We start from the raw sequence: 57,438 nt of genomic DNA, 5'->3' as shown, positions 1-57,438 counted from the left end.
AGTTTTCCCCAGGGAAGAGCATATCAATTGGCTGTTCAATACCAATTGGCCAGTCCTGAAAATATGCATACAAGTAACATTATATAGACTGATCAGGTTGTATTTATATATTTAGGATAATACATAGGCATACAACAGATATGTATGTAACAACAATAAAGAAAAAAAGAGGTCATAAATTTGAAAGAGAGTTGGAGAAAGTAGATCTATTGAGAGGGTTTGGAGGAGGAAGTTATGTAATTGAATCTCAAAAAATAGAGGACTGTGTGCCTTGGGTCACATGTATCACTGGCAGGGTGGGAATGGCTGTGTGGGGCACTCTACACAAGAGGCGTTTCCTGAAAATACAGCCCGTAGTGAAACTAACGCAGGGCAGATTACCACTGAGAAGTTGCAGAGGGTCAAAGTGGAATCAGGTGTTAAAAAACTAAAAGACATGCTTCAGGGTAGTGAAGTAGAAGAGAAGCTCCTTCAGACTGAAATCGAACTAAGTCTGGCAGGGAAAATGTTGCAGTGGAAGCCACGGGAGCCATTAGTGGAAGAGTCTCCCGCCAAGTGGAAGTAGCCAATATGAGCACGATATCTATGGGTGATGAGATACCGGTGCAATTAAATGTTGTTATGCAATAATAAAACAAAATAAAATATGTAAAGCCCCAAACACAAGGACAATGTGGGGCAAAGGGAAGTCAGGGACAGCTTCAGCTGGGAACCTGGCCAAGAGTGAGATTTACCATTATCCTCTCAAACCAGCAAACACCAATGTAGCACTTACCAAGCACCACGTGCGATTTTAGTGGCGTGCTTTTTTTTTTTTTTTAAATGTTAACTCATTGAATATCCGCAGGTCATCAACAAAGTGTTTCTCGATCTCCAACACTGCACAAGTCAGAGTCCCTTGCCCAAGTGTGGAACCTAGATTCAGAATCAAGGATCTGTTTGTGGTACCCTGGTTCTTCAACACAGTGGTTTGTTCTTGTGATGATTCATCTGGACTATGCACGGAGTCTCATTTGATACTCTGACAGTGTCGACAGAGTTGGGTTGGCTGTGGACGACCTCAGCTCTGCCTTGCTGTCATTTACTGAATGCTCACTCATGTTATTCATTGCCATGCATTTATGCTCTGTCCATCAATACCTTCCTGTGGTTCCACTTCTCTCCCTGAGCACAATCAATTTTATTCAAATCATAGTCACAGGACAAAATATCCCCCTCCTTCTTCATCAAGAAAGCGGGTGACTGGGCGCGGAGGCCCCGGGGAGGCAGCATCTGCCAGCACTCGAGGATCCCGCCCGTGTGAGCCGAGGATAGAATTAACAGACGCAGTAGTTCGCAGCTCAACATTTGTTCAAGTCTGGCACATGCACACATCATTAGCGACTGCATTTGAGAGGAGAGATCAAGGAGGTGGAGAAAGAGTGGATCTGATTAGAGGGGCAATCAGGAGAGTAGAGTCAGCGTTTCTGTAAGAGCTTCAGCGCGAAAATGAACGAACCGCAGAACAGAGCAAAGGGCAGGGCACCTTGGGAGGGCATCAGCAAACAATCTGGGTAATTTTGACTCTGTGACTTCCAGTGCAAAATCTTGACCCTTCTGTGACTCCCTGGAATGGCTGCTGCCTTCCCTCTGTGGGCTTGTTACATCCACTCAAAGGAAGACTGGGAGTGGGTGGTGGGAAGGGTGGGTGGAGATTCTTCCTTGTAGCTTCCATCCTGGTAGATAAATATTCACAGACAAGTTAATGCAACCTTACTTGCACAACGCTTGTGTTGACCCATGCTAGGCAAAGTCTGAGATGTTCAGAGCAACCATAAGAAATGTGCACGGAGCAACCAAGGAAAATAATATTTTTCTTTCTGAGTTGAGGGCTCCTGTATCTCAGGTGGGTCTCCAACTCACTATGTAGCTGAGATTGTCTTTCAGCTACCAACCTCCTTGCTTCTGCTTCCTGAATCCAGGGAGCACAGGAGGGCACCACTATGCCCAGTTTCTGTTGTGCTGTGCTTGTGTGGCAAGCACTCGTAACCACTGAGGATTCCGTGCCTAATTGGCTTGCATTGTATCAACTGGGTCGCCACCCCCTGCTCAAACTGGCTAATGGGTGTAGAGTTCAAGTCGGCGCCGACCATCAGGTTGAGCAATGAAGAAGGTCCTTTAGACACAGGATCCCAAGAGTCTCTGGCAAGGGCTGGTTCCTCCTCGTGACTCATCACGGCCTATCTGATTCTTTCCACACCACCTGTGGAGCAGGAGAGTACACACGTGGCCACCCCCATTGGGCATACAAGGCACCTGGTGCCAGGGCGGTTAGTAACTAGGAGAGCGACTACAGCTGGCAAATGTCGGGGCTGGACTCCCATCTGCTGTGTTCTTTCCCCCCACCTCCTGGACTTTAGCCCCAATCTGAAGACACAAAGGGGATGTATTTGAAGCAGGGACCATTAAGTCTTAAACTTCATGGCCTTGACAACGAAACGAAGGTAAGGTTTTGAGTGCTCGCGACAGAAGGAGGACGCGGATGAGTGACTTGGGTTAAAACTTGTTCAGGTGTCGGAGTCACACTGGATTTCAGCTGTCACTTCCACCAAGGCAGGAGTGTGTCACTCGGAGTCTAGGTTCGTCTGCTGTAACAAAAGTGCCCCCCAAATACTGTAGCATAGATCTGGTAGAAGCTCATCTCCTCTTACATCCTAATCTGGAAATAAGTGTCTATGCCTAGGTTTGTGGTTCTGAACTAGAAGGGCCCCAAGAGACCCAGGTTCCTCCTGTCTTGTTAGTTTGCTGTCCCTTTGGGTGGCACTTTTAAAAGGTAATTTATTCTTTTATTTATTTAGTTCATGTGTATGTCTGTGTCTCTGTGAGTGTATGCATGTGTGTGTAAGTGTGCAAACTTGTGCCCACACAGATTGGCCAGATGAGTGTGACAGGTATCTGTTATCACCTGCCTCCTATTTTGAGGCAGAGTCTCTTCCTGAACTGTAGACCTGTGTTTTCTTGGCTAGGCTGGAAGTTAGCAAGCTACAGAGATTCTCCTGCTTCTGTGCTCCTTAGAGCGAGGGTTAAAATCACCCTCAGGACACCCAGCTTGTTACAGAGGTGCTGGGATCTGAACTTTTGTCTCTGTGGTTGCGCAGCAAGCACTCCTAACCACTGAGCCCTCTCTCCAGCCCACTGGGGAGCCCTTGTATCCACCAGCTAAAAACTACAGCAGCTCACTGCTCACCTTCTAGCCCAGAGGAGAGAGGGGCCCAAACCAGCTGTTTCCTTCTAGGGAAGTGACAGAGGTTGTCTTTGCACCTCTTCCTGCCACACAAACTTGGTCACGTGGCCAGGCTTGGAGGAAACGGTCCTTATAAAAGTTAACCCAGCTGGATGACCTGCTAAGACTGAGGTCTACCACTAAGAGAAGGGAGACGGCAGGAGTGGTTACAGGGGCCAGAGGAAGTCTCCATATTTCTGGTCTGATGGGAACCAGCTGTAGATAGCACATACAAAGAAATAGACATGCCCATAGGAGCCTGGAGCCTCTGAAGATGGCAGATTTTTTTTTAACTTAAAAAATTGTATTTTATGTATATGGGTGCGTTGCCTACACGTATGTGTGTGCATCATGTAAAAGCCTGGTACCCACAGAGGTCAGAAGAGGGTCCTGGAGTTACAGATGTTTGTGAGTCATGTAGATGCTAGTAGACTATTCTGGAGGCCTATAGTGAATTCCCAGAAGTTCCTGGGCCATGTGGCCCTTATGCAGCGTTGAACACAAGAGGCTCTCTGTCAAGAGACTTGATTCTGGAGGGGTTCCCAGGCCCAAGGAGAGGTCCCCAGATTGTTCCCTGGGCAGCAGGGAGAGAAGAGGGTGCCTGAACTGGCCTTGGCCCATAACCATACTGATGAATATTTTGCATGTCACCACAGAACCTTCATATGGCAAAGGATGGAGATAGAGACAGAGACACATATTGGAACACTGGACTTAACTCCCTAGGTCCAAATGAGAAACAGAGGGAGGGAGATCGTGAGCAAGGAAAGCAGAACCAGAGGGAGCCTTCATCCGATGATGGATGGAGATAGAGACGGAGACCCACATTGGAGCACTGGACTGAGCCCCCAAGGTCCAAATGAAGAACAGAAGGAAGGAGAACATGAAAAAGGAAGTCAGGACCGCGAAGGGTGCGTTCACCCACTGATACAAGGGGACTGATCGAATGAGAGCTCACCAAGGCCAGCTGGACTGGTACTGAACGAGCATGTGATCAAACCGGATTCTCTGAAGGTGGCTGACATGGGGGCTGACTGAGAAGCCATTGACAATGGCACTGGGTCTTGTTTCGTCTGCATGGACTGGCTTTTTGGGATCTTGGCCTGTTTGGATGCTCACCTTCCTGGACCTGGAGGGAGGGGGGAGGAACTTGGATTTCCCACAGGGCAGGAAACCCTGACTGCTCTTGGGAATGGTGAGGGAGGAGCTGAGGGAGTGGGGGGAGCGGGAGGGTATTGGGAGGAGGGGAGGAAGTGGAAATTCTTTAAATAAATAAATAAATAAGGAAAAAAAAGTAAAAAAAAAAAAGAGGCTCTCTGTCAATTAAGATAGAAGGAAAAAACACAGTCTCTGATATTCTCCAACCTCTGGATGTACACTGTGGCACACTTGCACTTGCACACGCACACACACACACACACAAACATGTGCACACTTGTATGTACATACACATATGTCCTGCGCTCGGCCTCGCCTGCAAGAACCACGCGGGACACAGGATCCTTCTGCAGAAATGGCTTTAATCCTCTTGGGAGCTAGAGCATAAGCCACATGGCGGAGACCCAGATATGATGGAACCCATCCCTTATATAGGAAACAGATCCTGTTTCGGACGTGTCACTCTTGGATTGGTCAACTGCTCCCAGTCCCAGGTGATACCTTGGGAGTAGTGGAAAGTTACCAACACGTGTGAGCTTTCTAGCTCACCTGGCAGTGCAGCACCATCTATGGTGGAGAGTGTGGTTGCGGCCTTCTACACACATATACACTGGTCATACATAAACACAAAAGAGAAAATGATAACAGGACATATTTGTTAAATGTATAGGAAAATATTGATGAGAAGTGCCACAATATCAGCAAGCTTGAGGTTCTGTCACAGTCACGAGCTCATGGGCAGTTCAGTAGCCCTTGACCTATTCCTGCTTTGTGCATCAGACCAGGGGTGGTGCTGACGAAAGAACAGACATCTTTTAGGCAAATCCTACTTGCCTTCGTGGGTGAGGAGGGCTCACCGTAGAAGCTAACAGGCTGGGGCCTACGTCTTACTTCCCTATCCACTGCCCACAGTGGTGTCCTCTACACAGCCCTGTGGTCCTCAGGACATGCTGGGAGGTGAACAGGACAGGTGATGCCCCCAGGTTGGGGAGACCGAGTCACAGGATGACGCGGAGCAGAGAAGCCAGTCGGTGGGGTGTGAACAAATTTCCAGACCCTCCCCGCCCCACTTGGGTGTGGCTCACACCGCCCCACAATCTCATGCTTCTCAGCCCGTTAGCACGTCATCTCTGAATCCATAGCTCTCATTCAAATGCTCCCAGGAGACCCACATAAGTAGCGGAAGTCCAACTCCTTTCATTAGGGAATAAATTCAGGACTTGAGACATTGTTCTGGCTCCTGACTCCTTTCAGTAAGACATGGAAACTCCCCTGTAAAACTTGCAGCTCCCTCTCCTGAAAAGATAAATCTATTCTCCCCTTCATCTTTCCTACAGAGACTTGGTCACAGGTCTGTGTTTTTGTTTTTCCTTTCATCGTCCCTGTCCCCACCCCAGCAAATAAACAAGACCAGAAAGACCTCCTCCTAGTTCCCAGGCCTGCCCTCTCCTCTGTCTCCTTCGGAGGCCACCTCTGAGTCTGTGGGAGACAGCCTGTTCTGATCTCTAATGAGCCATAGCCCTCCTTCCAACGCCATCCACTTGTTCTTTAACACACTTGCTTAATAAATGGCACAATTTTTAAAGTAAAGATTTATAGAATCACCTTCTCCTCCTCCTCCTTTTGACTGTAGAATGGTTTTAGTAATCCCCAAATCCAAGGGTTCTGTCTTGTGTAATTCCCTCCCCATTCTATGAAGTGTGGGCAGGATCTGTGTTCTGATTCCAAACAATAGAACAGAGTAAAGGTGTCAGGGTGTCACTATTGTAGCTAGGGTATATAATTGCACTTATATACGCTTCACTATGTAGCCCAGCCTGGTCTCGAACTCTCTATCACCTTGTTTCAGCCTCCTGACTCCTGGGATCATCAGCATGTGCCGCCACATCATGGATTGACAGAACTCTTTTACAGAGCTTCACCAAACACTCTGCCGTGTCTACCAGGAATGGAGGGCAGAGTCTGATGAGCAGGCAGCAAGGAATTGAAGCCCCAATTCAGCCGAACTCTCCCAACAACCATATGACCTTGAAAGTGAGTATGCCACCCTTGAACCTTCATAGGGGACCCCTACTCCTGGGGACAACCTGATGGCAGCCTCATGGAAGATCCTAAAGCCCAGGACCCCATGAAGTCATTCCTGGATTCCCCGCCTCACTTGGCACAGAAAGATAACAGGATGCATTGTTTTCAATTGTGGCGACTTGTTACCCAGCAGTAGGTAGCAAACAGACTCTCCTATGTCTAATTAGTCCCTTGTTCTCACCTGCCAGGGAGCTCTGGCATCTCTCCATTTGTCTTTGCTCCTGCCTCTGTTCTGCACCAGTCCCCACAACCCTCATTTGTGTAAACCAGCACCTCCTGTATCTGCCAGGGACCCACGGTAGTGATAGTGAGGGCTCACCCAAGCTCCCCAACATTATTTGGGGTATCAAGCCACAGCAGAAAGCCATTGCTCCCACACCCTAATAGCTCAAGGGAAGCAAGCAAGGGCAGCAGTTTGACTAGTGCTGGCGTGGAAGGCAGGTTTTCTGCCGTGGTTTCAGGCAGAGACTGGACAGTACGAGAAGGTACCTAACCTCACCCACCCCACCTCACCCCCTGCCCTCCAAGCTCTTGCTAAGTCTCCCGTTGGGTAAATGTGTCCAGAGGTTAGAGGTCCAGCGTTATGTAGGGCACAGAGCAAAAGAGAAGCTATGGAAAACAGATCTGGGCAGAGGAACAACAGGAAAACATGCAAAAGTCTCCTAACTGTGCCCTATTTCTTATCTTGCTCAGCTCTAGGCTCCATAGTGAGTGAGCGATCCCCTACTGAAAGTAACACTCCATTCAGACACTCCCCCATGGCCCTGAATACAGACCAAAACCCCTGCTGTACCACATCATCGCCTTCCTGGCTTTCTCTGGGACTGCTTGCTGCCTTCCTGAGGCTCCTCAAGCAGTTCTGTGGAGAATGTGTGTGTTGAGAAGGGGCCCCTTTTCTTCCCAACCACGTTCAGCTTGCGTCTGTTCCCACTATACCTAACCTCTTGTGCCCCCCCACCCCCCGCTTTCCACATTCCAGAAGACCCAGTCATTATCTTCCCACATCCCACACAGAAATGACACTACTCATCCTGTAGGGCCGTGACTACCTTCAGGGTAACCACTACTGTCTCCTGGCCTGGGGAGGTTTCTTCTTGGAGTGTATGACCACAGCATCCAAAGGGCAGCTTGGCTTCTGTAGCACAGACCCAGAACATTCCAACTATTACATTCACATTTCTCAGCTCTGGGTACAAGCGATAAGACTAACTCAGATTTTGCCTTCACTCCATGCTGGAGGTCTGGCTGCATCTTAGTGACCCTCCCTACACGAGTAACAGCAGCAGCTCAACCACAGCCCACTTCTCACCTCTCCGGCCCCTTGGTGTTAGAGATCACTGCTTCCCAGGCCTTGAGAGGCTGACTCTGCATCCTCACCTCTGTAGGTTGCTCTGTGACCACCCTGCTGTGTCTCTGCCATGCCGTTTCTTGGCATCACATAGCTGCAAGCCCTGTGGTACCAGGGTAGTGCCAGTCTCTGTAGCTTGCACCTGCAGCCCTCAGAGGTTCCTTGCCACCTCTGAGCTGTCATTTACAATGGTCTTAAAGCAGAACACACCCCTGAAAAGCAACCCTTTGACTTCAAAAGGACCTGGTAGGGGCCGGATGGGAAATGGGCCTCTTGCTGTCTTCTTCAGTCTTCATCTTCTCCAGGGAGACTCCTTCCTCCAAGAGAACTGGTTCATGTACCTAGATGCTTGCAGCTTCCCTAGCTCACCAATCCACCCGGCTTAAATGGGTGCCATGCCTTCATTTGTCTGAGAGAAGGAGCTCTGTCTATTTGTAAGTCCAGCATGGTGGGTAGTTTGTGATAAACCTACCGGATGGTGCCCAGATGGACCAGGAACGCAGAACAGTGGGCTAGTTTCAGCACTACCCCCAAATACCCTTCAGTAAGAAAATTAAAGAAGCCAGCTGCAGGCCAATGGAAGACTTGACTTTGGGACTTGATCTTAACACTGTGATTTTTCTCCTTTTTCTCCTGAGTAGGGATTTTAGCTTTTTTTAACTCTGTATCTTCATTGATCAATAGAACTTTAATGAACAGAGGGGTTTTTTTTGTTTTTGTGTTTTTTTTTTTTAAAACAAGAATCTCACTATGTAACCCTGGGTGGCCTCCTACTGCCTCAGTCTCCTGAGCACTGAAAAGACCAAGTGTGTGATGTCTTTCTGTATGTTGTGAATGTGTTTCATTACCATTGGTCAACAAAGAAGCTTGTTTGGCCAATAGCCAGGAAGAATAGAGTCAGGTGGGAAATCCAAACAGAGATACAGGAAGAAAAAGGGCAGAGTCTAGAAGGCACCACCAGTCCCAGAGAAGCAAGATGTGAGGTAACAAGCCATGAGTCTCATGGGAAAATAGAGAATAACAGAAATGGATTTATTTAAGTTGGAAGAGCTAGTTAATAATAAGCCTAAGCCATAGGCCAAACCATTTGCAATTAATATTAAGCCTCAGAGTGGTTATTCAGGAACTGGATGGTGGGAGAGAAACCTTCAGTTACAAATGTGAGTCATGAGCCCTGGGTTGATTACAGACTTGAATAGAGTTTCATTTGCCTCCACAAAGACCCAAAGTCAAGGCTTTGGTGAAGGTGGTTTATTTGAGAGCAGGAAAAGAGAGGCCCGTGAAAGGCACATGAACATGTGAGTCTCTGTTGGAAGCCAGTCAACTCTGTCTTGCTAGGGATCCCCGAGGAAGCTTGTGGAGCTTTTGGAGTGGCCCACTGGCAAACAGCGGGGTGTGGAGAAACCATCGGAGAGCCGTCATCCTTACTAATTAATGTTCGCCTCCCAGGAGACTTCTCCACCTGTGCTTCTGGGTTGTTCCTGGCACCAGAGGGCACTCTGTCTGTGAGAACCCCCCAGGGGGAGAAGCAGAGTGTGGGGAGGTGTGTGGGGAGAAGCAGAGCGTGGGGAGAAGCTGTCATGGGGTTGAAGATCCCTGACTTGCCAGGGACACTGAATACAGATAAATAAAGGCAGCTCTGGATGCAGAGGCGGGGAGGGACTGTTACCTTCTGAATTGAGAGAGGCGAGCAACCCAAATTCATTATTCATTTAAAGACACCTGCTCCTGGCATCAGTGGTATCTTTGAGGCAGGCTACATAAATGGTTTTGGAATAAACAAAAAGAGTCTACATTTAGCTTTTCTGCTTTGTTTTGTTTATGCTTCCCCCCCCCCCCCGTGCTGGGAATCAAACCTAGGGCCTTACTCGTGCTAGGCAAGTGCTCCATCCCTAGACCCGGTCGTTAGTTTTAACCATCATTTATGAAACCTTTGCTCTCCAAAGACTCCTGCCGCAGACAGTAAGCCAATGTACAATACCGTGTTTAGGTACCAGCTGTGATCCCTCCAGGCCCTCTCCCATCATTAAGGGCTTACTGTGTACGTGCGCTCCACATCCGCCTCTACCCCAAACCAGTGTGAAACAGGACTGCTGTGTCTGGAGCTGACCATGGCCTCACTAGACAGCTAGAGGCTCAGAGGGCTGAGCTGTGGAGAAGGGCACTCTACCCCATCCCCCACCCCACCCACCCAGCACCCTGTAACCGCCCCCCTCTCTATCCTTGAAGAGATTTTGACTTGTCCGCTTCCCTGGCTTCAGTTCATCTGCATTTCCCAGGTTCCGGCTGTGTTCTTCTGTGGCTCAAGGCTGTGCCTGATCCCTGGTCATCTGGGACCTCGGTCTGCTTCTCTGGCTGCCATCTCCTTTTCCTAGGACTGGATCTAGCTTTCTGATCTTTCTCTGATGTACATCAGTTATTTCTTTTCCTTCCTCTTTCCTTTCTCCATTCTTTTCTTTTTTAAAAAATATCAGATATTTCTATGTTTTGAATGTACTTATCCAAAGTCATAATGAAATCAGTCTCTACCAGTGAGTATTAGGAGGGTGGGGTCTATAGGCTGTGATATTTGGAAGTGGGATCTTTGGAAAATGATTTAGGTCCAAGAAGGCTGCAAGGGTGGGGCCCTAACCAGATGTGACTTCTTATATAAGAGGAGACATGAAGTAGGGAGTTTTGTCTTGCTGTGTGATGTAAAGAGGATCTCACCAGCGGTGACCCCTTGACCTTGAATCCCTTAGTCTTCAGCATTGTTGGTCTTTGCCAATTGCTCTGTGGTTTTCAGTTTCAGTAACAAAACAGAGTGAGACCAGGCTCTCAAATATTTGCCAAGATGTCCACTTCATGTCCCTGCTTCAGACCCCACCTCAGACCCAGTGAATTCCAGGGCCAAGTGCACCTGAGTTCATGATGCCCTTGGCCTTGCAGCTGGACTCCCACCCTCCCCTGTTAGGGCTCATCTTTTACGGTCTCAGCTGCTTCTCCCATTTGTGCCTTGAACAGGTCTTGGATTTCCCAGTGTGTTTGTAAACCAAGGCAGTCTATATTACCTCACGCTTTGATACAGAGTGTGCGTGCAGATCTTTTACACATGCACATCAAAAGATTCCACCATCAAGTATGTATCTGAGTGTGGAGGGGGGGCAAGTTTTTCGGAAAGATAATGGAAAAGTGCGCAGAACTGTACATAGGCAAGTTAAACTTGGGAGAAAAGAAGCAACTGGGTGGGATCCGTCCGTGCAAACTGTCGGGAGAGCACGGACTACCTCTCTGAAGGCATGCTCAGGAGCTGCTGTCTGGAGGAGTCCTGGCAGCCTTCGACAGTGGGCCTGACCCCTACCCCTGCCACGCCTGCTACTGATGCAGGCAGGAGGGCCACACCTACTGCCATCTGAAAGGTCAGGACTGCCAAAGAGGACAGGGCCCTGCTCCCCTTCCCTGTCTTGCTTCTGAGGGACCATGGGAAGGACGAGATGCAAGCAGAGATCTCCAGAACCTCCCAGAGGCTGAAAATACATAGAATATGTTCTGAGACCATAGCTCTGGTGTTGGGATTAAAATGGATTTCTCTTATTATCTTCTTACTATTTGTATATGCTACATGATCTGTAATGAGCTTATTCTCTCTCTCTCTCTCTCTCTCTCTCTCTCTCTCTCTCTCTCTCCCCTACTCTCCCTCCTTCCTTTCTTTATGTTCTTGTGTTTACCCTATTCCCAGAAATAGACTAGGAAAAAGCAAACAAAAACTTTGCTCTCACAGGTGTGGTGGCGCATACCTTTAATTCCAGCACTTGGTGTTCAATCTACATGAGTTCAAGACCAGCCTGGTCCACATAGAGAGTTCCAGGATGGCCAGGGCTACACAGAGAGAGCTCCTGTCAACAAAACAAACATTCCACTTTTCTCTCACGGAATTTGAACTCTAATGGTGTGGGATGGTGCACGGTGCCTGACAAGCGGCTGAATGGAAGACTGCCTGGCCAAGTCCACGGTGAGTGCGGCAGCAAGGTTACAGCCGGAAGTGAGCAGTGCAGTTGGGAGGAAGCCCGGGGCTGTAGCGGGAAACAGGCCAAGTCAGTTCGGTCACACAAAGAATACAACTTCGGAGGACAACTTTGGGAGAAGTGGGATGGGCATGTTCCAGCAGGGATGAGGGGAGAGGTCTCAAGACGAGACCATGCCGGGAGGATTCTGGGAGCAGACAGAGGTGTGAGGCGGCGAGGAGAGCAGGCAGTTGTGAGGCCAAAGATGGCACAGGGGTGGGCCTGTGAGCAGACACGCGACTGTTGGGGAGGCCGTGTGTCTTTCTGAACAAGATGGAGGGCCTATTCCCAGAAATAGACTAGGAAAAAGCAAACAAAAACTTTGCTCTCACAGGTATGGTGGTGCATGCCTTTAATTCCAGCACTTGGTGGTCAATCTACGTGAGTTCAAGGCCAGCCTGGTCCATGTAGAGAGTTCCAGGATGGCCAGGGCTACACAGAGAGAGCAGGAGGAATACTATCTGCAGAGAAGCGATGTGATCCGCCTTGTTCCACAGAACAGTCAGCGGGTGTGTGGGCGATAACTGAGGGAACTAGGCAAGATCAGCTGTGGGGGAGCAGGAGATCACGGAGGGGATCCAGCTGAGGGACAGTGGCGGGAGCCAGGACCGATTTCTCTTGATGGATACATGTATTGTGGGGTAGATGGTTCCCCGTGGTGGTGAGGTGGGGTTGTGTTGTGTATTTCAGGTCCAAGTTGCCTGGACCCACTGATGTCTGTTGTACCCAAAGTGTCCCCAGACAAGACTCAGAATCACTCATGTGGGTTAGTAAGAACAACAGTGTAAGAAGTGACCTGAGTTGGGATTTACTGAGTTTCTAGGTTGGGAGTTGAAAAGGAGTCACAGAAAACCCCAAGGCTTTTTTGATTCCAGTGAGCAGATGGAGCCGCCATTGAGAGAGAAGGGCCGGGAAGGCCGGAGTTCACATGAGAGGTCTATACCGAAATTAAACACATGGCTTACGTGTTGTTATGTAATGTTCAAAAAGAAAAAAAAAACTGGTGGCTGAGGTCGTGGGGACATAGATGGGTATAAGTGGCCACAGACAATGACAATGGTACTATTGCCAAAGGTTCTGGCACCCCACCACATGTGTTCTAGGCAGTCATGCTGTTCTAGGCTTGAGAGCCGTAGAACATGAGGGCTGACGATTAATTACTGTGCACACTAGATTCTTCTACAACAGAGGTCACCAGGATGTCTCCCTGCCTTTGGAACCAGCAGCATGTCTAGTCTCACAGCCTTGCATCTTGAATTATTCATTGAATTATTTATTTACTATTGCGTATCTGTTTTATCCAGCGTTTAGTGTCACCCTGCCGAGGAGGAAGACAGGATCTGGAGAAGAACCTGGCTCTTGAGTGACTTGTGTATCTGATGTACCAAGCTGAAAAGAACATTCTCTTCTCAGAAGGAAAAAAAAAAGAAAAAACCCAAAAATCCATTGTACTCTCCCTCCAGCCTTCGACTGCAGCCCCGAGCTGCAGAGCGTTTTGCTGAAGCACAGCCCTAGCTGGAGCATTCTCCTCTGCCTGAAGGTATTAACAACCGCAGGGACTTTGGAACAAGGTGCTGAAACCTGAGCTCACAGTTTCCCAGCCACAGATTCTGTTGCTGCTCGGCAGAGGGTACGTGCTGCTTGCTGTTTGGTATGAGGCTGCCTCAGCGCCTCTCCCAAAAATCTCAGCAGAAGCTCCCGGTTCTCTACTGCTGAACAGACTGGAGGAAAACAAACCAAGCCAAGACTTGTGCTTTTTAACGGACTGAACAGTCTCCTCTCTCTCTTTCTCTCTCTCTCTCTCTCTCTCTCTCCCTCTCTCTGAGACAAGGTCCCCGTATATGTGACTGCCCAAATCTGCAATGTCCTCCACATGCTCATGTTTTGAATCCTTACTCCCTAGCATATGGAGCTACTGATTTGTTTAATATTTTGAGACATGATCTCTTGCACCCCAAGCAGGCATTGAACTTATGGTTCTTCTGACTCCCCATCCCAAGTTCTGGGACTACAGGCACACACTCCGATGGTGACGACAGAGGTTTTACGTCTTGGGGTCTTGTGTATGTTCAGCGAGCACTTGACCACTGGAACTGTATTTCTGACCCTTGGACAGGTGCTATTCTGAAGTCTTTAGGGGATGGGGCTTGGCTGGCAGTAGCAAGACTCCAGGAGCAAGACTTTGAAAGCTATCCATACCTTTGACTTTTATCTAGTTTTCTCTGCTTCCTCTCTGAGTCATGTGGATGTCCACTCAGTTTCTCACTCCCGTTGCCATGGACACAGCTGCTCTAACACACCTTTCCACTGTGATGGACTGAGTCCATGAACCAAAACAAACTTTGTTTTCTGCTAGGTATTTTGATCATAACAACGAAGACATAACTGGTACTCTCTTTATCTCCTATGCAGACCAGGCTGGCCTTGAACTCCCAATGAGACTGCCTCGGCCTCCTCAGTCCTAGGACTACAGGTAACAGCTACCACACTATTTCAGTGTTAGGAAGAGAGGCTCACTAAATCAAAATGGAGATTCTGGGGGAGGGGGGAGAAAAGGGAGTGAAAGGGAGAGTCTGCCTTTAAATTAGTGAAAATTCAGGGGTTGCTAGGCAGTTAAATTCATTGGCTGCTCTTGTAGACGACTTGGGTTCAGTTCCCAGAATCAACATGAGGATCCTAGTCATCTGGAACTCCAGTTCCAGGGCATCTGATGCCCTCTTCTGACCTCCATGGGCATTGGGCACATATGTGGCACACGCATGCACACACACACACACACACACACACACACATTGGCAAAATCTTCATACAATAAAGTAAATATAAAAAATGTAAATTAATGAAAATTCTGAGCCAAAGGATATATTTTATAAAATGTTCACTTTTTAAATTTATGTGTCTATGTGATTTTTGAATGTTATGTATATGTGAGGCATTCATGCAGTGTTTGAAGAGATTTTGAATCCCCTGCCATATGGGTGACAGGAACTGGACTTGCAAGAGCAGCAAATGTTCTTAATTACTGACCCATCTCTCTGCTCTATTTAATATTTTTTAAAGATTAAAAAATGTGTGTGCGTGCGTGCGTGTGTGTGAAGTGTACCTGTGTGTGTTTGGGTGTCTGCCATATGTGTATGGTGTCTGTGGAGCCAAGGAGAGGGTGTCAGATTCCCTGGAGGTAGAATTCTAGGTGATTGTGAACAGCCCAATATGGGTGCTGGGAATTGAACTCAGATCCTCTGGAAGAGTAACAAGGCTGTCAATTGCTGAGCCATCTGTCCAGCCCCAAGAAGATTATTTTTACTTAATTTCTTTTATATAAATACAGCCATAAGAACTAAGCTAATAAAAATTCCTTAAGCAAAATTCCTCCTGGAACACACTTTAATAAGCACATATATGTATATATAGTGTGCACATTAGAGCTAACGTGCTTTTTTTTTAACGATTGCCTGAGAAGAGAATTTCCTTTAGAGTTTCTATATTATTAACCAAATTACTACATTAAGAAAAGACATAATTTCACAGTCTGTGTTAATGGATTAAAATCAATGCAGTTTTATGCCTGCTGCCCCTTGATGATCACAGGGCTTGCTAATTTGCCTCGCTCATGTGATCCTTGTGGCAGGGTGGCGGTATTTCAAACACGGGTTAGGGTTAAAAGTAATGGAAGTAATTAATCATAAGGAGGTCGGCTTTAAAAAAACAAAACAAAACAACTTTTCAAAATGCTGCGGCAGACCCATGACATCATACTGTAATTCTTAGAGTCACACAAACCAAGGATCTCTCTGCTTCTGTTGTAGTTTAATTAATCACAGAGACAGGCTGACGCAAAGCTTGGTGGAAGGGCTCCCCCAGCAGGCAGAGGCTCTGGATTCAAGTCCCCAGGACCATAAACAATGGCAGAAATAGCAAGCACCCCTCCAAACCCAGACTTTTGAGTTGTTCACAAATAGAAATGATGCCCTCAAAGGAATACAGGTGGACTTCCCTCGTGCTTAGGATCTCAAATTGAGGTCTTCTTAAATTTTAAACAAACCCATTACCGGTCCCTCCCTTTTTCCCTAATAGGAAACACTGATGGGCACTTGGGACCTTCCTAGGCTCTGCCTGGTGGTGCTTTCTCAAGTGATGGAATTGTTACGCCACCTGTCTCACTGGGCAGACGCTGTCTCACTGGGCAGACGCTGTCTCACTGGGCAGGCGCTGTCTCACTGGGCAGGCGCTGTCTCACTGGGCAGGCGCTGGCTCACTGGGCAGGCGCTGTCTCACTGGGCAGACACTGGCTCACTGGGCAGGCACTGGCTCTGAAATATTTAAAAATTATGAGTGTTGAATTTTAATTAATTTTAATTTTAATTATGCATATGGCTGATAGTTACATGCTGGACGGGTCAGCTGTAGTCACTGTTCTGAAGAAATAGGATCAGGTTCGAACCCAAGACCACCCCCTTGTGGCTCATCTCTTCTCCATGCCTCTCACTCTTCCACTTCTTGTTCTGGATACAGACACCTGGTACCTCTCACCTGCAGATTCTGCGCTTGGCCGGAGAGACTCAGGATGGCGTCTAAAATCAAGGACTTTGTGAAGGTTGAGACAAGAGTGCCAGGTTACGGAGGGAATGAACGTACAGTCAGGACCTGAAGACCACACGGGCAGGCTTCTTTCTCACATAGATCTGTATTTGCTGACACCCATTTTAGCTAAATTTTATTTTTCTTTGATATTGAATATTGATGAATATTCATTAAAATATTCATCAGAAGTAGCCCAGGAGGATATCAAGAAATTTAATGAATAGTGGATGATTTGGGGATCCCTGGATTATGGAATCACACAAGTCGTAAGGAAACCGAAATGAGATGAGGAACTAAGGAGATGAGGGAAGGAAGTCACCGGTCTTGTTGGATCCGAAATAGACAAAAATAGAGGAGCAAAAGGCTAATGGCATCTCGGCCACCCAGGCAGAAGGAAGCCTGAGTCACGGCCCTGATTGTCCTTGGAACACTCTGTGGGCTCTGACAGTGCTTAGCGATAAATGTAGCTGCTGGCTGGGGACCAACAGTGCTGTCCCTGCTCCTCCCAGTCCAGTGGCCAGCTGAGTGTGATGCTACTGAGTCATCTCTGCAGGGGATAAGCTGACTCTTCTGCCTTGGGCACGTGTTTCTGGACCAAGGAATAAAAAGGAATGTTCTAGACTTCCGTGACTAAAGGACCACTCAGTGCTTGAGTAGCGGTAATAGAGAGGCAGAGTCTAAGACAGAAGATGTCCCATCAGAGGGCTGCTGGACCCTAGAATTCCAGGCATCACTTGGTCGCTTGTTCGCCAAATGAATAAAGGGTTAGTGGACGGCTCTGTGGACACAGTGAGGAGGGAGACGTAGGACCAGGCAGGAGCTGGATGCTGAGCAGATGATCATAGAGACACAAACTAGTTGACTTCACCTCCTGATAGAACTCTGAAGAGTGACAGTTATTAGAGGGGAAGTTCAGTTAATGGGGCAGGGGAGGGAGCGACTAGGGAGGTGGAGGCTTGTGAGCAGAGGAGTGGTCCCGGCCAGATTAGGGAAGAAAATTTTAGGGGCAGGACGCTGTGCTCTGTGCTCGGCCTTTCTGGCTTCTCTTGCAGCTACAGCTGTGGGGCTATTTCTCTAGCTACTTGACCCCTAGGTCTGATCTGTCTTTACTGTTTAATGGCAAACTATGGGGAGGTGAAAAGTGATGTGGCTTGGGGGCAGGGGATGAGCTGGAGAGATGACTCAGCAGTTAAGAGCATAAGTTGCTTTATTTATTTATTTTATTTTATTCTTATTTTTATTTTCTTTAGAGGACAAGAATTTGGTTCCCAGCACCCACACCCTGACTCCCGACCATTTGTAACTCAAATTCCTGGGGGAGTGGACACCCTCTTCTCACTCTGTGGAAACTGCACTCATGCATACACATAAAAAATTAAATACATCTTGAAAGCAAACAAGCAGCAACGATGATGATGAAGGGCTGGAAAGGGGAATTTAACAGCAGGCAGAGAGGGCCCTGTGATGACTGTAATTGGTTGTCAACTTGATTACCATTGGAGTTGACTAAAACCCGAGCACCTGGGTATACCTGCGAGGAATTTTTGGCTTCTTAATTAAATCATTTGTAGTGGGAAGAACAGTTTTTAATCTGGACAACACCTTCTGCTGCCAGCCTACATAAAGGACACAGAAGAAGCAAGCTTTCTCTCTTTTGGTCTGCTTGCCCTCACTCTTGCTGGCAAGTTCATTCCTTTTCATTAGAGCTTACTTCTTCAGGATTCCTGCATTCTAGACCAGCTGAGACATCCAACCTTATAGGCTGAACCAATACCAGATTTTTGGACTTTCCATTGGTAGGCAGCCATTGTTAGATTTGCTGTACCACACAGCCTGTAAGTCACTCTCATAAATCCCCTGTATGTATGTATGTATATATATATAGGCATATATAGGCATATATACCTATATATAGGCATATATATAGGTGTATATATATATATATATATATATATATAGGCAAACACAGAAGCTGAAGGAATGCTCAAGGTTGGGGTGGCCAGTCAGTACAGATTGTATATTTAAACCTCATGAGGGAAACCACCCAGAGCATCTCCGGAAGCATTTAAACTTTAAAGACCCGCCCCCATATCTGTGATGTCAATAGGGAACCAGCATGGAAGCCCTTGGATTAATTTAATAGACTTTTATATAGCATTTATCAACATCCATGGAGCCGTGATACCACACAGAAGTGCCAGCAGGAGAGGCACCAAGCATGTAACCAGCAAAAACAAGATCAGAGGGGAGCTGAAGGCCTGGGGTACATGCTTAATAATAATAGCTTCCCCCTGGGCCCCAATGCCATGGTAGATGAGAAGGTCTTTAAAGTTTAACTGCCCCTGCTGGAGAAGATTAGGCAGTTTCAGCCCCAGGGCAAACAGTCAGAGAAAGGACAAAGCAGTGTAGTCAGTCTCATGGATTAAAATGTCTTTATGAGTGGCAGATGTGACATGCACATTTTGACTAATCTTTTTTTTTTTTTTTCTAGCTTGAGGCCTGGGGATACTCTGTTACGTTTATAGGATCTGAGAAAGGAGAGAGGGAAGAACTGGGGCTCCAGAGCCAAGGGACAGGATGTGAGTTTACTGGGACTTCAGTTTAAAAAGAGCCAGGTCCAGATGGCCAGCCATGTTAAGAAGAAAAGAGGCAGGAAGGAACCAGGAAAAGGTGAGCAAGGAAGGAAGGCCAGCAGCAGGCGCTGAGGCAGGACATTTGGGGCTCTGTGCATGGCGGCTGGTGGGATGGAGGCCCTCTGAGCTTTCTGAAGACTCTGGCTGCCATTTAGATGGGAGAACAGTGCAGGTGACTGCAGACGGCAGCACAGAGGAAATCTGGTACCTCCACAGCCACAGAATCCAGGCATCTGAGGTCCGTGGATATGACACCTCAGGCATTAGTGGCAGGAATCCTGGGTTTTGGCTCTCTTCCTTCCTTCCTTTCTTCCTTCCTTCCTTCCTTCCTTCCTTCCTTCCTTCCTTCCTTCCTTCCTTCTTTCCTTCCTTTCTTTCTTTATCTTTCTCTCTCTCTGTCTGCTGTCTTTTCCTGTCTCTCTTGTCTATCTCTCCTGTCTTTCTTTGTCTCTGTCTCTCTGTCTCTGTCTCTGTCTCTGTCTCTCTCTCTCTCTGTGTGTGTGTGTGTGTGTGTGTGTGTGTGTGTGTCTGGGAAAAGCCGTGGTAGCTCCGTTTCACCCATGCCTCGCGAAGTAAGCGACTAGGGGTACGCTAGGAGCAGCAGGCCCTCTTCAGATGACAGAACACATTCTCAGACTGCTTTCTGGAGGGAGCTGAGCGTGGTGTCCTCTGGTCCCCACCTGTGCTAGTGAGACAATTGTCTGAACAGGACTCCTGCTTCCTAAGAATCCTCATAGCTGTCGCATGGCCCATTGCCATAGGCTGTACCCAGCAAGAACAGGAAAGCAAGGCCCCATATACCACGGGCAGCTTCTCCAGCTCTCCTGTGTATGGATGGCTTCAGGGTCAGGCTGTGAGTGTTGTGTGATAGGATTTCTGTGCAGACTGGGCATGGCTGCCTGTGGAAACTTTGCCTGCAGTGAATGGCTGGTTTTGTTCTGATGTAGATTTTAGTAAAAGATATAAAATAAATATTTTTTAAAAGATAGTGTGTCTCGGGGCAGGGGGCAGGAGCTGTGTGTGGAAGTCAGAGGCCTCTTTTCGGGAGCTAGTTCCCTCTTACTACCACCTGGGGTCTGGGGAGCAAACTCAAACGGTCAGGTCTTTTGCCCGCCAGCCATCTCACCAGTTCCAAACATGCTTTTCGTCTGTCCTGCTGTGCACAGCCCAGTTGATCTTAAACTTCAGGCATTGCGTAGCCTAAGTACTGGAGTGCACATAAGAATGAAATGAGAGGAAGCACTCATTCGGGTACTGGTTGGCAGAGGGGCATTTGTTGCTTTTACTGTGTTTCTCAATCCTGTCTGTAGGCAAAAAGTCAAACTGAAAAAGAACAAATTAACGGAAAGCAAGAGCTGAAATCCTGTAGGGCAATGATATGTGGAGTTTAACCTCTACGCCGTTGGTGTCAAGCCCAGGAGGTGCTGTGACATAAGGCACCCCGAATAGGTGGGGATAACACAATGACCTGACTTGCCTACCGGCTTCTAACCCAGGCTTTGCTGTTGTCTGGGTTGTTGATCAGAAGCTCTGTCTACCACTTAACCGAGGGTGCTGGGCCTTGTAGAGAAACCAAAATGTAAAGAATGGGAAAAAATAGGAACATGAATTCTTCTAAAGCAAAGGTCCCATCTCTCTGATGAGGCAGAGGGATACTAAGAGACAACACTCACAGTCCAAGAAGACAGTTAAAAGGGTTTATTTCTTGAGAAATCGATTTTTCTAGAAATCTAGGAAGGCCTTAAGGTTATGGAAATGTGTATAATTCTTACCACCGGGGCAGGGACTTGGGAAGAACAAAGAGAAAATACAGTGAGCAAGATGCTAGGGCTGGAGGCAGAGGGGCGTCTCCCAGGAGAATGGCTACCATCCACAGAATCATAAAGGAAGCTCACCCGGAACCCTGGCTGAGAGGAACAGGATCTGGAGGAGCAGCCAGGACTGTGACTCTTGAACAAGATGGAAGAAGGTGAGATTTTACAGCTGTTATAGGCTCCAATAAACATGAGCTGGCAGCTTAATTATCTCATAGGGGAGAGAACGAGAGAAGTAACCAGATGGCCTTCCCAAAAGGAGTTGATGTTCAACAAAACAGGGAGGTGTTTCTTAGCAATGTTGATCGAGTTCACAGTAAGAGCAACCACCATTGAAGCAGAGGGGATTGTCCAACAAGGTTACGTGGTGGGATATAGAGGGAAGGATGGCAAGGAAAATGGATGTAAGATAGGGTAGTGTTCCTGGATCTGTATCTATAGCTGATGTAAGGGAGTGTTCAGACACTCTCTACCATCTGAGGATGTGTGATTAAGACATGACCTTGTGACCTAGGGGAAGATGTGATATGCCATTAGGAGTAGGGGGTTGGAGCAGAAGTTAGTCTGTTGGGACAGTATCTTCCAGAAAGGATCATTCTACCCAAGAGATTTAAACATTTTGTCATTCATGATTGCTTTCTCTCTTGCAGTGGAAGACCAACGTACAAAGGCCCTTGGAAGACATTACTAAGTCCATAGAGGAGAACTCAAGGAGGGTACTGCAAGTGTGTGAGGAGAGGAACAGTTCTAGAAAAAGAGCATGCTGTTAAGAACTTGTAGTGATGGAGCTGCGGGCAGGCCTGCTTTTCATCCTGCCCAGCTCCTGCACAGCTAGCTTAGCCCCAGAAATAATTACACATAAGTTGTATTCATTTAAATACTGCCTGGCCCATTATCTCTAGAGAGTTAGTTACTGGCTAACTCTCACATCTTGATTAACCCATTTCTAATAATCTGTATAGCACCACGAGGTGTGGCTTACCGGGAAAGATTCAGCATGTCTGACCTGGTGGCTGGCTCCATGGTGTCTGCCTCATTGCCCTCTTCCCAGCATTCTGTTCTGTTTACTCCGCCTACCTAATTTTCTGTCCTATCAAAGGGCCAAGGCAGTCTCTTTATTGACCAATGAAAATAACACAATAGACAGATAACCCTCTTCCATCAAGAACTGAACTGTGATTTTCTGGGAGCAGCAGGGCCCATGTCACATGAACAAATGTCACTCTGTAGCAGCTGAAACAGAAAGCAACGGACCTTGAAACCTGGACAGCCAAGCCCTGAGGAAGTCTGCCTCCTGAAGAGGAGGAGGCAGAGGCTTGGACTCGCTAGGTCCCCTATTATAGTGATGTTAGCCTTAGCATGAACAGTCAGGGATCTGCCAAGCATGGTTCATGGGGGAGGCAAATATGAAGGGAAGGAGGAATCTTAGCAAGCGGGTCCTCTGGCTTTAGAAAACAAGTACTGAGAAGAAGGGCTTTACTACTGTGGCCCAGGACTACAGTAGTGATGTTATTTATTGCTCACAGTTCTGAAAGAATATGGCCTCATGTACCTCACAGCTTACCTTCCATTCCTGAGACATCACTACAGTTTTCAAGGAGGAAAGAGTATTGGGGCATGATGGAATGAATAAAAATTCTCTCGTAAAACCCACAGGATAGATTTAAGGAATCTTCAACACAGTGCGATGACAATTGTTATAGCCTAGATAGAGTACTATCACTGAGATGAAGCCGTGAAAGCATGGAGAGGAAAGGATTTAGTCAGTTTATATGTAGTGGGAGACAAGAGCTGCTTGTTTGTCCCATCCGACAAGAATCAAAATAACTACACAGAAACTATATTAATTAAATCACTGCTTGTCCCTTTAGCTCTAGCTTCTTACTGGCTAACTCTTGTATTAATTTAACCCATCTCCATTAATTTGTGTATCTCCATGTGGCAGTGGCTTACCAGCAAAGTTTCGGCAGGTCTGACTCTGGCGGCATCTCCATGGTGTCTCTCTGACTCTGCTCTTCTTTCTCCCAGCGTACAGCCTAAATTTTCCTGCCTAGTTCTGTTCTTCCCTGCCATAGTCTCAAAGCGGTTCTTTGTTCATTCACTAATAAAAACAACACACAGACAGAAGGACCTCCCACACAGCGCATACTTCCAACACTGCTCATTATCAAAATAAGTCAGTACAGAAACTCAAAGAGGACAGAAACTGTGCGGAAGAGCTGATGCAGAGGTCACGGAGGAGTACCACTTACTGGCTTGCTCTCCATGGCTGGCTCAGCCTATATATGTTTATAAAACCAAGAACCACCAGTTCAGGGGTGGCACCAATCACAATGGACTGGGCCCTTCCACATCAATCATTAATTAAGAAAATGTCTCATAGGCTTGCCTACAGCCCAATCTTACTGAGGCTCTTTTCCTCAATTGAGGTTCCATTTTCATCAATGACTCTAGCTTGTGTCAAAATGACATAAAACTAATCATCATAAGTTGACACCAATATTTATAAAAAATGATGGGAATAGATTTTAAGTGTTCTTATCAACACACACATGTATTTGAAATAATACAATACGTGTTAGAAAGGTTTAGCCATCCCACTATGATTACAATTTCAAAATGACATATTGTACTTGACATTGTATTTTTATTTTCTAACTAATGAAAATATCTCATACTTGAGGCTACCACTATCATTCCATTCTAACATGGCCTCACTCAGAATGGAGAAATTTCTGTCTTTCAAATGGTAAATAAACTGCTCTACAATTAAGCCCTGCATAGAAAAGTCTCCTCACTGGTCTTGAATTCCACTGTGGTCACTTGGCACAGGCCCTTGGCGGGCCAGCTCTATGCTTACTCTGTTCCTCTGCAGAAAGCCCTGAGACTCTGTCATGGTCATTGGTAGCATAATACACTAACTCTAGGGAGCCAATATCTCCTGGACTAACTGAGATGGCTTTTGCTTCCTACATCCTAAGGTGTCAAAGCTAGCACTGTAACAATTGTACATGTCCTAGCCAAGCTTGTGTTTTCTAAAAAGATAAGTTCCATGAGAGACTTTGAAGACACTATGTCTGTCCCAATGTCAGAAAGGCTTGGGAACAGCTGCAGAAAGAATGTGGGTCCTACCTCCCTCCACTTCTGTGAATTTAAACCTGACTACAAATTTGTTATTTTGGAGTCATAAGGGTGAGATGATTTTCTTTAAAAAAATCTTCTTTTTTGCACTTTAATTTGCAAGATAATTTAGCTAGCCCTGAGACTTAAAATTCTCTGAAAGGAAAAATTGGTAAAAATGAAGACTTCTTATTCTTGAAATATTTTCATGTTGTTAATAAAACAATTTTCAGAATCTTTGATGTGCTGCATTGGATGATATATTTTGTTAGAGAAAATGGAAAGGAAGTGGGTTTTCAGTCTTGGATGTATGTACCCTTTGCATCTTTGATTCATGAACTAGCTAAGCTGATATGTGAAGCTGCAATTAGCCAAGTCTACACCTTCACCTGAAGATATGGGGACAGACACACAAAGGAATAGCACTGTGAGAGGACTTCAAGGGTTGGGGGACAGTACTACCCATAGGATGCTGCTTTCCTCCCCTCCATGTGTTGGTGTAGGGACCCTCTACAAGAGGACTAGTCCTGGATCCTCTCAGCTGGACATGAGTGGTGATTATTTGAATTTTCCCAATTCAAATTGGTAGTTTGAATGAGAAATGGCTCCGTGGGCTCATATGTTTGAATAGTTGCTCCCCACATAGTGAAACGGTTTGGGAAAGATTAGGAGATGTAGCCTTGTGGAGGAAGTGCATCACTGAGGGGTAGGCTTTGAGGTTTCAAAAGTCCGTGGCATTCTTACTTAACTATTTTTGCCTGGTGCTTATTGATTAAGATGTATACTCTCAGCTACTGAACCAGGACTATGCCTGCCTGCCTGCTTCTGTGTTCACCTCCATGATGGTCATGGACTCATCTGCTGGAACTATAAGCCCGCAAAATCCCTCCTTCTGAAAATCACCTTGGTCACGGTGTCTCATAGCAAGACAAAAGTAATTAAGACACTCCTTCTCGGGCTGGACCTGCCTGCTGAAAAGATGCCTTCTGCCAGGTAAGCACAAATGCGAGGTAAGAGCAACCGAGAAGGACTTGCCAACTCAGGGACATCATGTGGCCTGGTGTCCCTCATGGCTGGTGAGCTAATGGTATCCAAGGAAACTGAGTTAGGAGTCATTTGGCCAGATGTCAACGCACATATTCCAAAATAGCTTTAGATCAGAGAGATCTATCACTCCAACTCATGTGTCAATAAATTCTTTCTCAAGAAAACCTGTGTGACCTTGGGTTTGGTTTTGACTCACAAGGAACAAAAGGACTAAGGTAAAGAGAGTGTTTCTAGAGTCGTTCCCAGAATCCCCTCCCTTCATCCTGTCTCCATCTCTTCCTTCCTTTTCTCCTTCCTTCCTGTTTCCATCTTCTCAGCCACTACAGTCTTACTCCTCATTCCAGGCTAGTCTCATACTCATGATCCTCCTGCTTCAGCCCTGTCCCTCCCTCCCAGCCCCGTGCTGGAATTGCAGGTGCGTACCACCATGCTTCATTTCCAGTTTATCTGGGGGGGGGCGCATAATGAAAGCCTGTGATGACAGAAAATCCAAGATTCTCATTTCAGAGCCTGTAAGCTTAAGACTTGTGTCCTTGGAAGATTGGAAATTCCCAGAGTATTTCCCATGGCCCTTTTGTTTCCTGTCCACATGGGAAAGGACACCTAGACTCCAGGATGACTGGGGTGATTCAGGCCCCACTGGCTCATAGTAGATCAGGAGACCTGTCCCATCGCCACCTTTCCTAATGTATCCTATTCTGTCTCTAAAGTCTTCTTTGATTCTGCCTTTTTTTCCATTGCTAGAAGTTTTTTTTTTTTGCTTTGTTTTGTTTTTACATTTATTTTTGGCATTAAAAACTCCAGGAGTCTTATGACACCCTTAACAAAGTATCCCCTCCTTAACAAAGTCTTGTACAGCTGCCTTATATTCTATTTTTGCAGGTAAAGAAAATGTGAAGTGCCATCCATTTTGTTGCAAGAATTATTCATCTGCCTACAGTGCATACTGTGTCATCTTTGCGAGGTCTGAGAAAGACTGGCTTGTATCTTTGTTGGATGCAGGTATGAAAGACACTAAAAGCCACAAGCTTGATTGTCAGTGACCTTCCTCTCTTGTAAGAAAGAATATTTAAAAACTAATTGTGGAATAGTCAACAAGTGGCATGATGAAAGTACAAAAGGTTGTGCTTGTGTGTGGAAGCGAGAGAGGAGAGCGTGAAGCTGAGATAGATATAATGTGCCAACTGATCCAACTGGTTGGATTATATGCAAATTTTAAGCTTCGTGCATATTTGATTTATACATTTCACAATCTCATACCATGACATTCAGGTCCCAAGATCTTATGCTTAGATTCTGTAAACCTAGACTGAACAATTGTTTTTTTAAATAGCTCTGCCGCACCTGTTGATTTTTCTTTCACAGACACGTGGTAGCTACTGGCTACAATTCTAAGACGCTCTTACGAGTTCCAAAGAGCAGAGAAACCCCTCAGCTGCCCCACCAATCCTTTATAGGAGTGACGCCACACATGGTTCTCTCCCTAGAGGGTAATCTCAAAACCAGAGTTTCTCGTGCTTAGATGTGCTAACAAATGACCTGGGGATTTGTTAAACATGGATTCTGATTTTAGTGAGTCTGACATTCTGCCTGTCACAGATGCTCAGGACATGTTAATGATGCTGTTACAATTTGAGCAGCATATGACACACACACACATGCACGCACACACGTGTGTGTGCACACACACGCATTGACCCCCCTTTTAACTTCTCTGTGTAGTTGGAGAGCTCTATCCATGGTTCGGTTGGTCTATCGAGCCTTCCTTTTGCATTCAAGAAGGCCGCATGTGCCATGAGTCTTCAAGGCAGAGTAATTATGGATACCAGTTACTTACTCTTCCCTTCTGAGGCTCACCCCATTCTCCGAGTCATCCACAAGGTGCCTCTGGAATTTCCATGTCTCTCCAATATCGATATGGAGACCATTAATGTTACTGTGGGTATGGATGTGGAAACCAAGGCAGAAAGTTAAGGCCGTAGAATAAAGCCCAGCTCGGGATTAAATACCAGTATGTGGCCCCAAAGCCACCACTGTTCTTCCCAGATGCCTCTCGGCTGTAATGTCTGACCACAGACAACTTGCCCAAGGGTCACCCTTCTTAATCCATAAAAGCCAAACTGAGCTTCTACAAAAGCCATGCCCTTCTTCTGAGCCATCGGCTGTTTTCCTTTCCTACAGCAATCTTTCCCTGGGACTGGGGATGTAGCCAAGGGTAGAGCATTCTCTACCCTTGAATAAAATGGCTTTGGCTCCCCAGCAGTGCAAACATAAATGGACGGACAAACTATAATTAAACTGGTTAAAACAAGCAAGCAAACAAACAAACATATCCAAGGTTGAAATTAGTGATGCAATTATTTTTTCCTACCGCAAAGAACCTTTTAATTCTTAAAAGTGAAAAGGGGAGAACAGGGGTAGTCAGGAATTTTTGTCTGCTCAAGCAACCATAGGAAAGAAGCTCAGCGACAGGAGTTCCGTTCAAAGGCTGCAAGTTCCGTGGGAGGGCTCCACTGTTAGGTTCTGGCGAAGTCTGACTCCCTGACCGGTGGGTACAGACTTCAGCCAGAGAGTGAGCTTTGGGGGTGGTTTGTCTTCTAAGGGTCCTGCTGCCATCATCAGGTCCCCATCCCCACCATCTCATCTAAACTTCGTCATCTCCTAAAGGTCCCATCCCTGAACACCATTTCAGCTTTGACTCAAGCGCTTCAATATTTGATTTGGGGGGAACACACAATTCGTTCATAATAAGACGTACTGCTAGTGGGCTCTTTTGTATGTTTTGGTTCCAGAAATGTCACAGAACCGGACACAAACAGCATGGGGAGATGAAGGTCGCAGCACAGGAGATAAAAGACAGGCATTGAATGTCCTACCTGCTCTAAGACCTTCAGGGACAGTGGGGGTGTGCTGGGTGGGGAGAGAATATACATTCAACTAACTTTTATAAGCGAGGAGCAATTATTTGGAGTGGTAACCTGGAGGCAGATCTTCCCCCTCCCAGAATCTATCTCCTCTGTATAGTCAAAATCGAAATAACCTACCCAGAGGGTATAGGCTTTTTGCAAGACAGCCCGACACAGGAAATGATGTTCCCTTAATCATTCGGCTGAGAGGAAGACTGGAAATTGGCACGAAAAGCTAGGTGTGTGTCTGTGTGTGAAATAATTAGAAAATAAGCAATTTTTTTCTTCAAAATGTACTCTGAATAAAATCCAAGAGTGGACTGGGAACCCATTTTACCATGTGCTCCTCAGACTCAGAGTTTGGAGATGCCTTTGTAATAAAACCTCTTCTCTTTCAGGCCCATAGCCTTCCTCCTGAGCAGGATGGGTTCTCTAGCGGATGAAGTCATGGAATGGTTCGAGATACTGAGTGCCATTTTTTTCTCCTGTAAATCTGCTGGAGATGGAGCTGAAGGGAGAAGGAAATAATGATGACTAATGTAGAAGGAGCAGTGGGCTGCTTTGCGTCCCGCCTGGCTCCTGGCTAGCTTTACCCAAAATAATCACACAGAAACTGTATTCATTTAAACACTGCTTGGCCCGTTAGTTCTAGCCTCTTATTGGCTAATTCTCACATCTTGAGTAACCTATTTCTAATAATCTGTGTAGCACCACAAGGTGATAGCTTACCGGGAAAGATTCAACATGTCTGACCTGGTGGCTGGCTCCATGGTGGCTGCCTGACTCTGCTTTCTTTCTTCCAGCATTCTGTTTTGTCTACTCCGCCTTTCTAAGCTGCTGTCCTATCAAAGGCTAAGGCAGTCTCTTTATTTGACCAATGAAAGCAAGACCTTCAGACTAGTCTGAAGGGAAGAATTATACTTTCTCCCCCTGGTTTGTTCATTGAAAATTTAAACCCCTGAACTTTGCATGCAGGGTCTTTATTGAGGTCAACAAGATCAAATGGGGTCATTGGTGGCTGATTATCCTCCAGTACTACTGGCTTCCTACCATAAGAGGTTCTTAGACCAAAAGTGGTAGCTTACTATTAGGGGTTCTGGGGAAAAGAAGCAGGAAAGATGGGTATGGAAGAGATACATGCTCTTACTACTGTTCTAAGAAGTCCATGGAAACTGTCACATTTACATATGCTACTGAAACACTTGGAGCCAGATGTGGAGGTGGGCTACAATCACAACACTGGGGAGATGGAAGCAGAGACGAGAGGGAGGAGCCAAGTGGCATAGGGAAACACTTTTTTAAAATAAGGGCTGAGGATGTGGACTAGCCGGTAAAGTGCTTGTCACCCAAGTGTGAGAACCTGAGTTTGGGTCTCCGCACATAAAACCAAAAGTAGCAGCATGTATCAAGAATCCTAGGGAGGCAGAGACACAGGCATCCCTGGCCCTCACTGCTAGTGAGCCTGCTTGAAAAATGAAGTGAAGAGTAACTGTGAAGGACGCCTGGCATCAGCCTCTGGCCTCCATGTACATTTGCACATGTATGGTCAAGACACACATGAACATACACACATACAAAATGATAAAAGATTACATAAGAAAGATATACAGGGAAGACCTTGCAAGGGGCACATCCATTTACAAACCAAGAAGAAAGATCCTCAGAGGAGCCCAGTCCTATGGGCACCTGAATGCCAACTTCTAGCCTTCAGAACTGGGAGAAAATAGATTCCTGTCGTTTAAGTCATACAGTCTGCACAGCTTTGCTGAGATCGCCTTGGTAAGATCGCCCCTGGATCAAGTGTGTTGGAAGCCCGGGAGCACCCCCGAGTCAGTCCACTTGCCTGGTGACAAATTTCTGAACAGCTCAAGCTGCTTAGAGCTGTATAACCTGGCTCTGATAAAAAGGTAGGCAGGAGCCAGAGAAGGAAGGAGGGACCCCATCCCCAAAGGGCAGAGGCACAAACAGAACGTCAGAGTGGAGACCCAGGCCATACGAGGGCCTCTCATGAGGCAGGTGGGGGCCCTGGCAGAAAAGGACATCATATAGTTTAAAATTTAGAAAATAAAAACAACTTAGTATAGCAGGATGTGAATTGAGAAGCATTAAGTCAGAATGCTTAGTAGTATACATTATAATAAGATACACATTTAAGTATTAAATATATACACATGTATTACACAGATATATAACATATATACAGACACATTTAGGCATGTATGTATGTATGCATACATCACACGTACATGTATATCAGAGTGATCTGGGTCTTCTATTTGGCGATGAAGTGACAGGTAGCTGACAGCCCCTGAAGAATCTCAAGAGAAGGCTGGCCACCAGGAAGATCAAGGCGTGATCAGAGAGAGCTGAGACCTTCAGTGCCAGTCCCCAGCCTCAGAGGAGAGAGAGGTGAGAGCTTTGAGATGATCCCATGACCACCGATGTAACTGTCTACACAATGACACTTCCACAAAAACTCACAGGTCTGAGTTTGAGAGTTTATGGATTGCTAACTACATGGGCTTCCTAAGGGGGTGGTCTATCAGAAACAGCATGAAGGCTCCATTCCTGTTTTCCCAAGTATCTGTCTTAGCTTTGTTGTTGTTGTTGTTGTTGTTGTTACTTAGAACACCTGAAACTGGGCAATTTACAAAATGAGGCTTGTTTTGGAACACATCTCTGGAGGCTGAGAAGAGCAGGACCAGACAGTCGATGCTGCCGGACTTCTTCTGAGGGCCGTGTGCTGTTTCTTAGACTGGCAGTAAAGTTAAAACAGACAGCAGAGAAGAAAGGGAGCCACAGTGGAGTGGCAGCCAACCCACCCCTTTGAGAAAAGCATTAATTTATGCATGAGGGCTCAGCCTCCATGACATGTACCTTCCCTAGGCCTCAGCTTCTAACATAAGCACAATGAATAATTAAGGTGCCAGCATGGAAATTTTAGGGGGACACTGAAACCATAATAGCATCTTTGCTATCTGCTTGGCCATTTATAGTCTTATCTTTTGGTTGTGAGCCTAGCCTTTCATGGCTAAACCATTTCTCCAGCCTCATTTATCTTTTTAAAATACCTCAAGACAAACTGGGAAATGTGATCCTTTGCGTGTAGTGAAGGGGCTGGCTTGTTGGGGTATCTGTTCCCGCCCGGTACCCCACAGCTGGCAAGTCCTAGAGAAAATCAATCACACAGAGATCTCTATAAGTTATAAAGCTGATTGGCCCATTAGGTCAGGCTACTTATTAGTTCTTATGACTTATGTTACCCCATTATCCTTATCTACGTTAGCCACACGGCTTAGTACCTTTCTCAGCTGGGCAGCTTACATCTTTCCTCTCTGGTGGTCTGGGCAGAACTGGCAGAGGAAGCTTCCTGCTTCCCAGAATTCTCCTGTTCTCATTGCATCACCTCTACTTCCTGTCTGGTTTTCCCACCTATACTTCCTGCCTGGCCAATCAGCATTTTATTAAAATACATGATTGACAGAATACAGATAATTCTCCCACACCATTTCCCTCTTTTTTAAGAAAAAACAAAGGAAAATACCCATAGTCCATTTGTTGGGAATGTGGGCGTAGTATTTCAGGCTACTTCCTGCTGGTTGGGGGCACTGATAATCTTATGGGGACCTAAAGAAAATTTAGAGTTATGATCAAGTCCTGACTGAAGTATCCTGTGAGTCTTGATCATCTCAGGCAGCAGTCTTGAACCTGTTCTGGATGAAGAACTCAGACATCTGGGCCATCTGTTCCTATCGGAGATTGCTCAGGTGGTCTCCCTTGTTTGAACCTGATTTTTCTTAATTCAGAATGAATCCACAGCCTCTCATTTTCTGTGGAAACAAAAGCAAAATCTCTTCTCCAAAGTAACATACCTTTTGACTTCAATTTTGAAGCCAAGGTATTTTCAAAATACCTATCTTGGTTTAGTTCAGCAGCATTTATAAACAAAAGTCTTTTAGCAGCTGTTTCTCCTTCCTTAGCATTCAAACAATTCAAAGAGAGTATAATAACATACAGTATCAAGATTCTCTGTGTATTTTCCATCTTTATGCAACTTTATTTTAACCTCTATTTCTTTTATTTTTACTTTTAGTTTTTGAGACAGGTTCTCTGTATATCTTTGTCCTGGAATAACACTGTAGATCAGGCTGTCCTTGAACTCACAGAGATCCCTCTGTCTCTGCTCCCCCAGTGCTGGGATTAAAGGCGTGTGCTACCACACCTTGAACTCACAGAGATCTGTCTGTCTCTGCCTCCCAGGCATTGGGATTAAAGGTGTGTACTACCACACCTTAAAGTCACAGAGGTCAATCTACCTCTACCACTTGAAGTCTCAGAGGTCAATGTACCTCTGCCTCCTAAGTGTTGGGATTAAAGGTGTATACCACCACACCCAACTACTCTCTTTCTTTCTTTACTTTAAGAACTTTAACTTTTATCTTGCATATATTTTTTAACACACTGTAAACCATTTAGAGGTTTTCTTACTCTTTGAATCTCTCTTTACTGTATATCTCTCTTTTTCTAACCACAGGAGTCTTCAGTGGGTAGGACTAAAGCTGTAGCTTTGACAGTTAGATCCAGCCCATTCCTTAGCTTTCCAGCCTCATGGCTGAGATACCAGCCAGAGCTGTGTTCACTGCCACAACTCTATGGCATTTCAAGGTCCTTGCCAGCAAGCAAGCTGCAGCATTCCGCTCACAGACCACACTCAGTTGGACTGCCTGCCTGCAAGAGTCAGAGTTTGTCCTGGCAGGACAGTCCAGAAAGCTGGCATTTTAAAACAGCACAGCTTTTTTCCTCCTATGGCTGAAAACCCAAAAAGCATGCTTTCAGCTTTTCATCGACACCGTTTAAGTGCTTCGTGGCAGGACCTCTTAAAGAGCTGCAGGATTTTGCAGCTAAAGCTGAGTCAGGAAGCCTCTCTTAGATGAGAGCACTTGCTTGCCTCTAGTAAGCAGAGCAGACCTGAGAAATTGCTGCTACCAAGAAATCATGCTTTACTCTATTCTTTCCCAAACTTTCTCAGGCTTTCTGTGGATGCAGTTATCCATGTGGGCGCCATATGTAGTGAGGGGCCTGGCTTGTTGGGGTATCTGTTCCCACCCGGTACCCCACAGCCAGCAAGTCCCAGAGAAAATCAATCACACAGAAATCTCTATAAGTTATAAAGCTGATTGGCCCATTAGGTCAGGCTGCTTATTAGTTCTTATGACTTATCTTAACCCATTATTCTGATCTATGTTAGCCATATGGCTTGGTACCTTTTTCAGCTGTCAGCTTACATGTTGCCTCTTTGGTGGTCTGGGCAGGAATGACAGAGGAAGCTTCCTGCTTCCCAGAATTCTCCTGTTCTCATTGCATCACCTCTACTTCCTGTCTGGTATTCCCACCTATACTTTCTGCCTGGCCAATCAGTGTTTTATTAAAATACATGATTGACAGAATACAGATAATTCTCCCACACCATCTGCGTCCTATTAGTGTTTGGTTAAAAGCATCACCTCACCTCCTAAATCCTTATCCAAAGAGTTTGGAATGTTCGATTGGGGATCTTCACACTGTCATCCATCTTGAAATGTTGGTAGAAAGGTCCATCTCAAAGCTCCCTCCCCTGGGAGTTGCCTCAGTCCAAACTCCACCTCCAAGAAAGCCTGCCAAATGGTGATCCCTCGGATCAAGACCACTCCCACAGGCTATTTAAACTACCCTCCAGGGAAGGAACATGAGTTCTCCCCTTTTCCCTCTCGGGTGGTCATTCCTGGTCTCCTTTCCCCTCTCCATATTTTCCCGGGGGTGAGGGACACCTGGGAGTGCTGGTGTCCCTTAAACCTGGGCATCTTCTAATTTGGTCTCATTTGGTCTGATTGGGATTGGCCAAGAGGCTTGCTGGTCAGAAAATACTTAACAATAAGCTTCTTTAGCATAAGAACAGGACCCAAAGAATGGGCTGTGGGAACTGTGATCTTGTAGCTGATTAGTCAGAGAATAAGAGGCAACCTTCTAGCAACTGGTACCAGAAGTGAGGGGAGTCATGTGTGCAGAAACCTAAGACCATAAGCTCTGAGTCAGTGTTTGGAGGTCATGGAGGGGGAGGATAGGGAATGCGAGTTGGAGAAAGATGGGGAGGGCTCTGTTCTCTGAGACAGGAAGGAAGGGGAGTGATTTTAGGGTTACAGGTAACTTTTGAGGTGCAAAGGTAGCAAGTAGATGTTGCCTTGGCCCTTTGGATGCAGCTGTTTCCCATGCGGTGGGAAGAAGTAGACGAGAGTAAAGACTGAGAAAGGCAGACCGGAAACTCCCGGAGGGAGTCGCATAAGAAACTGACTAGAGAGACCCAGATAGCTTCTGAAGCAGCATCCAAGACCTGGCTGAAGCCAAAGGTCACAAATTTGTAAAATTCCAAACGCATGTGATTGTTCTCTAAGCCTGTACGTGACACAGGTGCCAAGGAGGCTGGCTACTGAGTTGCTACATGCGTGTGATACCTAGTCCACTCAATTCTTACCTTTAATGGCTCAGGGACTGAGCCAGAGCTATACCCTGAGGGCTCAGCGACGGAGCCCAGGATCTGGGGAAAAGAGCCTGGTTTAGCAACATCTTCAAGAGTGCTGGATTATGAAGTGGGGATACTACAGCCACATGTATACTGACCCTGACCTAAATGATCTTATTGATCCCCCACAAACACTATAAAGTATGTATTGGGATCCTCTCTCTCTCTCTCTCTCTCTCTCTCTCTCTCTCTCTCTCTCTCTCTTTCCCTCTCTGATCAGGCGGTAGCAGTCCTGCACTTAGTGCCTTGGGAACATATGTGTTCCCGTAGAACAAATAGCCAGGCTTTCTGCGCTGGTTTTCCAAAGCCCAATACCTGAGGGGAGTGGATTGGCCCAGAGAGACAGCACTGTGGTCAGATGAGGGAAAGCACTGAGTGTATTGATTTCTGCAGGCTGCCACAATGGTCCAACACCTTGGCGGGCTCACCACAGCGGAAACCTATTGAGGCCGAGCTCTGGAGTCTGAAACCAAGACGCTGGCAAGCCCCGCTCTCTTTAGCGGCTCTGGAGAGCTTTCCTTGCTTCTTCGACTTCTCAAGGATTTTGGTGGTCCTTGCACATGATTTGAGCCACAGGACCACTGTGTTGTGTGTGCAGTGTAGTGTAGTAGTGTGTGGCTGTATAAGTGTTTGTGTGCTTGGACCTGTGTGGTGACGCCTGCAGAAGCCAAAAGTCAGTGTTGGGAGTCTTCCCCAGTCAAATTCACATTGCTTTGGAGACATGGTCTTTCACTGAACTTGGTGCTCATCTACTCAGCTGGCCTGGCTGGAGAAGGAGCTCCAGGGGTCTGCCTGTCTCTGCCTCCCCAGTGCTGGCGTTATAGATGTGTGCTGCTGCACCTGGCTTCCTAGAGGAGCGTTGAGGATCTGAACTCACGGCCTCACGCTTGTGTCCACGCCTTGCCCAGCGAACCATCTCCCAGTCTGTGCAGACATCTTCGATATGTCTGTCTTTATGTCATCTTTCCCATGCGCATCTGTCCCTGTGTCACTTGCCTTTTTATTAAGATGCTTATCAAGTCACATAGTGACCCAGTTGTCACTAATTTCTATGAGGGCTTTTTTTAAATTAAAAACATTTTATTAATTAAATTGTGTCATTCCATATGTGTACATGATACACCCTAGTTACTCTCAACCCTATCCTCTCTCATTTCCCTCCCACCCCTGTTAATGCCCTCCCCCATCCTAACCAATACCTTTCCCACATGTATGTCTTTTTCTGTTTTGTTTGTGACCGCGAGCGTACCCAGGGCCACCTATGTGACCATGAGTTTAGGACTAGACACTGGAGCTTGTTGAACTCACCAGCAGGAATTAAAGCTGAAGACAACATCTCCTCCTCTCCCAGGATCTACCATTACTCAGGAGCTCAGCATGGCTTAGGACCCCATGAAGCTGCTCTTCCATCCATGGCGGACAGCTGACAGACCCAGTCTTGTGCAGGCCCAATGCAAGTAACCACAGCAGCAGTTCCAGAGAGAGAAAGAGAGAGAGAGAGAGAGAGAGAGAGAGAGAGAGAGAGAGAGAGAGAGAGAATAATGTTGTTGCGGGGGAGGGGGGGATTGCATGGCAGCAGCTGCCCAGAGAAAGAAGTGGAGAAAGGCTGTGCATTCCTGAAGCATGCCTCAGCGACATGCTTCCTTCAGCAAGGCTCCACTGCTAAAGGTCCCATAACCTCCCTAAATGGCATCACTAACCAGGGACCCAGTATTCCAACATGAGAGCCTATAGGGAATACTTGTCATTCAAACCACTAGCCATTTTCAAACCACTAACTCATTTTTTAAAATTATGCTTTTGAATCGGGATGTAAGATAGGAAATTTCAAAGGGCTTGGGGGATATAACTTGGTGGCTGAGCTTTTGCCTGACATGCACGAGACCTGGCTTCAATCCACACCACTTAAAACAAACAGGATAAAATAGTAAATTTCCGCATGGCCTTTTGTATATTCCTCATTTTGACTAACCTACCCCAACTCCTCTTCTTCCTCATCCCTTATTCCCTTCCCTGCCCCCGTAGGTACTCCTGGCTGAACATCTGTAACTAAATGTTTGAAGCTCAAATCCACGTCTGAGCGGTAATACATAACAACTATGCAACCGCTGGTTTTTCTGGGCCTGAATGACCTCACTCAATGGAATGTTCTTCCAGTTCCATCCATTTTCTGCAAGTTTGTTTCTCTTTGGAGAATCGAATTCCCCCGTGTGCATGTACCAAATTTTCATTCTTCACTCATCATTTGACAGACGTCTAGACTGATTCTGTGTTTTTCCAGATCCTGTGAATAGAGCAGCAGTCAACGTGACCGAGCAAGCATCTCTGCTGCAGGATATTAGAGTTCTTTGGTCAATTCGAGGAAGTAGAGTCATGTGATAGTGCTCTTTGTGTGCTTGAGAAAGCTCTGGACTCCTTTCCAAAGTAACCGTACCTTATCAATTAACATCCTCATCAATTTAGAAAGGTTCCCCTTGTTCCACATCAGCGTTCATTGTATTCTTGATGATGGCCATTCTGACCAGGGTGAGATGGACCCTTGATATCTGTGTTTCCTGGATGGTTAAGAATGTTGAATACTTTGAAATGTGTTTAATAGCCATTGTATTTCTTTTTTGAGAACTCTCTGTTCTGTTCCAGAGCCCTGTCTCTTTTAAAATGTTTTTTTTTTTGATGTTTATTTATTTAGCAAGTTCTTTGTATAGTCTCGACACGGATCCTCTGTCAGATGACAAACATCTTCTCCCATTCTGTAGGCTCTGTTTCCTCAATCCACAGTTTCCTTTGCTGCAAGGAGCCTTTGAGTTTTGTGAGATCTCCTTTGTTGATTGTTGGTCTTTTTTCCAGTGCTGATGGAGTCCTACCCAGAAAGTCCTTCCCTGCATCTATGCATTCACACTTCTTACTTCTCCACTAGACATTCCGTAGTATCAGGTCTTATTTGGAGGGAGGACATTGTTTTTTGTAAAGGTCACGTTCTATCGTACTGGGTCTTAGTGCGTCTGTATATGATTTTTAGGGGTTGCAGCTTGTTTTATAACACGAAGTGTCTGTTCCTGTCTCTGCTCTCTGGCTTCCTGGCATTGTAGGTAAGATGTAAATAAACTGCAAGAAAGAAAACCCTGGCAGTGGAGCCTCCCATCTGACAATCCACAGGATGTGCTGGAAGCCATGAGTGTGTCAACAAAGTTACCCTAGGGCCAAACTGCATGGGCCGAAAGGACCCAAGCCTCAAGGTAGAGTTCAGGATGGTGGCAAAAACATGGAATGCAGAGAGTGTTTACCTCATAGAGAAGTCAAAAGCTATGAGCGACTGTGGACAACTTCATGTCCCTGGCATAGTTGTTCATTTCTAGCCACAAGTTTTACATCCAGAGATCCAACCAACTCTGGCTCTAAAACAGGACAAACAGTGCTTGGGCATGATAAATGATTGAGAGGTGGTTTAAAGCATACGAGAGGATGGACCCTGTTTATTTGCAAATACTGCAAAATTCTCTGTCAGTGTGTTGAACACAACAGGTGTTGGTATATGCGAGACCCTAGAGCCAACTCCCCATAAACACCGAAGCGCTACAGCAGACTTAAGTATATGACCCACAGTGCTGCACCCCCATCACAGTGGTCTGTCCCCCTTTAGTGTCTGTCCCCCTCTTTTTTAGCCAGGCCCATATCAGCAGGTGTGTCCCTAGCACCCGTTTATTGCCAGCTCTCTGCCTTTTCTTTCCCCTTTGTATTCAGCATGACCAGTGCCTAATATTGACAAGCATTATCTTGACGAAGCTGATTGCAGTTTTAAAAGACTGTATGGTGAACTTCTGTAAACAGCTTGCCTGGTCACTTCATCTTCTCATCTGTGTTCTTCCTCCTCCTCTTCCTTCTTTCTCCCCCCCCCCCCGCCCCATATTTTTCCTTCTTCCTCCCTTTCTCTTTAAATAGATATTTTTCTTCGACACGTTTCATAGGCAAAAGAAAAATACGTAGAAAAGAATGTGACGTCATAACCACAGAAGGAAGTGTGTTCAGAGATGGGCAGGATCAGTGAACTGCAGCTCCTCCAGCGTAAGTCACAGCTGCTTATTCTGTTTACAGCTCGGTGGGGGTGGGGGTGGGGTTTTCCTGCCAGAATACAGGCCCTGATTTCTTCACCTCACTGCAAGAGTTCAATTTGACCTGCCAGTCTCTCATCTGGTCCCTGTCATTCAGTGACATTCAGAAGAGCTGCAGGCCCTGGTCACACCCCTTCTGTTCAGTTGGCTGTGATCTTAGGGGGAATCTACTCAGTCTTTAAGTCTTGTTTATCTCACAAGAGAATGCTAAAATAGAATCAGGTATGCATTATTTTCTTCAACTGTCCCTTTATTGAATATATTACGAAGGTCGCCAGGTTGGGTGCTGTGGAAATGGAGGGGTTTGTTTGCTTGCTTGCCTGCTTGCTTGACAGGACCTTGCTACTTAGCCCATGTGATCTTGAACTTCTTGTTCCTCTGTCTTGCTCTAAAGGGAAGAAATTACAGGCATATGCGACCATAGCCAGCTAGCATGGAGTTTATAATCCCCATATAGAGATAGAGGCAAAAACGTTAGATGCAGCCCCGGTAAGTGCTTAAAAAAAGGGGAAGTAATTGGGTGATCTGCGTGCATCAATGTAACATCTGAGGTAGTCAGGGATTTGGAATGGACTTCCCTCAGGAAGGACGCTTCAAGCTGTCATCCTAATGACCAATCAATGAGGAGAAGAATGGTGTGACGAAGATGAGGGCAGACATGGCCAATATGCACTCATGTGGAGCTTTTCAGAAGGTGGTGATCAAACTGGTCTTTATTTGAAAGTGATGTTTGAAGTGTGTTTCAAGTCTCTCTATCTCTGTGTGTGTGTATGTACACTATCATAAATCGATATCAACCCTTTGATGATAACAAGCATCTATAAATTTCTCTGTGAGTCTAATGTGTGGTGAGTTTCTGTTTAGGAGGCCCTTACAGGTGTGACCTGACTCACACTCAACCAGCAGAGAGGCAAAAGTGAGGTGCAGTCTCTTTGTGCGGCTTCCGCAGATGGTCTTGGAGGACATTGTTTATTAGAAATCTAGGCAGGTAAGCAGACAGCCCCATAGCCTAGCAGGGAGCACACACAGCAAATGTTGCTTTCTGGTTCGGGAATTTGGTATGACTTTTGCATTTTCTTTCTCTTGCTGCATTTTGTTTGTATTGTCAAGATTTCTAGGAGCCGCCCCCCACCCTGCCCCAACTCTCTAAAAATACAATGGAGAGTAGGTGATCAGCAGAGTCGTATCCTGGTCACCAGGTCCGAGTGATCTTTCATCTTGGGCACTGAGTAGTGTGGGACCAGGTGACGGTGAACTGGGGTCTAAAAGGAATAGAAAGGAGGAAGGTGCTCCAAAATGATCTCTGTCCCCCACCCCCAAATTCGTGTGCTGAAGCCCTGGGCCCCACATGGGTATGTTTAAGATCAATAAGTGGTTAAGGCTGAGGTTAATTAATTAATTAACTCCAGGATCATCCTATTTGGAGGACAGCAGCAGTGAGGTAAGTCCTGGGGGGTGGGGCTATAGTGGGATAGGATAAGAAGTATTTATACAAGACCCAGAGAGCCCTCCTCTCTCTACACCATGAGATAGCATAGCCGGAAGGCAGGAAAGCAGCCACAGGCAAAGCAGAAAATGAAGTCTTGAAAGGGGAGGGGTTGTGGGGTAGGGGAGAAAGCTGATCAGAGTAGAGGGGAGCTCAAAGTGAGGGAGGGGACGTTGGAAAGTAAACAAGATTGGCTCGTGTGGGGCCCTGTGCACTGTACTTTTTTTTTTGGTTTTTCGAGACAGGGTTTCTCTGTAGCTTTGAAGTCTGTCCTGGAAACTAGCTCTTGTAGACCAGGCTGGCCTCAATCTCACAGAAATCTGCCTGCCTCTGCCTACCAAGAGCTGGGATTAAAGGTGTGTGCTGCTACCGCCCGGCTCTGTAATTTGATTTATGAACACAGCATCGTGGATAGATTGGCAGAGTCAGGTGTTTCCAGTGTCTCCAGATCTCAGAAGATTTTTTTCTCATTTCCATCCACTCTGTTTTCTTTTGTAACATAAAAAGATTTTTAAACCTCTCCCCCTCCTCTGTGTGTGTGTGTGTGTGTGTGTGTGTGTGTGTGTGTGTGTGCATGCACATGAGGTCAGAGGACAGCTTTGTGGAGGTGGTTCTCTCCTCCTACCTCTTTGTAGATTTCTGTTTCCGGGACTGAACTCAGGATTGCATAGTAAGCACTTGGACCCACTGAGCCATCCTAAAGGCCCACCCCCATTTTTTAAATTTATCTTTATCTGTGACTTACCAGGAAGGTGCTAGGGCCTCAGAGTCCTAGAGCAGGGTCAGGCATTGAGATATGTCTATTAAATTTTTAAAATTATTTCTGTGTATATGGGTGTTTTGCCTGCTTAGGCATGTATATACACCTTGTGTGTGTAGTGTCCTTGGAGACCACTGGATCCCTTGGGACTGGAGTTACAGATGGCTACGAGCCACTGTATGAGTGTTGGGGACTGAACCCAGGTCCTCTGGAACAGCGCCAGTGATCCTAACCGCTGAGCCAGCTCACAGAGCTATAGTTTGACAAGACTCCAGTGCCCAGATGTGAGGCAGAGGTGGGGAGGAGCCAGCAGCTTCTCTTTCATCTTTCCTCTGTCATTCCCCCACATGCCCAGGGACTCTGCGGCTCAGTGCTCCTACCCAGAATGCAGCTACTCTTTGAGAGGCATTCGCCAGATTATGGGGTGATGGAGACGCATCCCATCTCAAGCAGCTGGGGAGGTGATTCTGAGTGCGGTCTGAAGGAGGCCGGGTTCCCATCTCTGTGGATGCAGTAGAGGAGGTAAAAGAAGGGGGTTCAAAGCCTGACAGAGAATGTCTTCCGGGTCACGGGAGATACTGAGGCCATCGTGAGCTCCACAGACACGCAGTGAAGAGCCACCTAGAAGACAAGATGCGCTTTTGTGTGTCAGGTGAGGGTTGGAGCAGACTGGGCTTCTCTGGAGAGGGAGAAGCACTGTCCAAATTCTTTAAGATGTTGGGCATGTGATCTTAGCCCCCCAGCTTTGTGGTACCCACACCCAATCCTTTCCCAAAAGACATCAGCCATCCTTTCATATCCTGCTGCAACTTTCTCTGTTCCAGTCTAGCAGACAGTAACAGGGCAACACCGAATGCTCCTCCTGTCCTGTTGAGAGGGTGTATGGTGATTTGTACAAGACATAGACAGACGCCCCTTCTTTGAGACAGTCCAGTTATCTGCTCCAAGTAACTTGCACCCCCACACTAGCTGATCTCAATATTCCCTGTCTGTCAATCATCTCAGTTTGCAAAGCCCTTGTCCAAGCAGAGTCTTTAAGAAGGATTCTGGGAACAGAAAGGTCTGAGTCTAGATTGCAATTAATATTTTAATACTATATATTAAAATAATTTATAATGGTTTATTAATTTCTTGAGAATTCCATATACGCACGCAATGTATTTTGATCATGTTCAGGCCCCATTCCTCCCCCGAACTCCTCTGAGATTCACCCCTTGCCCCCAACCTCTTCTAAATTTCATGATCCCTTCCTTTAAATAAATATTTTAATTTACCAAGTCCAATTTGTACTGGCCATAAATGCACAGATATGAGGATGCCTACTGGAGTATCATCAACCTACTAGGGACCACGTTGTTAAAGAAAAGACTCTCCCTCCTTCCAGAAGCCATCCTACTGCCAATAGCTCCTCTGCTGAGGGTGGAAACTCCTGAGCCCCTCCCAAATGTCGTGCTGAGAGCGGACTGGGTGGACACTGTGCAGGTCTGATGTGGGCCACAACAGTGGCTCTGACTTCATAAGTGCAGGGGTCCTGTCATATCAGTTGGGCTCTTACATTCTTTATGACCCTTTATCCACCCCTGAGCCTTGCATGTGTGTGTGTATGCATGCCTACATGCAAGCATGCATACGTGTGTGCATGTATGTGTGTGTGCGTGTGTGCATGCGTGTGTGCATGTATGTGTGTGTGTGTGTGTGTGCGTGTGTGTGTGTGTGTGTGTGTGTGTGTGTGTGTGTGTGTGATACAGAAGTCTCATTTGTGGTCAAGCACTCCACGGACTCTCGCTCTCTGCACCATGACCAGCTGTGCGTTTCTGTGTTAACTACCCATCCAATCACAAAGAAACTTCTTTGATGTGGTCGGAGACCAAGCAGGTGCCTTTTTAAAGAGGAGGGGAAAACACTATTTGGAACAGCAGGAGCCTAGTTCAAAGGTGCTGTGGCCATTCTCTCTCCACCTGTGCCATAAGCCAAGCAGGGTTTGGGGCATTTGGATGGCATCCTGATGTTTCAGAGCAAGGCTCTCTGTGCTTGTCACAGCTGGCTCTTGCCTCATACATATTTCATCTGTTTGAGTGTGTGTGGTTTGGGGCAAATAAAAGCAAAGTCAGTTCTGTGCCTCCACTTCTGCCTCCAATATGAAGAGATTGTATTTCTACAATACCTCTGAGATATAAGCAAATGCAAAAAGTCCCTGCCAACTAGCCTTGAAGTTCTCTGCAGAGGAGGGATGCGGTCTTGTGTATACCCATTAGAGAGTTGGCATCGCATCCTCCCGTCTCCTCCGTGGGCCTCCCAGGGAGCTGAAATGCCAAGCTGCTTCCCCCGGAGAAATGCTTCCCTCACCCAGTACAGTTCAATTAGCCGTGTCACACGTACCCAACTGTAACGGACTATCTGTCCGCTAGCCTCATCTACTAACTGACATCAGTTGAGTCTGTCACGTGCAGAAATGCTGGGAACATAAATCTTTCAAAAGATTAAGAGGGAAGTGCAGAACCAGGCACCAAAGTGCTCATGAGGAAACATCGTGAATGACAGAGACAAAGACTGTTCAGATTCCCTGTAAGATTAGAAGCTATCAGAAGTGGCCAGAAGCCCCATAATCCACTCAGGGTGTCTCATTTAGATGTACTGACAATTCCTATCAGACTCTTCTTCTGGTCTCCTACAGAGATTAAAAAGGGTAGCTGAGTAGAAATAAATTGTCTCAAATACCTTTCTTTCCAAATATATCCTCTTCTGAGGAAGTCACCTCTCATCTTGCCACCTCATTGCTGAACTTCCGGTGGTCCCAGTGCTCACAGAGAAAAGCACAAACATCCCGGCAAGATAAGTTCCTAGCAATTCTCCCTACTGTTCCCTTGTTGCACTCTGAGCTACAGTTGGTTGCTAACTACAGTTGGGGCTAACGCATGCACATTAACTCCGCATATCCCCACTGGTGCTGGTCTCAGGTCCTTCCATGTGCGCTGGGCCACTGTGCCCATCCTGCTCCCGTCCCTCCAGGGTAGACCACTGCAGGGGAACAGACTGTGATCCAGAAGCCTTTGTGGCTGCCTTTGTTACTGTTTCCTTGTGCATCTGCCCCTTCCCTGGACTCGGAGCCAGGTTGGGTTTCTTGGCACATTCTTTGATAACCCGCCATCAGCAAACACTTGTGTTAGTGGAAGGACTTGGAATCACATTTCATAAATTCACTAACTCTATGTTTGTGTACTCAGGCAGTTATTTGGTATGCTGCTGGGGACCAAATCCAGGCCTATTAGGACCTCATGAAGTCTGCACAAGGGCTCTGCTAGGGAATTCCATTGCCAGCCCTGGGCTTCTGCTCTAAAGAACAGATGAGATACCTGAGCAGCTGACAGGAAGCGATGCTCTTTTCTGGCAGGCAGGATTGAGTGTGGGCTCACATAAGTAACTCCAAAGAAGAAACCGAAGAATTCTCAAGGAAGCAAAGCTACTATCTTTTATTTGCCTACTGTTTTATTCATACATTCAGTTGCTTATTGAAGGCCCAGGATGCACAAGTTGTTATTCGAGACATTAAGGATTCAGTAGCAAACAATATAGATAAAAATCCCTCCTCTCGGGAGCTTATGATCTCAGGACACAGTGCTTAGGATGGGCTCTGAGGCCAGTGACTGCTTTCATCACCTTGAGAAAATAATTTAACCTTCCTGTGTCTTGGGTCCCTTGTATACAAGAGAGAAATAAGGGGTAATATCTATTTCACAGGGCTTTTGTAAAGACAGATAAGAGAATGCATGTGCATTATTTAGGGCGATGATTGGCATACAACATACACTCCACACGCTCTATGCACAAGGGTTTTTCCCAGGGGTGGAATGACAGGAAACAGTACACAGATTCCTCGTTTGTCTATCTCAATCTCACCCTGGCTGCTGCCAGGCCCATGTGCAAGTATCCCCCGTTTTCTACCCCTGAGTGTCTGCTCTCATCCCTGCTCCTTGTTCTTTTCTGTGGTCAGCATCAGTTACTTCCAGTGTCTTAATTGAGAACCAATATGTAATAATCGGAAGAGCATGAAGCGGGTTCAGGGTGGATTGCTTATCTAGGAAAATTTACCAGTATTCTTCTGATGGTTGAATTGTTCAGTTCTCTACTTTCTATCAGCTGGGTCACTCCGTTCTCCAGATTCAGGTGAGGGACATTCTGGAGAGCTTCCTAGAAAGTGGGAGTTCTTTCTTGGGACTGACCGCTCTGTGCAGGGAATTCTGGTCACTCACTAGTTCGTGTTCTCCAGTGCGCCATCGACTCCCTCCCTCCCTTAGGTGTGTCCTCTGCCACATAGAAGCTGTTTCTACCTTTAAGCCACAGCCAGAGTTAAAGAGGATCATTTTGCAAAATACAGCTGGATGGTGGTGGCACACACCTTTAAAAGGAAGAGGTAGGTGGATCTCTGTGAGTCCAAGGCCAGCCTGGTCTACGGAGCAAGTTCCAGGACAGCCAGGGCTACACAGACAAACCCTATCTAAAAGCCTCCCCACCCCAATTATAAAAATGTTAAATTTGGAGCCCTCATTATAGTAAGTACTCACTAAATGACAAGGTTATTATCTAATTTCTGTGATGAACTTGTGTGGGGGGGAGGGTATGCATAATTTCTGACCCCATGTGTGTGGAGACCAGAGGCTGATTGGGTATCTTCCTCAATCTTTTCCTCCCATTATTTTTTGAAACAGGGTTTCATTGAACCTGGAGCTCACCAATTTGACAAGACTAACTGGTTGTCACCCGTGGGGATCCTCCTGTCCTTACCCTCCCCAGGATTAAGACTGTAGGTGCCTGCCACCGTGCCCAACTTTTTATGTGGGCTCTTAGGTCCTTATGCTCACACAGCGCGCACTTTACTGACTGAGCCATCTCTTCAGCCCCTATTATTTAGGTTTTATTAGTTGGAGTTTGGTTGTTGAATTGTCTAATTGCCTGGATCCGTGGTGTGCAGTGTTTTAACGGCAACTGTAAAAGGGAGCAAGCGTTGCAGCAAGTAGCCTTCCTGATATTAGTTGCCTCATTTGCAATATAAAGAACTTGAAAGCAACCGCCCGCATTCTGCACCAAATCTTTTCTTTAGCGAACACTTATGAGGACAACGGTGGTGGTGGTGGTAGGTCAGGCTGTAAGGCCATAGCGCACTGCCTGCAAATATCAGGAGCTTACAACACCAAAGGCTTGTTTCTTGTTCATGTGGCGTGTCCTCCAGGGGTGGGGAATAGGGCTATGTTCACTGGAGTCCTTCAGTGTTCCTGGAAATAGGATGGGGGAGCTGTCATCTGAAAGGCTGTCCTTGGCCAGAAGGAAGAGAAATCTGAGAATGGCTCCAGCTCGGCCATTAGGTGCTCGACGTGGCACTCATCCGTCTGCCCACTCCTGGCTGAGCACATCCAGGCCCTCGCCCACCCATGCCCAAAGGGCCGGCAGTGCAGTTCCGAGAAGAGAGAACTATGGGCAAGCACAGGACACCGGGCACATTTAAAGCACCGAGCTAGGGATGGTAGCTCTGACCCGGCTCCTCGGGTTCCTTTCAATCTGGCAGAGGAGATAAGAGCCAGCAGAAGGCAGAATTCCACAGACACTATTTCTGAGCTCCCATCGGAGGCCCCTGGAGCCTGGAGGATGAATGGAGTGATCAATTCCCAGGCGCTGCTTAGGCCATGGAGGAAATTCATTCCCAGGAGCTGGCAGGCTCTGTGAAGATGTAGTGTGGGATGAGAGAACCGGGGCAGTAATAGCTCATCATTCTTAAACTTCCAGTGAGGGTTGTCATCATCAGACCCATCATTTATTTAAACATCTATCTGTCTATGCATTGGGCCCAGTGAGCAGCAGATATATCCTGCCCTCAAGGAGAGCATGGGAACTGGGGGGGGGGGTCCACATTCCTATCAGACTTGCAGAGTTGGGTAGGAACACCCGGGACACATGCATATGGAAAGTATTTATTCTGAGCACGAGTCATCTTTCAATCTTCGATGTTCATGGGTACTGGTTCAGTAGAAAGAAACAAAACAACAATAACAAAAAAAGACAAGATGGGAAAACACAGAAAGATGGAGGACTGAGCCCTGTCTTCCAAGTGTTTATAAATATTTAGAGAGCTAAGGTAGAGATGGGGGATATTTAAAAAAAAATACTGGCATGGTTAATGCCTTAAACGATGGGTTCAGACAAGTCTCTTGGCATCAAGGAGGGGAAGAAAACTTCCCTGGTCACAGCGAAGTTCAGGACTGAAAACTGAGGGTTTTCATCAGTGATGGGATGAGGTCAGAGAGGAAAGGAGATGGCCCGAGAAATGACATTCACGCAAGTGTTCAGGAAGGAAGATGAGAGGCCCGTGTAGTGTTGGTCAGGAACGGGGCCTCTGTGTAGGTGCACAGGTCGCTGGGAAGAAAGGTAATTAGGAGAAACATAGTAAGAAGATCAAGTTCCGGGTGTAGATTTTATCTTAGGAGCAGTGAGTAAATTGGAACAAATGCAAAAACATGTTTTCTGGAAGCGCAGGCTTTTCAAGGGTCAAGGCCTGTGGAAGACGCCTTACAGACATCAGTGTTCCTAGGCTATACTCCTGCAGGGTGGCAGAAGCGGTCCTGTTTCTAAACTGGGAAACTGAGGATCCCAGGTATCCTGGATTAGAGGCTGGTCTGAGAGTCAGGTTCAGAGCTGTGGTTCCTCTGCCACACCATCTGGTTGTTATGACTGTGGGCTGGAATTAGAATATAAAATTATACTTATTAAGATCAAGCACTCTGAGGCTTAGGGAGGGAGGCTGGGGGGGCGATAAGGAAATGATTACAGATACTTCAATTTTGGTTAGGATTTAAATTGAAGTAATAATGGGGGAGATAGGTGTGTGAGCAAATATGTAGCCTTGAACCACAGGGAAACCATATGGCACTGCCAAATTAGGAGGAATGTTGGCAATCTTGATTTCAGGCTTGTGAAGACCACAGATAGGCAGGAAGTTATTTGGCGTTATTGGAGTGGACAGGTGAAGTGTATAGATTATAAACATACATATTAGAAACATAAACACTCTGCAACTGTAGGCCATTCCCTTCCCCAGATTCCATTTTCTCTCTCCATATGTAGAGAGTCATCACTTGGAGGTATAGATGAGGCAATGACTGCAAAGCCTTGGCCACAGAACTTGGAAAACTAAAAATATCTAATTAGCAGAAGACGACATTTTATTAGAGAGGAAGGGCTGGCCGTAGAGGGGAGCCTGCTATCCCAACACAGGGGACTGAGACAAGATCATCTTGAGTTTATGTGACTGTTGGTTTCAAAGGGATCAGTATACGGAGGAGAGGGAGGAGAGAGAGAGGAAGAGAGAGAGAGAGAAAGAGAGAGAGAGAGAGAGAGAGAGAGAGAGAGAGAATATACACAAAACACAAATAAAGTTTAGCAATTGGCCTTCTCTAGGGTTGCATTTCTTCGCTGGGAATTCCTGAAGCGTTTGCCTCTGGGATTCCTGGAAATACTGCCTATAGCTTTTCCCACGCAGTGCATCTGATTGGTTATCTTGACTTTGCTCATTTGCACAGTGCACCTGCCCTTCTGCATCCCTCCTCTGCATCCTGTAGGAGGTTGGAGGCAAGCCTGGCCTGCCCTGTGCCATGGATGCGGGACTTCCAGGCTTCCTGAAGCAAACCGCTCTCGGAGTCCTCCATCCTAACCTGCTGTGTTAGAGAGCTGCTCCACCTTTGGTGCACACCACTAGACTACACTCTGTGACACGGGATCAAAAAACATCCTACAGACATACAGTGTTGGAGAGGAGAAGCCCTTAAACCACATACACCATCACCACAAGGTCGCATAAATACTCCCAGTTCTTATCATACTGCAATATCATCTGTTGCTGGAGAATTTCATAAACAAACTTGGCTGTGCAATAAAAATAGTCCCTACACCAAGCAGGCAATCGGATTTCTACATCTTGAAAGCCCCAATGGATTATATACATAGTCACCAAGTTCGTCCTCATAAAAGCCATTCTGCCATCCCCAAGCTCGTCATGAAAGATCTATATTAAAAATCAGCATCCTGATGTCCATATAAGATTGAAGCCAAAAAAAAAATTTTTCATGTGGAGTCTGGTTCTCCCAGGGCCTGAGGCAACCCTGGCTGGCTTGGCTTGACGCCTGTGAATGTCAGTATACCTGAAGGTCCTTGTCAGCTAGGTGTCCAATCACGTCTAGGGTTCCCTGCAGCCTGACATTTGTGTATATACACCCACCTGGGGAAGCAGCGGAACCATCTAAAACCACAGACTGAACTGATGCATTAATCGCCTCTTCCCTGAGGCACTGCCAGACCTAAGTATAACCAGCCTTTGCATTTATTTTATCCATACATCCTTGAATTATTTTTCCAAATCTGACATTAATTTTTGTGGATGTTTTATGATGCTACATAATAAACCCCCCCCCCAATCTTTTCTCTGCTTATTTCATTCCTTAAAGCTAGAGAGCTTCAATCTTGTCTCTTCGCCTGTGAGAGATCTCGTGAGTTTGTAGGGTATCACCACGTATCAGCCAGAGGTCCCTCGGTCGCAGAAGTGGCCCACTTTGAGAGAAGGTTCAGGAATACCTCTTGGAGACTCACATGTGCCCAGATAAGAGACAGCCTTTCTGGAGTTACAAAAACAAGTGTAATTCCAGAGCCCACCCTAGGTTCTGAGCGAAGAACTCCACCCCCTGTACTATCCCTAGCGCAATATAAGCTTGTTATCCCTAGTGCAATATAAGCTTGATCTTATTAGACAAAGACGCTGGGACTCCCAAGGGTTGAGTGACCCATCAAGCACTGAAAGTCAAGTGCTAGAAGCCTTACTTCCCTGACCTGTGATACTGAGGGAGCCATGGAGATGAGATGTGGCTGCAGAGGCTCCAAGGCACGGATGGTAAGAACCCAGCACACGTTCCAGCAAGGCCTGGTGGCTCCATCTTAGAGCCCGTGCAAAGATGCTGTTCTGCTCTGTGTCTACTCCAACCGCTCTGTGTCTCCTTGGTCACTCACTTTTCTGCGTCTCCTCGCGTCCTTTAATGGAGGCTACAGAAGGGAAGGTGTCTTGGGCAGGAGGAGCCGAGTGGATGCCCAACCCACCCATCTGGGGTCTCTGAGGCTATACTGTCGATACTGTCTGTGATGACAAGGCCTAGAGCAGAAGAGGCTTCCTCAAGCTCCCCCTTTTGATGGCCTTTATTATTTATGAGGCCTTAAAACTGAAGGGTCATACTTCTTCCTTCTCCAGGTTGAGGGAGTGGTTTTAGCGAGAGTCCAGAGAGGAGAGAACTAGAGAATTCTACCCTTTCTTTACCAGAAGAGGTCTGAGGCCCCAGAGACAATGACCATGCTGCTTACATAACTTAGGTGCCTGTATGATGTTTCTGAAGTTCCTTAGGTATGGCATAGACCAGTACTTACACCAATTTCCCACCTTTTGAATGACCTCTGGCCCTAGGTTCACAAACCAGGGCTGACAGCATTTTTGCTTTCTTCCTGGCCACGCTGGCAGAGCCTCTCCTCCAGATTATAAGGTAGAAGCCTGTTTGGAGGCTGAAGATACTGCTTTGTTCTAGGTGTGCTGAATTTGAGCGTCCTTGGGCTCCTTGAGTCCCCTGATGGCTGGGTCAATACCCAGGGGGAAGTGGGATGGAGGGAAGATTTCAGAAGCATGTCATTATCGGTAGAAATGCTGAAGTCATGTCATACTGGAGATGACACCAAGACAGCACAGAACAAGGACTAGGAACCAAGACGGGGAATTTTGATGACACCTCATCTTGAATGTAGACAGAATATATAAAAGACCTGAGAGATGGAGAGAGGCTAAAGATCAGGCTGTAGTATCTGGTAGAGCAATTGCCTGGCATGTGTGAGGTCTTGGATCCCATCCACAGCACCACAAGGAAACAAAAAGAGAGAAAGAGAAAGACTTGGAGGAAGGAAGGGGCAAAGTCAAGGAAGCTGTCTGGGTTGGAGATTCTAAAATTGTCTTTGTCGGGCAGTGGTGGCACATGCCTTTAATCCCAGCACTCAGGAGGCAGGGGCAAGCAGATCTCTGTGAGTTCAAGGCCAACCTGGTCAACAGAGTAAATTGTAGGATGGCCAGGGTTACAGAGAACCCTGGTCTCAAAACAAAGGAAAAGGATAACAAGAAACAAAGAAACAAAACTGTCTTCAAGCATAGAGCCGAGCTGACAAACAGAGGGTTTGGCTTGGAAGGTCACAAAGGGTTATTTGCAGTGGCAGCTGGATGTCACGTGAGCCTCAGGAGCAGGAGGGCTGAAAACCGACAGTGCCCGCCTCCCTCAAGAAATGACTTTCTATTTTCCAGTTCCTCTCCCTATCCAATTAGCGAATAATCCAAAGCAATTTTAATTAAATGCAAAAACCGAATAGATACACGTGTGCAGCACAAAGGACAGACTTCTGTCCTCATCTGGGAGGCTCTCCCTTGGCAAATGTCACCAATTTAAAAATAGTTTTAAAAATAAAATGGTTCAAGTTCTTTCCCAGCTTGGCGTGCATGCAATCCGTGAGGTTATTTCTGTGGCTATTAGGATTGCTCTAATCCACCTAATTTGGGAGCAAGCTGTTACCTCGGAAGACTCTAAATTGGTTGCATTCTTGACTATTTCTGTGAAAACTTGATGTTTCTTAAATGTCACTTTCTGAACTTTAGATATCCAAACATAGCGGGGAAAGTCCGAAGCGCAACGATTTCTTTTTTACAGCACTGATTAGATTTGTCTAAATCATTGGGTCAGATCTGACAGTTGTATTAAAACCTTCTTTTAAAAAGTGACAGAAACCAGAGCGTTCTACCTAAAGTATACATCCTTTCCTGTTGCTTTGGAAAGTCAACGGCACATGCTTCATATGCAAAACCTTGAACTGGGGACCATTATGCATATATCCTCAAGTGTTGGCTGACCAGTTTTCTATAAACTTGGTTTTCCAGAGCCCTGCTGCTCCGTCGAGGTATCGCCCAGGGCAGGTTCCCTGGGGTCGCAGCTTAACAAAGCATTAGATTGATATAGCCCAGTATTCCTGTTCGTATAAATATTTTAAGTTGAAAAAATCCTTTTTGTTATTTCTCCCGCTCTGCCTAAGAAATACTTCCACGGTCTTTTCCCATAACAGGGCAGTCTGACTTCAGGAACCCTGCCTGAGGTGACAGGAAATGGCTTCTCGGCACTGCTGGGTTTCTGCAGCTGTTCTGGAAACAGAATGCTCAGATGCACCACTTATAGGCAAATGAAAAGTGCCTCATTTCAATAAACTCTCCATCCTTTCTTCTCCTTGGTTCCGGAAGTGGGGCAGGGAACTGAGGCATGAATAGAGAGGTGAGCTCAAGAACCCCCACTTTGAACCTTAGAATGCCTTCTTGAGAGTTTCTGATTCCCTTCCCGTTGTGGAACTAGGTTTTCCCTGAAGAACTGCTTCTTCTGTGAAGTCTCCCAGGCCTATTTCCGGCCACCAGTTGTCCTCCTTCCTTGTCTTCCTCTGAGGGTAGAAAGCAGGGGCTCAGTCACTTTCTTTCCCTGCTGTTTTTGCTTTTCATTTGCTTGTTCACATCTTTGTCTCCCCTCATCCCTCTCATTGACTTACACAGTCCTTCAGAATGAAGGTCACACCTTTATTTTGTTTGTCCATTATGACAAAGCATCTAAGCAAGGATAGACTATCTAGGTATAAAAGGGCCGTGGTTATACTGGCATTCATGGAAGGAGTTATGTTAGGAAAGAAAGATGGGCAGCGTGATCTCGGGTTGTTCTACATTATCTACATTATTCTAGCACATTTTCACTCAGCCCCCCCATCTGTCTAGCTCTCTCTGTGCCTGTCTCTGTCTCTGTCTGTCTGTCTGTCTGTCTGTCTCTCTCTCTCTCTCTCTCTCTGTGTGTGTGTGTGTGTGTGTGTGTGTGTGTGAGTGTGTGTGTTTGGGTGAGGTGTTTCTATATGCTCCTGCCTGTTCTGAAACTCATCTCAAGACCTGGCTGGCCTTGATCTCTCTCCCTTTGCTCTTGAGTGCTGGGGTTACTTGTGTGTTCCCAGGCCTAGTTGCCTTGCAGTTCTCACCCAAATTGCCAATGGAAGTCCACACACTCACCAAAAAGTTGCTGTGCGCTTTTGTGTGGATGTGAAACAGAAAGACAGAGCGCGCACATGTCCTCTTCATCCCGCATCAGAGGTCCGAGATGCTCAGAACCTTGGAGAACCAGTCCCTTTTTTTGTTTTTGGAGACAGGGTTTCTCTGTAGCTTTGGAGCTGGTCCTGGAACCTGCTCTGTAAACCAGGCTGGCCTTGAACTCACAGAGATCCGCCTGCCTCTGCCTCCCAAGTGCTGGACTTAAAGGCAACCAGTCCCTGTCTATGTGAGCACTGCAGGTGGCCCACACAATAACGGGTATATTTTAGCAACCAGTCCATACTCCTACAGATAGGAGGGAGTTTATCATCTGAATGCATAGGGATATGCTGGCATGGAAGGAGAGCTCTCAGTTGGCTAGGAGTCTCCAGTTTAGCTTGGAGACTCTGTGGTGCTAGCACGAGGGATCCTCCTCTGTGGTTAGTGTGCTTGGCTCTGGCTTTGTCCCAGATTTTGCCTCTATTGACTTTTGCAGGTTGCATTCCTGTTGTAAATCCAGACAACAGCCATTTCTTCAAGATGCACCTGTTAGCGTTCATGTGCTGGCAGAGAGTGACCTCTGCTACCGGGAAGGAAGGGTACAGGGGCACACAGAGCAATCTGTGAAGCCAGCCTCCAAACAGACCGCAAATTCTGACCTTCATGGAGGGCTTCCTACACCATTTAAGTGGGAAACAGTTCACCAAACTGGAAACAGGCATATGAAAGATTTTTAAACATGATTCAAGTAAATTACCTTAGTTCGCCAATACCGATATTTTAGTGACGGCCTAGGGCTAGTTAGTCGCTTCTCTGTTGAGTCAGTTATGAAACTTCTTGAGTGTCCAGCTGGAGTGGGATTGCAGAGCCAGCAATGTCAGGCGACCTGTGAGTTCCTGGAAGGTGGGCCACACTTCTCTGACAGGCTCAAGTGTCCTCTGGCTCAAAGAAGAAGGGTTCATACACTCAGCTGCAGAGACAGCTGTGGCCAAGAGTGGCAGAATCTGGCCCTTCGTGGAGTGGCTGGCTCATTGGAGATTTGTACTGGTAATTCACTTGTTGCCATAGCAACCACTGGAATGTCGAGGAGTACATTTGTTCATTTTATTATTATTCTATTATTTATACTGAGGCATCTTTGAGAAGAGGATACATTTCTTAGGAGGAATCAGAAACGCGCCCTACCCCGCCCTTACACAAAAGAAGAAATTAGCTATAAGCTACCCCAAACTGGATATACCTGTTTGCTAATGGGTAGAGGCCTAGTCTCTTTCCCAGCATCCTTGAGGGAAATCTTCGCCACCTGGTGGGATTTGTCTGCAAGCCACAAGCTGGGGAAGGGGCAGGTCTCATGGATCAAGTTCCGGCCTCAGTCATTTGTAGAGACTCCTTCTATGCAGAGGCTATTTAGTGTTGATTCCGGGTCCTCTCACAGTTCATGGGTCATTATACTTAATTACCCAAGGCATGTCACTGCAGTCAGAAAGAAGGCAGCTCTGTTTTCAACTCACCTGGGACAACTTACTCGACTCTGCAAACCATGCAAGGGCTGGGAATAAAGCGTAATGTTCTCACAAATCTAGTGAAATAAATAAATAAATAAATAGGAATGCAGATATGGACGCCAACAAACCCCCCCCAGCCTTTAAGATTTAGTGTTGGTAATTTAGTGCGTTTCTCACTTTTGTTGACTGGGTTCCAGGGAATTCGAAGTAGCGGGTGTCAGAGTGAGTGAATTTCTGGGGGAGAAAAGGAAAGCCAGAGAAGGTTACAGCCAAGGGAACAGAAAGACAAGGTTGCAAACCTTTCTCTAAGAACATTGATTATTGGGTGTGACCAACTGCGTATATAACAATTTAGCACACACGTAGAAGGCATCATATATAATACATGTACCCTGGAACTGATCTACAGTCGAAAACTGAGAAATTGCATTGCTATTGGTTCCTGCAAACAAAGGAATCCCAGCAGTCACTAGCTCTTTCGAATACTGATGAGGGAAAATGTGTTTGTAGGGGTTGGAGAGATGGTTTAGAGGGTAAGGGAACTCCTTAACCAAGCATCAAGAGCCAAGTACATAAAAAGGTGGGCCTGGTGGTGTGCGTCTGTAACAACAGCACTGAAGGCAGGGGCTGGGGGGATCACTTGGGTGGGTTCCATGGACACCCAGCATCTTCCTCTGTCCTTCAAATGTGCCCAAACAGACATGAACAGTCACACACATGCGTATGCATCACACACCCACACACAAATTAATTGACTAATTAATTAAAATGTGTTTACATGGAAGAACACCTAAAATGTACTGGGATTATTTAAAAAGGGGGGGGGGAGTCGATCGCCAGCAGCACATTTCTTACAATCACATTAGTTTAAAATATGCAAATTTGGGACCTAGGGATCAAGCTCAGTGAGAGCTCTGCCTAGCACATGTAGGGCTCCGGGCTGTATTCTCAACATTGCAAAAAAAAAAAAAAAATTGTTTTTGTTGTCATTTCTCCGTTTGTTTATATGTAGAGAGGAAGAAAACAGGGATCATCAAATAGTGAACAATCATCACCTCTGCTGATAGGATCATAGGTAATTAATTGGTCGTGTGTTTTTCTCCTCAATATGATCTTAATGAACAATATGGTCTTAATTTTCATTCTGTCTGTGACTTGTCAATCACCTGTCTATCATGTGCTGGGTTTTAGAGCACGTGCTGAAAATACAGCTGCCAATGAGAGATCTGGCCTGTTACTGTGGGGATCGTTTGCTTTGTTTTGTTTGATAAAAGGGTCATAGGCTGTAGACTAGACCGGCCTGGACCTCACGGAGATCCTCCTTCTTCAGGCTCCCACAGCTGGGATGAGGGGCGTGAGCCACCATGCCCTGTGAACGTGTGTTTTATGTCTGAGTATACTAAGCACTGTGCCTAGATTGAGTAGATGTATGACTTAGGTAAGGACAGTTCTCACTAAACTTGTCAGACAGGAATTTGACCTTACTGCGATTCTCTGCACTAACCAACACAGCTTCTGAACTGAACTTGGCATTCCTGCCGCTCCAGAGAACTGGACACCAACTGTCTATGCAGCAGCAAAGACAAAGGCCACACACATGTGTGTAGACAGAGAGATGCTGCCAGAACCTGACCAGAAGCCTGCATCTTTACCAAGGAGGAGCCTGGGAGGGTGGCGTGTGAATTCTCCTCTGCTGGGGTTGGATTCTCAGCATGGAAGTTTCCCTCCTCAGAAAACTGCTCAGATGACTAGCAACCTAATAGACGTGCTCACTGGTTATTAAGAGCAGTCTGACATTTGTGAATTCCGTGTAGGCACACCAACTCAAACATGCTAAAGGGAATGAGAAAGTTAAAAGGCACATAGACCTCAGCCAGGTTGATACTGGTTTCTGTTTGGGTTGCATCAAGCGACTCAAATGTCACCAGACTCTCTATGTCTTGTCAGGTTCTTTGATGTGGAGAACATTAAAAAGAAAACCACATTGTAACCATTTTTCAATCATTAACAAAAATTAATAAATTAATAATTTCTTTAGACTTCAGACAGAAAAGTTCTCATAAAGGACTTTGTTTAATCTTCATTGGGTCACATGGTTGACTTCAGCCAATCTTCTGCAAGGGGGCTTGAGTCATAGGGTTAGTTCCTGTATAAAATAGAAACGGTTTCTTCTGGACAAAAGCATATCATGGGTTTGCCACTTCGTAGTTGAACCACCCAGGGCAAATGGATTTCTCTGAGCGTCTGCTTTCTGTGTGACAGAAACAGGAGAGTGCCGGTGGTGGGAACGTGTTCTTTGAAATGGACAGAAGGCAGAAAGGACTTTTTTCCTCTTCCAAAAGTGAAAGAGAGATACCTGACATCGTCAGTAACGGGGTAGAAGCATTTATATTACAATTCTATTTTATTACTCAAATGAAGAGACACACGCTGGGCAGTCAGAACTCATACTTTCCTATCAGACACTCAGTCAATCGGGCTGTTGCAAGGAAAGTCTGGAGTTTACAAAGGGGTCTGGGCTGCAGTCTGCTGGCCGCCAAGAGCTCCCTCTGTAATTGAAGAAAGATATTGGAGTGGATGATCTCTCACAGGAGAAAGGGCTGTGGGGGGAAAGATAAACAGAGCACAACACTATAACGCTGCATACCCACTCGACAGAGGGTGAGCTGCTGGTGCGTTCCCCTCTCTCATCCCCCTCTCAATTTTCAACAAGGTTTCTTGTAGCTCAGGCTGATCTCAAACTGACTGTGTAGCTAAGGATGACCTTGAACTTCTGACCTTTAGGCCTCCACCTTCCAAGTGTTAGAATTACAGGGGCACCCAACCATGCCCCTGCAGAGCTGGGGGATAAGCCCAGGGCTC

At 46.4% G+C, this 57,438-nt stretch overlaps 2 long non-coding RNA genes across 2 annotated transcripts; both read left to right on the top strand.

The window, feature by feature from the left end:
- The first annotated feature begins 2,219 nt into the window (after positions 1-2,219).
- On the top strand, positions 2,220-18,327 carry LOC146893822 (uncharacterized). The gene is made up of 4 exons (XR_015002683.2): positions 2,220-2,483; positions 6,270-6,454; positions 11,614-11,844; positions 13,201-18,327. It is a non-coding gene; the product is annotated as an uncharacterized LOC146893822 (long non-coding RNA).
- A 128-nt stretch (positions 18,328-18,455) lies between these two features.
- Positions 18,456-28,930, top strand: LOC146893821 (uncharacterized). Its single transcript, XR_015738554.1, has 4 exons — positions 18,456-21,079; positions 21,575-25,037; positions 25,974-26,093; positions 28,396-28,930. It is a non-coding gene; the product is annotated as an uncharacterized LOC146893821 (long non-coding RNA).
- The last annotated feature ends 28,508 nt before the right edge of the window (positions 28,931-57,438 follow it).

Source organism: Myodes glareolus, chromosome 8 (genome assembly GCF_982192425.1).
Source record: "Myodes glareolus chromosome 8, mMyoGla1.1, whole genome shotgun sequence".
In the NCBI taxonomy this organism is placed as follows: domain Eukaryota; kingdom Metazoa; phylum Chordata; class Mammalia; order Rodentia; family Cricetidae; genus Myodes; species Myodes glareolus.
Note: the sequence above shows the minus strand (reverse complement) of the source record. Positions and strands in the feature narration are given on the sequence as shown.